The sequence below is a fragment of the Apodemus sylvaticus genome, chromosome 7 (assembly GCF_947179515.1).
Source record: "Apodemus sylvaticus chromosome 7, mApoSyl1.1, whole genome shotgun sequence".
Lineage (NCBI taxonomy): Eukaryota > Metazoa > Chordata > Mammalia > Rodentia > Muridae > Apodemus > Apodemus sylvaticus.
In genome coordinates, this window is record NC_067478.1 from 74963399 (window position 1) to 75035487 (window position 72089).

The 72089-nt window shown below is 42.4% G+C and overlaps 1 protein-coding gene across 1 annotated transcript; it reads left to right on the plus strand.

The window, feature by feature from the left end:
- Positions 1–10205: 10205 nt before the first annotated feature.
- Positions 10206–36429, plus strand: LOC127689937 (aromatase). The gene is made up of 9 exons (XM_052189507.1): positions 10206–10350; positions 16358–16508; positions 22627–22781; positions 26679–26855; positions 29894–30008; positions 30559–30673; positions 31391–31553; positions 34390–34631; positions 36181–36429. The coding sequence occupies exons 1-9, from the start codon at positions 10206–10208 to the stop codon at positions 36427–36429; spliced, it is 1512 nt and encodes a 503-aa protein (XP_052045467.1).
- The last annotated feature ends 35660 nt before the right edge of the window (positions 36430–72089 follow it).

Consider the following 72089-nt stretch of genomic DNA (forward strand, 5'->3'; position numbering starts at 1 on the left):
CGCTTGCCCTAAAATTGACTCAGGACAACATAGCGATCTGAATTGCCTTTGCAAGTTCTTATTTTCTCTCTCCTGCTACGAAACAAGACGCTTCCTATTGGAACCTTGCTGAGAAGGATGGCCAGGACCCACATGTCAGGTGACAGCAAGTGGCAGGATGACCATTGATAGACTGCCTCCACTTTCAAATGACCCTGAAGGAGGGATCTCACTTTGCTGAGTCTCACGCTGCGGAGTCATTTCTCAAGGGAAAGGTTACTATTCCTCAGGATTTTTCCATGTCTAGTCATCCAGCAATTCCTCATTGTAGAAGATCGTGGGTAGCGAAGCCTGCAGCCGTGGCTCTGGCCATGTGGCCATGTGACCATGGCTCTGCCAAGATGACCCGGCCAGAACCTTTTGGCTAGTTTGGTCTTACCACATTTATCTCTAGAAACAACTACATGTAGCATCTTGCTCCTTTTTTTTTTTTAATATTTCCTTTAAATATTTTCATATATATTTATATAATGTATATTTAATGCTACACTTTGATCATTCCTCTTTGTTCTCATTTCTCCCTCTCTTCTTAAGTCTTGTGTGTGTTAATTCCACTTTATTTGATTAGGGTTGCTACATGGGCAAGAGTAACTAAACAATGGTCACATCACTGAGGGACATGAGACCTCCTCCCCAGCAACCATTAACTACCTTGCCCCTTAATGTTTCATTTTGTTTTTATGAAAGCCTCTGAGGTTTCTTCTGTGGTACCCTCCCAGTCAAAAGAGTGCCCCGGGACCCATTTCAGAGAGATTTATAGCAGGTAGGAGATAGTTCTGGGAAAGGAGGACGCTGACTCTCTTGGGAGGAGGGGGAAGACCTGAAGGGTCCGGGAGATGAATGAACAGGTAGAAGGGGAGGACGAAAGAGAAGGCCAAGGCAGAGGAGGAAGAAGAGGAAAGAGGAACTCCTGCAGGTAGAGTATTCATAGGCCAGTGAGGAGCCAGACACCGAGTTGAGGTCGCTGATGAGGCCAGTGAGGATGAATCCGAAACCCTTGCAGGCAAGTAGAAGCACGAAGGATTTTTAGCAGGGTATAAGAAAAACGGAACCAGCCTTAAGTGTGCCTGACACTTAAGCTTAAGAGGAATGTCGGCGGGTTACCTTGGGGAACGAAGGTGCTGTGAAATGCAATGCGGCTCGGGGCTACCTTTCACTGGCCCACACCAGGGTGTGCCCCTGAGTAGTTACACTATGCAAATGGAGCTGTTCCCATCCATCCCATCTGGCTGGCGGCGGGCGATGACGTAAGCCACTGCTAGGTCCCCGGGACGGGCCTGCGGAACTGCCTGCGTGCTCATATGCAGTGCAGACTCAGGCCGCAGGTTTGCAGTGAGCTCGCCTGAAGGCCTGGATAAGGCTCGGGAAGTGGAATACAGTTGTGAAGGAGAGAGGCACACTTCCAGTCTTTGTAGGAACTCGCATTAAGCAGATGAAGGAAAGATACAAACTTTAATCCGTTAATACTCCATTTTATTTTAAGGAGATTTGAACAGCTTTTTAGTAAAACATCTAAATCTGAAGGCTAAGGAGAAATGATTTTTATTCTCAACATCTTCTCTACAGATAAAGTGAGTTTCACAGAGCTGACCTTAGGAATGTCAGCTTACCTTCTTGCCTCCAAGCATGACTGAACAAATTTCAGAAAAGACACCAACGGTTAGACCCCATGATGTGGTTCTTTGAAGGTTATAGCATTTAACTCGACTACTGAGCCTGAGGGAAGTCTGTAAGCAGACCCGAGTGGGCTCTGGACTCAGACACTTTGCGTGGCGTTGTACCTGGTAGGTTTAAAGGACGGTTGTGCCACTCCATGCTGTGTGGCTAGCAGTACATCCCCCTCAACATGCATGTCACTTGCTCGGCCTCTAAAGGCTCTGGAACTTGGAGCCACCCAGAGAGGATTGACCGTCCTCCCAGGAATCCTCAAATTTTTCATAGGAGCTTTTAAAAATGAATCAAATACTAGAGAATCTAGAAGGAAGGTATGAATTACATTCAGCTGACTGCTGCAAGTACCTTGTCATCAGGAATTGAACAGAAGATACTGTGAGTGGCTATTGTAAGTTAAATCGGGGATAGCCCACTATATTCTCTCTCAGAGGAATCTTTGATCCTCTGGGCCTTGGGTCTGGGCTTAAGTACCAGAAAATGAGCAAGTCTAAGAATGGGAAAACAAATTAGCCCTCTCTTTCCCTTGAGCAGGCTTGGCTAGATCCCATCAATCCCCGGGGCATGGCTGGGTCCCACCAACCACCTGGGCACTAGGAGTTCAATCTCTCCCAGCCAGAGCAGGTGGAGGTTGAAGTGCTAGGAATGGCAAGGAGTACAGAGAGAAGCTGGTAGGGCCAGGTGACTGCTGTGCAAGTGGAGAATGAAGGACTTCCCGTCTTGCCTGCTAAAGGTACCAGAAAAGGGGCTCCATGTCCCCTTAGGTAGGGGGTCTGTCCTCAAGGACACAGGCCCCTGAGGGGAGCTATAGAGAACATTCGGTTCATGCTGAATTGGTCTCCGGCTCCCAGGATGCAGGCAGTGCTCCCAGTCAGACCCTCAGCCATGCAGAATCCTGAGAAAGGCAGAAGTGCCAGCCCAGGGATACTCTGTGGACTGAGGGAGTTCTATGAATATTATCAACTTGTGAATAAATCTACCAAATCTGTTTACGAAACATGAAAAATTGCTTTTCTAGAGACGTCATAATTCTTCAGCCATTAAACATTTCTGTACTGATTAAAAAGTAAAATATGGGCCAGAAGGCCAAGGAAATAAAGGAGAATACCTTTATTTAGGTTCAGGACATTTTTTGGGAAATAACTTGCTGTGACTGGGCATGGGGAGGCTATGATAGGAGTAACTGGTTAGAAAGGGGGGGGAGTGGGAAGGTGAGAGGCACCAAGATTCTGAAGACAATACAAGGAGGCTGGAGCTTTGGGGAGGCTTGACAAATTTGTATTTGACATAATAGTGGAGTCCTGGTGAGGCGTGGCTGTGTATGCGGGGCAGCTGGGGCTTGAGAGGTGGATGGGGTGGGGCCAGGGAGGGACCGAAGGAAATTCCTACAAAGAGGTTAACACAAGAGGCCAGAGCACAAACTTGAGGAGTGGGACAAAAGGAAAGCTTTATTGCAGGCATGGAGACCGGAAGGAGAGCTTGTCGCAGGTCATGGCACAGACGCACGGAGGAGCGGCATGGAGTTCAGTGCCACACAGATCAAGAGGCAGGGGCTCGGGGTGAAGACTAAGACTATTTTTCCAGAGGACTGAAGTCTGGATCCCAACTCCCATGTTGAGCAGAAGTGCCTGTGTCTTCAGCTCCAGGGAGCTCTAGTGCCCTCTCCTGGCCTCCAAGGACACCTGCACCCACATTGCAGCCACAGACACATAATTAAAAAAAAAAAAAGAAGAAAAAAAGAGGATGAAGGCAGCCACCAGTGGTTTGGTGAAGCAGACTGGGAAATGTGTCCAAAGAGGGGCAATGGGCACAAGTTGTTTGTCGGGAAGTGAGAGAAGCTAGCAAGTCAAGAAGAGAAGGATTAGAGGTGAAAAAAAAAAAAAAAAGAGCAAGGAGAAGCTGGCCTTGTGGAAATCCTGAGAGTGAACTGCAGGAAGCAGAAAGGGAGAAAAGTGTGGTTGGGGCACAGAGGGAACTTCCAAGTCAGAAAGGTGGTGTTCACGGCTCACTCAAACACAAGCCTCATTGTCCAGCACTCAGGAGACTAAAGTGAGAGGAGCACTGACTCAGGGTCAGCACGGATTACACAGTGAAGTGTGGTCTCCAAAACCAAAAATACCGAGAAAGGTAGAGGTATAGCATTAAGTATATGCTATAAGGTTACTGTGACTATTGCACCAGAGTGTTCATACACCATTTGATGAGACATCCCATAGAGAGATTGGCCATTGCTTTAGTCATGAGGTCAGATCAGGGGACACTGTCTACTCTTTTTGTAAAGGGAGGAAAATATAGAATTAAAAAAAATTCCCTTTTGATTCATGCCTTTTGGACACTTACCAACCACTGCTGTGTATCAGCCACATCTCCTTGTTCAGCAGGGGTGCTGGCCTCCCTTGGTCCTCAGCTTCTCCCTGGTCCCCAGCTTCTCCCTGGCCCCCAGCTTCTCCCTGGCCCCCAGCTTCTCCCTGGGCCCCAGCTTCTCCCTGGGCCCCAGCTTCTCCTTGGGCCCCTCTGCCATGTGTTTTTCTATTAACTCATTCTTCTCTTTTCTGGCATTAAATCCTGGTGTCCTTTGAGACCATTCTCAGTCTGAACAGCTTCGCTGAATGGTGCTTTCGGCAGCCCAGGGGTTAATTTCCACCTATACATTTTGTTTCTGTCTCCCCCCTCAGAGCTGCCTCTGAGCTCCTAGACTTTGGCATCTGGATGTTCGGACAGTTCCCGGACCTCAGACTCAAAGTGCTTCTGTCTCAGAGAATGGCACCACTATCCCTTAATGTAGACATTTCCAGTCTGTGATCTTAGGGATGGTCAACTCCTGTTGACCTTGTTTTGGCAAACTTAAATCAAGGCCCGCTTGCATTACTTCAAATACCAAATGTCTCTTGACCCATCAGCCTGTCAGCTGTGGCCTCCTTGAGCCCACAGCTCTCTCACCCCTGCCCTCTTGTCCACACAGCTGTGGAAGATAACCAGGGTATCTCTTTTCAACCTCAACACCCACTACCTCGGTGTCAGTCTTTCTTCTGCAGCCAGAGCATTTGAAAATTTCTGAAGAGGTGATCTTACTGACTTCTATTATTGTCCTTTGATGTACAAGACAGTCCTTCAAGCCAAACTGCTACCACCTTCACAAGTTGAGAGGTGCCCACTTGCAAAAGATCATCGCAGCTGGGCCCATTGACATTTGCTCATACAAGGAGGGTGGGAGGGTCACAGGATCTCCAGTTCCTATCCTCCTACCCAGTGGAAGGCAATTCTGCACTGATTGTACATAAAGTCAGGGAGGGGCTGGACTATATGAAGTGGGAAGGACTAGGGCGGGGTTTCATGTATTTGTCAACAGCCGTGCATGGTGCAGACCCTCCAGTGTGGGAGCTTCAAGGCCCCCCATGCTCCAGCCTGTAATCTTTCACCCGTACCTCTGTGAGTAAGCCCAATGGACTCATCGGCACTCCACAGTGAACTGTGGTGGAATCACACCTCAGTTTGTCTTTAGGGCCTCTGACAAGGGGATAGTTGTTTATATATTCTCCAGGAAACGAATTTTGGTGACACCCTTCATTTCTTCTCATTTCACATTTAGTTTCTCCTTCCTCTCAGGAAAAATTCCAGCATCTTTACCATAACCACAGTCTATATGAGTGTGCCAGGCCCTGTACAGTGCTGCGTGTATCTCCCTCCCTCTTTTGGAACTCTGGGTCCCTAGCTTTCCCATCTCTGTCTCTGTCTGTCTGTCTGTCCGTCCATCTCTCGCTAGTGGTTCTTTTTTCTTAGCATCAGGCTTTCCCATCCACCTCTACCCTGCCTTCCACTCTGCAGTCCCTTTCTTCTTAGAACAGAATGTTCTCCAGACAAAACTCTCTGCCCTCTCTAGAAGTTGTCACTCACTCAAAAAAAAAAAAAAATCAATAAATGTTTTTATGTTTTCAAGATCCTCAACCAGGGAGTCTTACAAAAGTCTTGCTTCTAGCGGCGACCTTAGGAGTCATTCCCCCCGGGGAAAGCCCAATGAAAGGGGGCAGCAAAGGGGAGCCACGTGGCTAGGTTATTTTTTTTTTTCAGGAATGGGGGGACATAAAAGAGGGAGCTGGATGGGGGACATAAAAGGGGACGCTGGAGAGAATGAAAATGAGGGAGGCTTACACTCATCTCTCAGACCCAGACTCACCAGCTAGGCCCCCTGGTGGACAGACAGAAAGGTAGAATGTAGTAGTCCTATGGTCTGGTTCCACCTGCATCCACCACCTGCAGAGCCTTTAACTGGGTTGTCTAGGGATCCCCTCTGGCACTATAGGAACCAGGGCTGTGCCCTAACCCCAAGGTTGTTAGGACACCAAAGCCGTACTCTGTCCCTTTGGGTCTTGCCATGAACCAAGCCAAGGACTTTGTATAGAGGCTTGGCATTTCGTTAGCCTGAGGTTGGCCAGGGCATTAAGTGAAGGCATTAGACCTGAGGTGATGACCCTCAGGGGGACAGTGAAGATTCAGCTCTTGAAGACCCTGAGCTCTTGAAAGTTGCTTGCATATGTGTGTGCCTGGGTGCATTGCATCTGTGTGTGTGTGTGTGTGTGTGTGTCTGTGTATACACACACATGTTCGTGAGTTTGTGAGTGTGTGATCGTGTGTGTTTTTCATGATGTGAACAATCATGTGTTTACTCATACTAGAGCATTGATAATAGACGAAAGATACCATTCCTCCCAAATCTAGCTTAGTGAGGCAATGAGTTTTACTGGTGTCACAGGACAAGTAACAAAAAGGCAGGTGGTTCACCAAAGGCCCACCCCAATATAGGGGAAGACACACAGCTGAGACACACCTGGCACCCTCAGATCAACTGGCAGGTATCTCCCATGAAGAGAATTTCCTTACACTAACACTCGTTTCTCAGTTCTACAATGCTGAAGGTGGATCACACCATGCAGCATTCTGAATATCCCGAATCTTGAGCTTCCTGTCTACCTCCAGGAAGGAACCTTTGGACTCATAGGAAACAGCTACATGTCTGTGCTTTGGGGTAAGGACATGCCATTCCTGGCAGGGGACTTGGAGCTACCTACCTCTTTGAAGTTTTAGGGCTTTTCTGCATTCCTGCATTCAAAGGCTGCGACTGTTCAACTAACCTATGGCGCTCATTAGAGTGTCCTACCAAATACAAACCCAAAGTGTAGTGCAAGAGAAATCTCAAAGGAGCTTTGCACACAGAGGTCAGGAAAGCTTAATCCTTAGGAAGGGCTCATTCTAAACAACCTACCCTGTAACAGATGGAAAGGCAGCCAGGTGTGGAGACCCAAGGGCTCCCTAGTGAGCAGCAACATGGTGCATGAGTGTTGGAGAAGGGGTGTCAGTCCCAGCTCTGCAGTACAAAGTCTGGGTGCCCTGGGACAGTGTCCGACTTTCCCACAGCTCCATTTCTTGTGTAAAATGGGGAAAATCGTACATGGTTCACAGTGCTAATGTAAGAACAAATGGGTCAATATCTGCAAAGTGCTTGGAAATGTTATAAAAATTCTTCTTCTGTTTTCTTTATGTGGTGCTCCCGTGGGAGTCCCACATATCTCTGAGGAACCAGGATTTTTAGCCCCATTTGAATATAGACATACGCAACCTCCACTCTGAGCAGCAGTTCACCACTGCAAACACCACCACACAATCAGAAATTGTGCAAAACAATTTTGAAACTCTAAAGAATATTTGTTATTTTCTATGGCCTTTAAAACTTTCTGTCAAAACTAAAACTTTCTGTCAAAACATTACTCTTACCACAATTTATACTTCTATAGAGAAACAAATAATAAAATAAATATTTCATATACAAAAATTTAAAACAGTTTATATCTTAATGTGTTTTCTCTTTGTTGGTTCCCCCCTCCCTCCCTCCCTTCCTCCAAGAAAGTGAGACAGGATTTCTTTGTCTCCCTGCCTGTTCTAGAACTGGCTGTATAGACCAGGTTTGCCTTGCACTCACAGAGATCTGTCTGCCTATGCCTCCTGTGGTACTGGGATTAAAGAAGTGCACCACCATTGCCTGGCCCAAGAAAGGTGCTTAAGACAGATGTAGTGCTACATTCTCATAACCCCAGTACTGGCAGGTGACTGTAAGTTTCAAGCCTGCCTGGATTATATAACATGAACCCTTCCTTTTTTTAAAAAAAATAAAGCTATCAAAAGTATTTCAACATTGCTTCTTTCTTCTCCCCCATTATTTAACTTGTTAATTTTTAGTATGTGTGTTGTGTTTGTGTGTGTATGTGTTCAAATGCTTCTGTGCCATTGTGGAGGTCAGAGGACAATGTAAGAGTTGGCTCTCTCCTTCCACCTTGTGGGATCCAGGGCTCAAATTCAGGCTGCAAGTGCCTTTACCTGCTAGGCTATCTGGTTGACCTGCTTCCTTTCTCTATTAAGCATCTTTTTCTCTGCAAGAGAAAAAACCTCAACCTATTCAAAGTAGCTCCTGATTAACAAAGGGAGCAGCTACAAACAGCTACGAACTCTTAGATCAACTGGAAAACTGTAGCAATTAAACTGTTCATCATATGCACAGACACTTTCCCGGTGTCCTGAACTTGATTATTATTGAAATGGTAGAGTAATAGAATGAGTTAACAAATGATGAGCAAACAGAATGAATTCAATTGTGAAAGTTCTGTGGTCACTAGAAACCAAAGGTTGCAAGAGAGGTCAGGGGAGAAATGTTATTAAATAGTGCCCTAGAGTCTGGTGAAGGTTATGGCCTTTCTCCTCTCAAAAGTGTGCATGAGGGCTGGAGAGACCCCCTACTCCATGGCTAAGAGTGCTGGCTGCTTATACAATGTGCACTTTCGGTTCCCAGCCCCCATAGCAGGCAACTCATAAGTGCCTGTGACTCTAGCTCCCTCTGCTGGCCTCCTCAAGCACCTGCATAAATATGTGCATACACCCATGCAAACACACACATAAAAACAATTTTTTTTTTTGTTTTGTTGTTGTTGTTTGTTTTTTTCAAGACAGGGTTTCTCTGTATAACCCTGGCTGTCCTGGAACTCACTCTGTAGACCAGGCTGGCCTTGAACTCAGAAATCCGCCTGCCTCTGCCTCCCAAGTGCTGGGATTAAAGGCGTGCACCACTACCTCCCCACTTACAAAATATTCTTTTAAGAAGTGTAAATGAGCACATACAAAAATTTCTGCAGCACATCAGGGGATCCACAGAGCTCCCCACATCCAATTTGGAATCACTTTTGTGGACATAGAGTTCCAGTGTGAGGCCAAACTCAGTCAATCTTGGCCAGTCTCCTACACTTTTGGCTCTATCTACATAAGCTTGGAGTGGGTCATCTGCCATTGGAAAATGCATTTGATGAGAATGATACAAGCTTCTTCAACTTGGTTTTTTTGAACTAGTACCATCCCTAAAGCTCCTCCCTGTAAGAGGAGTTGATAAAACCTGACTGAAGGCACAGTCAGCAACATGTTGTTGAAACCAGCAGGTCCAGCTGCTCAGCCTAACAAGGAGCAACCTGCACAGGGCACAGGCCATCCCTGGGAGCAGATGGCTGAGTGTCACATGAGTCACTGCTGGGCACACTACTCTTCCTGTTGTCCTTCTCTGCCCAGCCCATCATTGTTCTTTTGCCCCCTTTCTTCTCCCTGCTCTGTGTCCCTCCATCCCCACTGCCTCTCCTGCTGACCCCCATGAACACTGTTTAACCAGCCTGTGGTTGTAGTCCTAGATCCTCATTAAAACTACCAGACGACTGTCGTGTGTAACATCTTGAATTCCATAGATGCCCTAATGAAGACTCTGAACACTTTGATGGTGTCCAAGAAATGCATTCTTTTTGTAGAGGGTAGAGTCTAGGAAAATAATTTTGATCAAGGGTAGGAATTGGGACATTGTGTATGTTGATTTATTTTTGTAATTATATATTTATAGTGTGTGTGTGTGTGTGTGTGTGTGTGTGTGTGTGTGTGTGTGTGTGTGTATGTGTGTGTGTGTGTGTGTAAGTAAGTAAGTAAGTAAGTATGTATGAATGTATGTCCTGGGGGATGAACTCAGGTTGTCAAACTTGGGGGTGGGTGAGAGCTTTTACCAGCTCTTGATTTGTTTTGTTAATTGAGTTTGCTTTCAATAAGGAGGCTTGCCTCAGCAAATGCTACTGATGAAATCTCAGCATTGTGATTGTTCCTCTGGAATGAACTTCAGAGAGTTGACTCTCAGTTGAGAATGCACGTCACTCTACCCTCTCAAGGGCAAGATGATAAGGGTCTATCAGACCAACTGTTGTACAGAACCTGAGCCTCCCAAGGTCATTCTTGTTTTGACTTGTAACCACAAATTTGTCTTGTCTAAGTGTCCAATCACTATAAAACAAAATGCCCATCTCTCCAGTCCAGCACCCTTCCAGTGACAGGAGCCACAGCCAAACCGCTGGTGTGCGTTCTAACTTCACCACTGCTTTCTTCCTATAGAACTTCACATTTTTCCTTCTGAGGCCAAATAGCACAAGATGTTCTTGGAAATGCTGAACCCCATGCACTATAATGTCACCATCATGGTCCCGGAAACCATGCCTGTCAGTGCCATGCCACTTCTGCTGATCATGGGCCTCCTTCTCCTGATTTGGAATTGTGAGAGCTCATCTTCCATACCAGGTAAGCCACTGCTCTAATTCTAGGCCTACAGAAAGTGTTTCATGGGCTCTTTGGAACGTAGCTTAGGTGTGTATGCAAATGTATGTAAATATATGCAAATATGTTTAATTTATCTGTTTATTTATTTTGTAAAACGAGCAGACCTGGGAACTTGCGAGCTCAAAGCACAGCTCACAAGCTGGAAATGTTAAACTGATCACCTGCCCACAACAGATGAACCTATCACTAATGGGTATTAGATACTCCCTGCAGTCTGTACAGTGCTTTGGGAGATTTGAGATGGAGTGGACATGGTCAAATTCTAGAATTTTTGGTTAAGTTAAAACAACCACCACCAGATTCTAATTAATTTCAGCTCTGCTCTCAGGCTCCCTCTCTTATGTCCTCTTTCTTCTCCTCTGCCCTCCCTCTGTCCTCACGGACACCTTCCCCTCCCTTTCTTGTGTTTATTCTTTCTCTCAACCTTATTCTTCATTTACCTTATTGGCAACATGGTGACAGCGGTGGTACCATAGAGGCTGAATGAACTGAAGGAGAACCGGTACTAGAACCATTCTCGGGGAGCATCACAGTCCGACAGAATCGTCCAAAGGTCTTTGTGTCAGTCAAAAGCAGAGACTAACATATAATTCTTCTGATAATCTCAGTGAATCATTTTGCCACTGGGGCCGAAATGATCAATTATCAAGTTAATTCAGAATAAACAGAAGTTTCAGATAGTGTCTTTAAGTTTAGGTGTGAGTCCCTCATGGCTATTACTAGATCCTAACTCTGTAAGATATCCAACAAGGCCTGTTTCAATACCACAGCAACCACACATTCACAAATGTGCTGGGATTCTCCACAGGGTAATTGAAAGTGGCAGCTGTGCTGGGGAATGCATGGACCAAACGCTGTGCCTAGATTGTTTCTGAAGTGTTCCCCATAGTTGCCCATCTATCTGATTCAGCCTGGCACTTTAATTTCTAATTTAGCTGAACACTGAGTTAAGTGTGTTGACTTCTACCTGGTGATGTCACCTCCGGAGGAGGAAACCACCAGTATTCATGGCTTTGGCTTGAATGCTCCCTTCCACAGATTTCTTTTCCCATGGTGAGCTCCTTGGTCAGGGGAAAGTAGTGACTGAGGTAAGGGATGAGGGTAGGGTGCAGTACAACACTTTCGCCTCTGTTTCCCTGCTTAGGCTCGGGTGCTGCCTGGATCATAAGAGCAGCTTGCAAACAGAAAAGAGGTCAGCACTGTATCTGTCGAGGAAGTCACACAATTCTCAAATTTTAGCATAAAAACAACTTTCAAGGAGGAGGTTAGAGTGCTAGCTGATTCCCAAGCCCTTCCCCCCCCCCCCCGCCCCCCAGAGTGTTTGATTTACAACCTTAAATGGTTTTGTTGTTGGTTTGGGGTGTTTTGTTTTGTTTTTGAGACAGGGTCTCACTATGTCCTGGCTATTCAACTGGCCTAAAACTTACTATGTAATGGAAACCAGGCTGCTGTTGAACTCACAGAGATTTATCTGCCTCTCTCTCCTAAGTGCTGGGATTAAAATCACGCACCTCCACACTTAGCTAAAACATACTTTTAAAAGAGGCACAGCAAGGACCGACAGCCTCATCATGCCTGGGTCAGGAAGGGAGGTGGCACTTCTTGTGCCCACTTGTGGGTCAGGGATATGGTACTGCTTGTCTCCAGTGTCAATCACCTAGACAGTACAGTGATCCCATTTGAGGTAGAGCCTGTGGTTAGATACTCTAAAACCTTTCCTTGGTGGGTTTGCATGAGCAGCCAAGTTTGAAAGCCACAGAGATAAGCCTAGAAGGGGAAAGTCCCGGATGATCTGTGTTGTCAAGTAACATGAATTTACAAGTAAGAGAAGCCAGAAAATCCAAACAAAATAAAGGGTTAAATCCCAGAGGAGGGAAATGGTCTGGTGATTCCCAGCTAGAAGGGAGCCCTGGCAGAAGACCGGGAGCCCCTAAGAGAAACTGGGGCTGAGAGTGCCAACCTTACACTTATGCTTTGCAAATACAAGGTCTGGCCAGCTCTCTACTGAGGCACAGCCCAGAATTCTCTGGCTCCTGTCAGGCATAGGAAATAAGAAAACTGGTCTATCCTCTAAACCCTTCTATCATGACTTCTAAATAATGGCTCTTTGGGCTCTTGGATTCACAAGTTTGAAGGTATTCTGGGTCCTAAAAAAACTTAAGGGAATTTAAAAGCTATAGTAGATTTGTTAGTAAATTTCAGTTAAGGCAGCTTCCTGCTCACTCTGTCTGGTAATGTTGGTGGCAGTGCCTTTTTTTTTTTTTTTTTTTTTTGTAGAAGAAACTGGAGTCAAAGAGGAGAGGTTTTACCCCGTGTGTTATGGCTCAGGGATGGGTCTAGCCTCATCACTTACACTTGCAGAGAAGTCCAGCTAGATCTGGTGCTTGGCAGCAAGGGATGGCCAAGGAACAAAGGCGTGGGTCCTGACCCGCAAAGTGGCAAAGGCAGGCTGATATGGAGGGGAAGGAGGCTGTGAAAATTGGGGAGCAAAGACTGATTCCCTTGGGAGGTGGCGTCACTTCAATTCTGATCAGTGTCCCAAGTCCTCTCATTCAGGATGTCGCCTTCTCCCTGGCAACCCTCCCTCCCTTGAGCACGCACGGCTGCTCCAGTCTGGACATTGAGTCTCTCCCCGTAGACCATACATTCTTTCCTGGGCATCACACACACACACACAACGTGACACAAGGGAGCAGACATGACATGTCTCTTTTTTCTCTTAAGAAAATATTTCACAGAAAACTGTACAAGGCAACAACAGACTTGCTATCAGAATCCTGCATAAGGACTAGGATGCTAGCTGTTTCCCTGTTGTTCTTCACGCCGTCCTCTCTCCCTCTATTTCTCTTCCTTCCTCTCTCTATCTCTCCCTCTTTCCCTCCTCCTTTCCCCCTTCTGTCAGGTAAATGTTTTTCCTGAATTTTGAAACAATTACTGCCTTGTTACAGTTTGGGACTCAATTTCACACTGTCAGACAATATAGGTTTTTTTTTTTTTGTCTTGTTATAACTATTTTAGTAATACATAGTATACTGTTTGTCTCCCTCGCTCCTTTTGATCACCATTAGGTCAGGAGGATCCATCCAGATGGTGATAGCATTTTGCTTCCTTTCTACTGCTGTACAGTCTTGAGTGTTAATAAAGTCTTTTGGCTCGTAGACCAGACAATGTCTCCAGTTGGGGTCCTAAGGACAGTCTTGCTGTAAAAAAGTGTGTGTGTGTGTGTGTGTGTGTGTGTGTGTGTGTGTGTGTCTGGAGGGTGTATCCATAGGTGTGAAGGCCAGTTTCCCACCTAGGAGGGCTGGTAGTTGCTGGATATTGGCTTTAAGAAGGCTCTGTGGGGACATCAGTGGACAGTGAAGTATTTACTGCTCCTGGGGCTCTCTGGAAACTACCTAGAGAGGTAATTCAATCTGAGAGGCTAAGGGCTACCTAATGTGGAAGCAGCTAGAATATTTCCCTTGTATTTTACCCATCTGTGGTTCAAGGTTTACATTAAATGTAAGGCATATATACACATAGATATATATGTATAATGTGTTATAATTATTGGCTTTTATATTTTTTACATCTCTCCTTAACTACTCTGCAAGAATATAGAGTAATCGTACTTATCATGGTTATCTCTAGACCATGACTTGAAATAAATATCTAAACTAGGGTCTCAGGAAATGTTTATTGGATTAATTAAGACGATATAGAGTTGTGCATCAAGTACCCCAAACTCTGCTTTTCTTCCTGGTATAACATTCAACTTCTTTGTTTGTTTGTTTGTTTTCCTTCCTTCTTTCCTTTTTTTCTTTCTTTATTCTATACAGGGTTTCTTTGTGTAGCCCTGATTGTTCTGGAACTCACTCTGTAGACCAGGCTGGCCTTGAATTCAGTGATCTACTGCCTTTGCCTCATGAGTGCTGGGATTAAAGTCTTATCCCACCACCATTGCTGCCTGGCTAAATATTCAGACTCTTAACCCATATATTGTCTAGCAAGCTTCATTTTTCAGTATATACAAATCCTCATTGTCATATCTTTTTAAATAAATGTTTTCATTTGGCCAGGTATGGTGACACACACCTTTAATCTCAACATTTGGGAGGCAGAGGCAGGTAGATCTCTGAGTTCAAGGCCACCCTGGTCTACATAGCAAGTTCCAGGCCAACCAGGTGCTACATAGTAAGACCCATCTCAAAATGCTTTTATTTTGATAATTTTTATGTTTTATGATAGGGGAATACTATACTAGTAGGGGAATAGTGTCTTGAAAATATAAGCTATTTATAGTACTGCCTTTGTGTTTCAGGAAGCTTGACTATGAAGTAAATATTTGTAGACAAGTCTTGTTCAGTCAAGTGAATACTTGGCCTCATGTAGATTAAATGTTTTGTAATACTCTTCCACTTTTGATCTAAATGTAAAAACAACCTAAAATGCTCTAAGGATGGACAACAATTGTTATTTCATTTAAAAATTTATTTGTGTGTGTACGTGTGTGTGTGTGTATGTGTATGTGTGAACGCGCGCGCGCGCGAGTGTGTGTAGGACAACACTCAAAAATTCACTTCTTTATATTATATACACATACAGAGTTTATTTGAAAACACTTGGAAAGCATCTGAGATGTACTGTTAAAAATACTATAAATGATATTTTGTTTACAACATGTATTTTAAAGATTAAAAGTTGATATATCTGATATTTTGGAGAACTGTGTATTTGATCAAACCTGCTTCTTTAAATCTTTGAGCAAACATAAGGGAACTGTTTCGATATAACTCTAGTCACCTATGATATAATACAGAGCTACTAGAATTAGATTGAAAACCTCTGACTATATTTTGATTCTATTGATTTTTTTGATTCAAAGATCTTTTCTTCAAACAGGAGGAGGAGATCTGACATTTGTATTAATAAGAACTCAGTTACTCCAAAGTGAATGGCTAAACAGTGTTTGCCAAATTAGGGAAATCCAGGTCAGATGACTCAGCTGAAAGCTTACACCATCTAGATTATTACACAGATCTTGTAGTCTCATACAACCCGACATAGTTTTGCCTTTATAACGATTTCACTGATAACATGGAATTTTTAAAAAGATTTAGAAAAAAAGTCATTGTCCATGATAAATTTTATTTGTCACTAACTTTTTACCAGATCTGATTGGAATCTCAACACTTGGAAATCTGACACAGGAAAATCTTGGTGTTCAAGGATAGCCTGAGCTAAGCAGTTTAACCCTGTCTCAAAATAATACACAAAGCATAATGACACATATGTTTGAAAATGCTGTAGTGAAACACATTACTCTGTATGCTGACCTACAAAGTTTACAGAACAAATTCAAGCTACAAGTTTGCTTTGTGACACAGACCACATATGAATCCCTCCTTCCCCCTGGGTTCTCACTCTACACAACCCTACCATTGTCTATGGAAGAAAGGCTGTAAGCTGGCCTCTGCTCTCTGCTGAAACCAGATCCTGGTATATAAGCCTTACCAGTGAGTTCCACATTGTAATAATGAGTTCTTAGGTTTGTATTACCTCATGAGATTTTTGTTCAAGACTCCTTTTTATAAACTGAGGCTTCTAAAGGCAGTGGGGGTGTTTTGAGACTGGACGTTGTTAGAATGAATTGACTAGAACCACGGTTTCATCAGTTTGTCACTTGTCATGGTTTCTATGCTTATTATCAGACAGATAAACTGACTTTTATTCCAGACTCTTAGAAAGGAGCATATAGGCTCCCTTCTAGTGGCACTGGGGTGACAGATCAAGAGTGGCTACTGCGAAGCCGCGTACTCTTCATTCATGAAGAGGTGGAGAGTCTCGTGTGATCCTTGCTATTGTTTTAAATCACACTGAGTGACTCACATGTAGACTCCAGAAGATATAAAAAAGATTGAATATGAAAGGACAACTTTTTATTTTGGCATTATTAAGAAGTTCACTTTGTTCTCACCATCTGTTGTAGGTCCTGGCTACTGTCTGGGAATTGGGCCCCTCATTTCCCATGGCAGATTCTTGTGGATGGGAATTGGAAGTGCCTGCAACTACTACAATAAGATGTATGGAGAATTTATGAGAGTCTGGATCAGTGGAGAGGAGACACTCATTATTAGCAAGTAAGTCTGTGACTAAGCAAGGCTAGCGTGGCCGGGGGTGAGGGGAGTGGGGGTGGGGGAGTTGGAGATGGGGGGTTGGGGGTGGAGGAGTGGGAGGTGGGGGGGTTGGGGGTGGGGAGGTGGACTTAGCAAGCATGCGCCAGGCCTGGGCTCCATTCTCAGCACTCAGTCACTGCTGTGCTCCGACTACTACTGCCACCTTAAAATCAAGGTTGAAGCGTTCCTTATTTTAAAAAATAATATTGAGTTTTCTCTATAAAAAGTCACTTCATTTTGATAGCTTGATATTTTGATAAAGCTTCATTTTTTTTTCCCCTCCACAAAATGAAGGTGGCAAATGGCCATGTAGCACTCTGATACTGTGGACATGCAAAATAATTAAAAATTTTTCGAGTTGAAGCCAGAGACACCTAGATAAAGAACCATAGGAAGTTGGGAAATCATTCAAAATTTCTCTGAATCACAAATGTGGAAACTTAAGAGCCCAGATGGCTTGATTTTTGCCAAACATGCTTTAGGGAAGACATACCATGTTTTCTGCTTCTCTTTGCTTTGGGTATTATTTCTACAACTAAGCGAATTAAAAAGCAAAAACAAAAACACCAAAGCAGAAGCTGATGTATGACCAGTAGCTTTCAGTTTACCCTGGAGGCCATTGAATACTGGGCGGAGCCATCTGAAACCAACTGTCCAATCAATGGCTGTGAGCCAGTGTCTGGGCGGAGCCATCTAAAACCAACACAGATCAGTAGTGCCCATTAAAAACCAACTCCTTCCTGAGTTGTTAGACTTTGCTGCATTGCATTCATCCTGGAATTTACTAAGTTCTTCCTGACTGTTAAGAAGGAACTGTTTTCTTTTTTCTTTTTATTTTTATAGTTTAAAATTTTTTTAAAAAGATTCATTTATTTATTTTATGTAGATGAGCGCTCTCTCTGCATGTACATATGCATGCCAGAAGAGGGCATCAGATTTCCCTATAGGAGGTTGTGAGCCACCATGTGGGTGCTGGGAATTGAACTCAGATCCACTGGAAGAACAGCCAGTACTCTTTACTACTGATCCATCTCTCCAGCCCAGGAACTGTTTTCTTGTCCCTTTATCAAATATAATAGTATCCTTGGAGCCCGGTTCTTTGAAATAAATACTGAAAGAAGGGCGTACAGATGAAAAAAAATCCTATAATTTAAAATATTTCAGTCTACCCAGTCATGTACAGGATCTATTTAATTCCCTAGTTTTGGCTTAGGTGCCCTTCTGATGTTGTAGTGCTCTGAGGAATGGCTGAGGCAGACTACATCTAAGGATCCAGGAGCAGCTGTGGTGGGGGATGGGCGTGGGGCGTGTCATGCTCCTCATGGAGCAGGGCAGAGGTTGTCTGGCGAGCTTCCTTCACTAGCAACAGCTGCACCACTCAGAACTTTTTAGAAGTGTACATGCTTGTAGCCCACCAGGACCTACTAAACAAACATCTGGACCAGAGCCCGCCATCTGCTTTCACCAAGGTTGCAAATGGTTCAGAAGCATCGCTCCAGGGTGACTAGACCACAATTACGCTTTGGTTTGCTCTGTTAGGCTCTGTTGAAGTCTGGTCATTCTAATTCAAACAAATTTGAGATGTTTTTCTCTACATCTTTAGTGTTCTAATCACCTTTTCAATTGGTTAGTGTCTAAAAAAATTGGTTTTGTAACCAATGTCATTTAGGATTGTCTAGGTCCCTCCTGGGTTTTCACCCCCAGCAGGGAGAACAGTCTTCTAGCCTCACTCTACTTTGCCTGGCTTCTGGTCCCCAGTTTCCATAGACAAGCAGGTGAAGTAAGCCCTGAGATACTTATTCAAATGTTTAATCTGCCTGAGCGCTGTCCTCTCTCAGGCAGCCTATAGGAATTCTAGGGCACAGGCTCTGACCTAGCCTGGCTGTGGACAGATACCGTGCCTGCTTAAGCTTTCCAGGTGATTCCAGAGCTGAGGAGCATGGCAAACTCCCTCCTGGAAAGAAGGGAAGTTGCTCCTGGGGCAAGCGTGCCTTTCTCCGGGACTAGCACTAAGAACTAAGCGGCACTGGCTGGTTTTCCTCTTCCTGGGCTGCACTTGAGTCTAGTCAAGGCGAGGCTGGTCTGAGTCTAGATTTGAAGTGAAGAGTCATGGATCTGAGGACACAGTAGTAGGTAATGTTCCTCCCAGAGAGTGGACATTTAGAAACTTAGGTCACCAGACAGATTCACAGGAGCCCGCACAAAATTCCTAAAGTGGGGTCCTTAGCACAGCCAGGATTCCCTACCCTTCTTCACTAGGAAAGCGACCCTTAGTGACTCTGGCCAGCATGGGTACTGACTCACAGAGAGGCACGGACTTGACCAGCCTACCCTTCCCCCAGCTGTCTCAGCTCTCTTCTCGTTCTGTTCCCTCAGGCCTTTCACTGGTTGGAGTCTTTGTGTTCTCCTTAATTGCCTCCCAGCCCTCCAAGTTGTTATTAAAGGCTGAGCTCCCCTCTGGAGTAGGACTTGTTTGTCCCTATCTCCCTCCCTTGCCTGCTCTTCAAGTTCTTTCCAGAACTATTTGTGCCTCTTGAAACAACCCCATTGGGCCTCAGAAAGATTGTTATTTTGCCTGAGTTCTTTTCCATTTGAAAAGTTTGAGGTTTAGAGTCATCACAACTGTGTGATGACTGAAGCTCAGCTTTTCCAACCAGCCCTGTCCCAAAAGAGCAGAGGCCACAGAATTTCAGGTTAGGCAGTCACGAGGGCTGTGTGCATGTTGCCTGGACATCTTGGAGACTTTGAGGTAAGACCCTGAGATGTGGATGCTTATGGAATCTGCACTAAAGCACACACAGCTCCCTTGGGCAGTTCATGTTCCACCGGGGCCCACGGATGCTGTGTTATATGCCTAGTATGTGTGTGTGCATTTATTTTTGTCACGAATACAAAAATAAAATTTGAGCATCATTCATAAGGGCTAGTTAACAATTAACATGCTAATGAAAGTCTTATCTGCATACCTGTCTTAATTATGTGTAAATTTACAAGGAATTTGTTCAACTTACATTAGGAGCTTATGTACTAACAGTAATAATTGACTTTCTATTCCTTTGATAAAGGAGAAGGCATTGCATACCAGGCTCTGCTCTAGGGACACAGCAGTACTACGTTTGCAGTCTATGAACAGCTGGAAGTTCCCACTCTTATGGAAGAGCACACTGTCAGTATACTACGAATAAAGAAGTGAAATGCAAGTCTAGTCATGCTTTCCTTAACATGGGCGCATCCCGAGACGTGCATCCTGAGGATATTTTATCCCTGTAGAGTATATAAAATAGCCATGATAGTTCTCAGACACAGTCTCCTGGGGTCACACTGTTAACTGTGCAGTCCATCTGTGGTGATGTAACTGTGTATACACTCATTATGGAGTGTATATGTGATGACCAACCATTCAGTTTGCCTGAGATTAGGAGGTTTTCTAAGCTAGGGGATTTTTAATGATAAGTTGAGACAGTCCTGAGGAAACTAAGTAGCTATGTACTATATGGGGCAAAGTTGGAAAAAGGGATTGAGGTAGGGGTTAGTTGTAGTTGGGACTATAGTATAATTGTGCATGGGTGGTTTGGGGCAGGTCTCACTGACTACAGACTTAAGAGGAGGGTTGGGGATTCAATGCATACCGTTGGAAGAATAGTAAACGGATGATTCCCAACATCAACCAAAGGCTTCCATGTGTATGCCCACACATGTATGCCTGCCTACATAGATGAAGACACACACACACACACACACCACAAATACACTTTTCAAAAGAATGAAAGTGAGGACATGATCCAGGCAGAAATGTGCATCGTACAGAAGAAACAGGAGGCGCAGAGGCCCCGAGGCAGAGCCTGTCCAAACTGTTCAAGAAACAGCAACGATAGCAGAGGAACTGAAAGGAAGCAAGCACAGAAACAACTAGAGACAGAAAGGCGCCTGATCATGGGACTCCTGTAGGTTGTATGGGGTGGAGAACTACAGAGGGAACTACTGCTGATGAAAGGTGTGTGTGTGTGTGTGTGTGTGTGTGTAGGCACTGTGTGTATGTGCACTGTGTGTGCGCTGTGCATGTATGTGTGTGCTGGGAGAAATGTGATGACGTTCCAGGGGCATGTGGAGGGACTGGCTGTGAATAAGGACATATCATCTCACTCAGAGGAATCAGAAGGAAGGCTGAGTGTACAGCTTTGCTCCCAGGGATTGTCTTCGAATTTTCACTCTTTCCTCAGGAAAATTTCTAAAGTCTTATTTTGGAGGAAGGACTCACAACAGAGCTAGAGAGACAGAGGGAGAGGGAGAGGGAGAGGGAGAGGGAGAGGGAGAGGGAGAGAGAGAGAGAGAGAGAGAGAGAGAGAGAGAGAGAGAGAGAGAGAGAGAGAGGATGGCAGAGAGTAGAAATACTGAATTGCATGGAGGACCCACCTGAATTTAACTGAGATCTCTCTCTCTCTCTCTCTCTCTCTCTCTCTCTCTCTCTCCTCCCTCCCCCTCCCTCCTTCTCTCTCTCTCCCCCTTCCCCCCCTCTCTCTGCCAGGGTGGGAGGGTTTGCCTATTTTGGTGATCTCTTAACTTCGATCATATTTAGAAGTCTGACCTTTGACCTCAGCGATGCTACACTGTCCACTGTCTCTTCTGAACTTGGGCACTCTGCTGGGAAATCTTCACTCTCCCAAACAAGACATTTCCCTCAGGTTGGCTGACAGGACTCACCTCAGGGTCACGTCCTGTGATGGCCAGGAGGATTGCGGCTTGTGCTTCAGCAGCCGCTCTCTGTGACTGTCCAGTTTATTCTGTTTGAATAAACTCTGCCTCACGTTGATAAAAGACCTTGGTTTAAACTGCATTTTTTTGTGGCTGGCCATATTTCCTTGATGGTTTCTCTGTTGGCAGAACATCAGGCTGAAAATCACCAGGATGACAGCGCCCTCTAAGGGACATATGAATTAGCTATTGCAACTAATCTAAACTAAGGGTTAGCTGGGTCCATAAGACAAATGTAGTGGACAGAATCGCTGGGAACCAGAGCAGAAGCAAACAAGCAAACAAACAAACAAACAATGCTCTGTTCATCCCTCAAGTACTGAAAATGCCACGTTGTGACCAAAGAAAATAGTTTCTGCTCTAGTTGTAGAGAAAGTTAGGAAAGGTAAGAAAAGCTATGAATCTTTTAATTATCAGTAATTTCAGTTTATTTTATAGAATTATAATTCTACCTAACTAAAATTTGGAGTGTCAGACTAATTTGTTGGAATTCAATTTGAAACATCTGGGTTTTTTGTTTTTGTTTATAGCAAAAAAAACTTGAGTCATTTTATAGATATTATTGGGAATTAAATTGAGAGACAATTTGATTTAATGGTTTTTATTTTGAAATTTTTTCTGAAATAAATGCCATCTAAGTAAGCTATTTCTAGCATTATGTTGGAGTTTTACCTCATTTTAAAAATTAATTCTAGTGGAATAAACCACTGGTAACCCCTCATCCCCCAAGTTTAGCGTGTTCATTACATAGAGTTGAGTGGGGAGGCCAGGTCAATGCATACAGCTGAGCTAGGAAGTGGGGTTGCTACATACGGATGATCAAGGAGGCAGTGTGTACGGTATACAGCTGGATCAAGGAGGCAGGCTTAGCCAACCTCAGTGGGAGCAGTCTCTGTAGGGGAGCAGTCTTCAGTCCCTAAACATCCAGGGAAGAGAGTGATGTTGGATGTCTTCTGAATGCACTGTCAACAGCCACACTTGGGCTAGAAGGGAATACTCTGCCATTCCCTTCTGATCACCGGCCTGGCCTTATCAGCACACACACACACACACACACACACACACACACACACACACACAGGCCTTCTTCACTCGCCCGGAGTTTCCCCCTCCCTACAGTGACACCCAAGGAGTCAGAAAGTAGAAATGGTGTACTCAAGCAGGGATGACCTCAGGCTACCTGGCTTACTTATTTAGCCTGAACTCTGGACATCATCCTTTCCATTTAGACCAACATGCTTCTGTTAAGAAAGCCACCACACAGTCAGGAGAACTGCCATAAAGCCCCTCCCCTCTGGCGGATTGACAACACGGCTCACTTTCTTCACAGGTCCTCGAGCATGTTCCATGTGATGAAGCACAATAACTACATCTCCAGGTTCGGCAGCAAGCGTGGGCTGCAGTGCATCGGCATGCACGAGAACGGCATTATATTTAACAACAACCCAAAACTTTGGAAAACAATTCGCCCTTTCTTTATGAAAGGTAAATGGGAATATTACATTATTTTCTTAGGTCTGCAACAATGCTTCTTTTCTTAAAAGATTACGCTTTAAATTTTGCTGCCATTTAATTTTTGATCAAAGCATGACTAAATAAAATACATTGGCAGACCAGTGTGACAGGCCAGATGTTTTGGGAGAAAACAATCAGCAAATGAAACCAGAGAATCTTAATACAGGGAAAGACTCTGTACATTGCCTCATCCAGCCTCTGAGATTTATGGTTGAAGAAATGAAGTCCTAGAGAAGTTGAGATTCACACCAGCAGAGCAAGTCAGAGGTGAGCAGACACTTACCAGGCACTTGGCCCTTACTATATTATTCTGAAAATAAAGATGTTGAGAAGTACACAAGGCCAATTTTCGACATTAACATCAAGCATTGGGAAACATAGTGATGCTTTGGCAATCTCATTAGAGATGGCATGTGGAGAAACAGAGATTTGAGGTCTGACCATGTACCATCAAAGTTCTCCTTTCCATTCAGACTTTGTAGGTCTGTAAGACCTAGCCACATTGCTGTAGACACGTTCTTGGCTCCTCCGGGACATACTAGACAGTGTGGGATACACGTCATGCTTAATATCTTAAAATTCTGCAGGTTAGAAGTCCCAGCAGGTGGTGGCACGCCTGTCGGAGACTTTGGATAGGCGGCGTCTTTGATCTTACCTCTTCCAGCTTCTAGAGCCCACCTTCATTCCTTGTCTGATGGTACAGGTCCAGTCTTCTTTTGCCTGACTCTCTTTGCCCCACCTTCTGTTATAGCCTCAGCTGGGAAAGTTTCCTCACTAATGACCCTGGGGATTCACTTGGACTTACCATAATGACATATCATAATCTCGTCTTCTTGAGTCATGCTGTGATTAGGACCCCAGGAAACTTTGGGTAACTTTTTTGGTGTGTGCCACTAGTCATGTTGAAGCAGATCTATCTCCCTATGCCTTATAAGACTGACACTGGATTAATGGAAAAGTATAGGTCCCAGGATTATAGAGGCCTATGTCCCCTTAGTACTCATAGGAGGACTTCAGTCAAGTCAATTAGTATCTTTGGTGCTTTATTTCATTATCCACAGAAATTGATGAATATTATAGAAGATGGACTTGACATGTAAAGAATATCTTATATGAATATATAATTCAAATATGCATTATACATATTTCATATATATATACAAAAAGATATATAATATGAATATATATTCTATAAAATATGATGTCTGGCTCCACAGCATTATAAATTGTATATTACTTCTTCATTTGACCCAGATCTACTAGAAATATGTCAATTAGTACTTAAGATATCCTATGTTCTTGATATTCAAGAGTTAATAGAATCTCTAAATTAATCTGTTCACTCAACAAGCTACTTTGCTCATTGTAATAGGCTCCAAGAATACAATAGCAAGCAGGATTTGATCCTGCCATTGAGGACCATGTAATAGGAAGGCTAGGTAAGGTGAAACTACAGATATCAAATACTGTTTAGATAAGGTTGTACCAGACTGGAAAGAACAGACACATGGGCCACCTAAAGCCACCAAAGGGTTGGTTAAGAGCAGTGGGTACTTAGGATGAATTTTGAATGAAATAAAATTAACTAAGAAAATGTAACAAAGAAATACATCATAAGAGCAAAGAACAGGTTATCTGACAGTAGAGAAAGATAGATCATTATAACATATCCTGGGATCCTCCATGGACAAACCTAAGGCCAAGGGAAAGGCAGGGCCAAATCATTCAAGAAATTTCTCATTAAGTCAAAGTCTTGAGTATATCTCAAGAGTTACAAGTATTCACTAATTATTTTAAGTAAATGGATATAAACATTTGGATGTGATTTTGGGAAAATCCTTCTGGTAGTAGACAAAAGTTAAATGAAAACAAAACACAACTGTGGACAATGAAAACAGGTGGAGTTACTGCAGTGGCAAGGGACAAGGTGGAGGAGAGATCATTCAATTTCCCCAAATAGTAAGTTAATTAATTACTAGAAGGTATACTGAATTAATGACACGGTTATCATTAACGAGAATCCTAGGTAGCTTGATAACTCCCCTTTTGGAATCAGATTCCTTTGGTTTTCCTGAGAAAGTAGAAAAACTGGGACACATTTTGGAGTCTAAGTTACTTTCAGTAGAGTTATGAAATTATTAACCTATTTATTGGGTGTATAAGGAGGTAGCCAAATACAGCAGCGGAAATGGTTCATCCCGGGAGAAGGGCGAGAGGTTGGCCAGAGTGCAGAGACGTTGTCTACTGAAACGGCCAAAAGAGCTGTTTATTGATGAAGTGGGAGTACTTGCTGAATCTTCTTTTGAGCAAGATCAGAGTGTTTTTAAGCATATTTAAACACTAAATCACATCTACATACACCAGGGTCCATTCCAGGTTCCTTGTCACCGAGGCAAGTCCTGCATTCACATGAATGACATGTGACACCCCTTCCTTACCTTCCCTACAAAGCGCTGAGGCGTTGAGGGCTGATGTGTCCCTCTCTTCAATGTGATCTTTCCCAGAGAACGGGCAATGCTCAGGTAGTCTCTCCCTACCAGTCGGAGGCAGGCTCCTGCTTCAGCCCCTCTCTGACACATTTGGAGTCTTTAGAGAGTCCTTAGACTGGTCTTCCGAGGTCTCTCCTGTTCCCCTCCCCCCAGCTCTGTCCTCAGCACACACCCTCTCTTTCTTGTCAAGGTCTTACTCTGTAGCCTACCCTGGCCTAAACTCATGAGGTCCAAAGTGGTTTTGAACCTCTCTAACGATCCTTCTGCTGCAGGAGTGTTGGGATTAGTGTGAGCCACCACGCTGTCAAGCTTCCGTTCATATTGGCGAAGTCTGTCTTCTGAAATATGTTTCTTCACTTCTTTTTGTTTCTCCTTTTTGAGAGGATGATCTCCTGGCATTCTGCCTTTTAGGTACCCCCAAAATTTCCATTGCATTTAAAGAACATTAACAGTGAATCTGAATAATGAAAGACATAAAATTAGAGACTAGTCCTGAAGGAACCTTAAAGGAAATCTACTACCGTAGACCACTAGAGTCAGCGCTAGGTCAGGAGCAGAACAAGAGGAGGGCAGAACCAACTCATCCTACTTGTTGTCATTCATTCATTCATTCATTCATTCATTCATTCATTTATTCATTCACCCATCCATTAATTTGTCTGATTCATTTGTTTGACAAATATGTGTCAAGGGCCTTCATGCAGGATTGGTTGAAGTACGATGCCAGTACAAACCTGTCACCCTCTTTTAGGAGTTCCCCAGTCACTGAAGCCTGCAAAGCAAGTGAGGAATTGCTCTTCCTCTCTGCCTGCTGTTCCTCTATAAAACAAATCTGGATGTAATCTGAAGAGAGGCTAAGCACAGGAGGACGACACACTCAGTGTTTCTAAGACTGGCATTGTTCGTCCATGCTGTCTTGGAGCCTCAGGTGGAAATGGTTAGGGACCAGTTCCATCGGCTCTGAATTAATATCTGTCAACATGCTGAAATGTAAAATAAATGTGACCCCCGATACAATCCAAACCATCACCTCAAGGGGGCCATGTGCAGCGAATGGGAAGAGCACTGGTTGGCTGTTATCCCAGAAGTGATACTTTTTTGTCTGCAGTCTCACAAATGACTAGTGCTTAAAGAAAGGCTTGATCATAAATTAAATATTACTTTTAAAGTAATATTCATTCACTTATTTTTAGTCAAAAGGTAAGTACTTCTTACAGAAAATCAGGATAACCCAAGAAAGCATAAATGGAGATGATTATAAAAATTCCCACCCTATTAGTCAATGTAAAGTTGGGGACAATTGCTCCTGACATTTGAAGCCAAAATAACTTGCTGTGTATGCACTGGTGTTTACGATGGTCAAATTTCTGTGCTTCAGCTCTGACAGGCCGTGGTCTTGTTCGAATGGTGGAAGTTTGTGTGGAGTCCACCAAGCAGCATTTGGACAGGCTGGGGGAAGTCACCGACAACTCGGGCTACGTGGATGTGTTGACCCTCATGAGACACATCATGTTGGACACCTCTAACATGCTCTTCCTGGGGATCCCACTGGACGGTACTGGAACTTGAGTTCTCATGCATTCTGTCTCCTTTCAGACAGGGCATGCGGGGGCAGTACATGGAAGCAAAGTGCTACTTCATACATAGCGCTTGGTTAAGCATTTCTGCATGTTCCTAAGGCTATCTCCCTCACTGTTGCATGTAGTTTTAAAAACCACACTGCCGCCTTTGCTTGGGACTGCGGTCCATACTCTGGCCCCTCTCGGCTTAGCTCTGGGATCGGCTGCTGCCAGTGCCACTCCCGGCTTGCTCTTTCCTGTCGGCTTAGCTTTGCCAAGCCGCTAGCACAGACCCTGCTTCTCTCTCTACCCACCTTTGCTCCGCAGAAAAACAGTCGGACAGTTTTATTACTTTAGAATTTGCCCACTCACACAATTGCTGGGCACCGAATCTTCTGCCCTAAACTTACCAGCTAGCCTGTATCAGCTTCTGCTGACCTCCTTGGCTATTCACTGGTGGCAGACGCGGCTGGTTCTAGCTCCCTCAAGATCTTACATGATAACTGTGTGCTGCTCTTTCCAAAGCCTGGCTGAAAAATCGCCTTCTCTTTTCCTCTGTCTCCTTTTCCTCCTGGGACCTGGAAGTGCCACCTGTTCCTTCAGCCCAGCAATTGGCTCCCAGACTCCTTTATTGACCAAATGAAGAACCAATTAGGGAACCAGCCCTTACTATCAGTACCTCCCCCTACACCCCTGCCTTCAACATTTCTGCCTTGTTCATTCGTTTATAAACTTTCAAAGTAGAGGTCAACCCCCATTTCTTCTGTATCTCCGGTGTTGCTCTAGGACATGGCATTCTACCCTGGCAAACGTCGTCAGTTAATGTGGCCATTAACATAGCACTGGTAAATTGGATATATTTAACCATTTCTGACAATTCTTTGAGACACGATACATACACACACAAGTATTTATACATACATGTACATGTTCCTTCTCTCAAAGTCACTCTCTATGAGAACTTGATTGTCTCTATATGAAAAAACGATGCTGCAGATGCTGCAGATGTTGACAGATGGTGATAACAGGCCGTTAGGTACTTCATATATACTAAACACACTGGTTTGTACCAAACATTCTGAAAAGATACTTTATATGCATGCCTGCCATTTAATATTTATAACAACCCCACAAGGCATTCTACCTTCTCCACTAAGTGTCAAAAGGCAAACATTTAAAAATGTGCACATATAACTACCACCACCCCAAAACTGTTGACATTAGTATGTGATTTTCCTAAATTAATTTAATTTTCCTAAATTAATGTCCATTGACTCATCCATTCATTCAACCAATTGATTGCCGACTTGATATTCTAGGTTCTGGGGAGAGAATCGGGAAGATGAGTAAGGTTTTCCCCTTTGAGGAGCCTATCTTGCAGTTGGGACATGAACAGTAAAGGGTACGTGTTAGGTCATAATGAGTGCCTTGAAACAAGATCTGGTTAAAGAACAGGGGCTCAGGTCGGGTGGCAGTGTGGTCACACCCATCATGAGTTGAGTGGTCAGAAAATACCTCTTCCGAGAGGACATTCAAACATGGTCCAAATGAAGTGAAGTCACAGCCATGTGCAGATCTGAAAGAAAAACATCTAGGCAGGAGAAAGCAGCATACTCTCTGGCACTTGTGGAAACCATCTGGACCTTACGTGTATTACCCGATTTACCACAAGGTCAGCTATAAGTCCTTCCTCCCTCCTCCCAGCCCCCATGGCCGTGCCATCCCCAGTCTACTGCACTTCCCAAGGGCTACGGAAACCCAGCCTGGTGCTGCATGTACTCTGGTAAACTCTCGTGTCACCTTTCACCTGGTGTGCCTCCACGCACATGTCCTCGCTGACCCAGCCCTGTTCCCTGGGTCCCCCCAGGCCTAGGCCGTTAGGAAGGGTCGTGTGGAGGGAGCTGTGGAGCCCTGACCAATCAGTGGCTGGATCCAGACTGCGACCCATGTGGGTTATGGTTGTCTCCCTCTATACTGCATACCTGTTCAACGTCCAAGCTGTCCTGCCTGACATACTGTCTGTACCCTTAATCGCTATCAACTGTATGTTTCTTTAATTTGCAAAACAAAGATGTTATCACACCCTTGGCAAGACTATAAAGATTAAACTTAAAAGCTCTGTAAAGCAACATAGAAGTGATTAGCATTTGGGCAGTTAAAAATAATTCATTTCATATGTGTGTGTGTGTGTGTGTGTGTGTGTGTGTGTGTGTAACTTGAAAAAATAGGCAAGCCCTTTCTTTTAATTTCAATTTAACTTATTATCACTTACCTGCCATTAACAATGCATGAAGCTCAGAACAATGCATTGAAGAAGCTGAAATGAATTCTGTACTTCAAGTCAAATGCAGATAAGTCTGAAGGCTATGTGAAGAATGCTATAAAATGAACCTAGCACTGGAAAGTGAGACATCAAGGAGCCGCTAATTAGGTGGATAATCCCAGTACTTAGTCCCATTAATATCTCACCTAACTCCAGAATCAGCTGAACTGTGTTAACAACATAACAGGATTGGCGTTTTAAAATAAAATATGTCCTTGCCATCATCATCATCATTGTTAATGAGAGAGGAGGCATGGATGCCCTGTGTACCCATGGAGGCCAGGGCACAACTCAGGAGCTGTTATTTTCCTCCCACCTTCATGTGGATTCCAGGAATTGAACTCAAATCATTAAGAGGCAAGGACCTTTACCCACTAAGTCATCTCACATGTCCAACAACACCCTTCCATGTACCAGGACCAAGGATACAATAACTGTAATTATTACCCTCTGTCCAGAAAAGCCAGAGGGAGTGAGAGGCCCAGACAGACTGGGATATGAGAGAGTCCAGGTTGTGGTCCCAGACACAGACTGGAAAACTGTCAATTCTACAGCTAACTCAGCCAGTTTAGATGCCAAGCAGGTAAGTTAAGGAGTCTGCCGTATAGCCGATGCATCCGCTGGTGATCGAGACTGGCCGAGTCTGTCTGGAGTCCTGCTCTTAGGCTCCCCTCTTTTCTCACTGAATTCATTCTTGGTTTTGTTTCACAGAAAGTTCTATTGTGAAGAAAATCCAGGGTTACTTTATTGCGTGGCAAGCTCTCCTCATCAAACCAAACATCTTCTTTAAGATTTCTTGGCTCTACAGAAAGTATGAGAGATCTGTGTAAGTAACCCTGTTCGGAGGAGGATTCACCTGTGTCCGGTCCATTGTGTCTCTGCTGCTGTTGGCCCCTTTGATAAGTTTTATGCTCACCAGAGTGCAGAGGGCTGTGCTGATTGAGTTACTTGGGAAACCTTCCTAGCAATTTGGCTGCACTGGGATAGACCAAAGAACGAAGGAAGCCTCTAGCCAGGAACCCCCTGAGCAATGGCCAAATGTGTGGCCTGGGGCTCTTTGGAACAAGGACATTGTGCGATATTTTGAGTTGACAGAAAAGGCATGTCTAACCCTAACACTGACACCTGTCTGAGATTTCTGCGTATCAGAAAAAAAATGGAAACATAGAATTAAAGTTATAGCTTTGAGATTATTACCAGTGTTTTTAAAATCCCAGTTAACTCTAGTACTGTAAGATAAATGCCTCATGTAACTTATTTGTGAAGAAATAAAATACAAACTCATTTGCTCATGAACACTAATGCCTTTCAACAAGCAGAATCTGTTTTGCTGAAAGTCTAAATTGAGAAAATTTTAACACTTTTTTTTTCTTCAGCAAGGACTTGAAAGACGAGATAGCTGTTTTGGTGGAAAAAAAGAGACACAAAGTTTCCACAGCTGAGAAACTGGAAGACTGTATGGATTTTGCAACTGATTTGATTTTTGCTGAGGTATTGGCCTGAATGAACCACAATTCTCCAGTTGATATATATTATGATGATAGTGTACCATTATTTAGAAAATCCTTTTTAGAACTGTGGCATGGTTTTTCTTTTAAAAAGTTCCTCTAGCAGTCTTATGATAGACCATCATAACAACCCAAACAGCTGTTTTATTTCATTTATCATTAATACATATATATTATGATTTATAAAACCAGGAAGAGAGGAGACCTAAGACACTGAGTAAAAATATCTCTCAGTGTCTGGGAGCTTTATTCTAGAACCCTCACCAGGTACCAAAATGTAAGAATGTTCAAATCTTATCTCTGAAATGAAGGGGCTACTTTTACATATTTGTTTCACCCATAGGGCTAATAATACCCAATGCAGTCTAATGTTATGCAAATAGTTGTAACATTGCATTATTTAGAGAATAATTTTAAAATGTCTATAGCTACTCAATAAAAATGCAACCAGGATATAAGTGATGCCCAGTTGGTTAAATCCATTGATGTGGAATGCTAGTATATGGAGGGTCAATGGCGTATAGGTAATTGGCTATTTTGTTTATCTACATGCAGAATAGTAATGTGCATGATGTTGGTTCTAGTTACAGAAACCTCTCATTTCATTTTGTTGAGGTTGTTGGGGCTTGAGTGAACCTCCCACAAGCTTCTGAAATTTTGATCCCCTTTCCCAATGTCTTCTCTTCTTTCAATTCCTCAGAGACGTGGAGACCTGACGAAAGAGAACGTGAATCAGTGTATTCTGGAGATGCTGATTGCGGCCCCTGACACCTTGTCTGTCACTCTGTACTTCATGTTGCTGCTTATCGCAGAGTACCCAGAAGTCGAAACAGCAATTCTGAAGGAGATCCACACTGTTGTTGGTAGGCAGCCATCAGATAAACAGCAGTGCTTCGGGAACTCCCTTAGGAATGCAGGCTGTCAGCTGCTCCATACATTTTAAGAATCTGATAAAACCTTAAGGAAAAACAGAGTAATTCTGTCACATCTTAGCTATACTTGTAGGTTAAAATGACAGTCCCTCCTATTTATATGTCATATAAATCATAAAAATAATGTGTGCTTGTTGAAGGATCCGGACACCAGAGCAATGTGTAGGGCAGAAAGTGGACATCCGAATTCTTTTCACTGTGTCCGAGCCCCATTCCCACCCCCACTGCTACTTGCTTGCTGTCTGTCCTTCAAGAGCTGTGTGTGTGTGTGTGCACATGTGTGTGTGTGTACTCGTGCATGTGTGCATGCATGTATGTGGTGGGTGTGCACATGTGTGTGCACATGTGTGTGCGCGCGCACATGTGTGTGTGCTCATGCACGCGTGCATGCATGTATGTGGTGGGGTGTGCACATGTGTGTGTGCACGTGTGTGTGTACTCGTGCATGTGTGCATGCATGTATGTGGTGGGTGTGCACATGTGTGTGTGCACATGTGTGTGTGCTCGTGCACACATGCATGCATGTATGTGGTGGGGTGTGCACGTGTGTGTGTGCACGTGTGCATGCATGTATACGGTAGGGTGTGCACATGCCGCAGTATGGATGTGGAGATCAGAGGCAGCTTGTGGCAGTTATTTCTCTCCTCTTCCCATCTGGATTCTGGGGATCAAATTCAGGTTTTCAGGCTTGGTGAGGGGTACACTCACCTGCTGAGCCATCATCTCCCAAGCTTGAAATCTTACTTTATATGCACACAGACATAGATATGGTGACATTTATTCATCTTAGAAAATCCTATAGTACTTGCACGTGGCCTGCTTAACTTAACCTGGGGCTGTCCTGCAGGACTAAAGCTCATCCTCTCCCTGAGGACTAACCAGGCAGTCCCTGTAGGAGAAGGGGATCCATGGCAGGCAGCAAAGTCAGAGACAACCACTGCTCCAATTGTTAAGGAAACCAAATGAAGACCAAACAGTGGCGAGTCCACTACAAATATGTGGCGAGCCTCGGTCCTGCCTCTGCGTGCTCTTTGGTTTTACACCCCCACTTTCATGACTCTGCCTCGGCATCATCCTTCCCCCACTCTTTTTTTTGGAAACATGAGCTCATAACTCCTTTCTGAGCGAAAGCAAAAAACTTATTTGGAGTGGCCTTCGCCTGTGTGATCTTCTTTGGAACACACTACTTGCAGATGAAGACGACATGACATGACACACTTCCCTGGCTTTACACAGTGCTGGTGAAACAAGTTATTGGTTGTGGGGGAAAAGACATTTTATAGCTGCTTGAAGTGTTTGACACTAAGGAAAAACTGCATTCATTGGATATATGAGAGGAGGGTTCTGTAAGATGCATTGATAAGGGGCAACATGGCCAGCAAGATAGAGAAAGAAACAGGGTAACTCTGTCCCAAATTCCAGCATGCTTTCTCCGTGTTTCAAATATGGCTTTCAGGGTCTGTGTAGAGGGCAGGAGATAGCACTCACTGGGCTAGCTTGTAGACTGGTAGGAGAAAGAAAGAAAGAAAAAAAAGAAAGAAACAAAGAAAGAAAGAAAGTCTACAGGAATGAAAAGAGAAGGCACCGTAGGAGGGTCTAGGAGGGGAAACTGACTTTGAGAGCATGCTTTTATCATATCTCTAATAAAATTCCTTGAGAGTGAGATGCATTGGTACTTTTCAATGCCTCCTGACTCTTCATCTGACTCTGCAAAGATGGAAAAGCAGCAGGCCATGTTGCAATATCCAGGCTCCCTCTTGTGGTCCACAGGCAGAGCACATTGCAACATCTATGCTCCCTCTTGTGGTCCATGGTCACGACTTTCTTGGAAATATTTTTGGCAACCTCTGTGGTCATCCCTTTATCTCTCCAGCCTGTTATGCATAGTCGTTGGGACCTTGGGCTCAGAGCACAGTACTTGAGATGCAGCTTCTCTTTCTTAGAATTTCCAGGACACCCGGGACACTTTGATTCTGTTAAAGTGGCTCATTTGAGGGTACGTGAAAATTTTGCCATATCTGGAACAATCTAACCTTCCTTGACCAGTGTCAGGTCAGGCTGAGACACTGGGACTGTCTTGTTATTTCTCAGTAGCACTCAAGGCTGGTCAGGGCACTCACTGTTTATGAGGGGGAGTAGTGCCATATTCCTGCAGCAGTTTGTTGGGGTCAGTCAGACGTGACGAGCATGTGTGGGAAAGCAGCAGGAGGAGTGAGCTTTATGTCCTGAACTCAGTGCATGATCTCACCGACTCTGTAGCAGCCTCTGCACCCCTGTCTGGGCTGGTTACTGTGTTAGCTGGCACATACAGTAAAAGACAAAGTAAATGTTCCCTAGAATGAAGAGTAGGTGGAAAACTCGAAGACTTAAGGCAAATAAGAGGAATATGGGATGCAGAGTAGGCGTGGCCCACAGGAAACTGCAGAGGGCTTGTCTTCTCTGAAAGGTGGCTGGCCCCACCTCCTGCCCATTGACTGCAGCTGCGAAGGTGGGTCTAATAGGAGCAAATTTCCAGACAATTTTAGGAAATCTTTATTGTGGTTGTTATGAAATTTCCAGAAATGGTTTTACATCTAAACTTTTATAAAGCCCTTTGTGGACCAGATACAGCACATTTGTTCCCAGTGAGTGGTCTGCGTTAGAATTAATGAAAAACATTTTTTTTCCTAACCAAAAACAAATGGTTCCATGGAAAAAGAAGAGCTTTGGTGCTTATCACACACAACACTGACGCTGCCCTCTTTGTCCTTTTCAATCTGCTCCACAGGTGACAGAGACGTAAACATCAATGATATCCAAAATTTAAAAGTGGTAGAAAACTTCATTAATGAAAGCATGCGGTACCAGCCTGTTGTGGACCTGGTCATGCGCAGAGCCTTGGAGGATGACATAATTGATGGCTACCCGGTTAAAAAGGGAACCAACATCATTCTGAACATTGGAAGGATGCACAGGCTGGAGTATTTCCCCAAGCCCAATGAATTTACCCTTGAAAACTTTGAGAAGAATGTAAGAGCTCCTCTTTAGACCTGAGCGTTGTTTCTGGTGCTGAGGTGTTAACTGCTCTGGTCAGTCCTGTCCTGTGCTAGCACCACTAGTATCACTTAGAGATCACTTAGAGAGCTTCACCTGCCTTCTTCTATGTCATGGGAGCACCTGTGTCCTAGAGCTAGTACATGTCTGACACATTCATCCCAAACCAAAGATGTTGGCTCTGTAGCTCTGTAAAATGTTTGTATAGTTGCCACCCAGAGAAGCAAAACATAAAAAGTCCTTAATTTGGCAAAGACTTATTTAAGGCAATGATTTCGTCATTCAAATTTATCATTTAATTAAAAAATTCTTATATGAATGAGTGTTTTTACTGCATGTATGTAAGCATACCATTTATGTGCCTGGCATAGAGTTTAGAAGAGGACATCACAGCTCTTGGAACATGAGTTTATGGATGATTATGAACCAGTATGTGGGTGCTGGAACTGAACCTGGGTCTTCTGGAAAAATATCCAGTGCTCTTTACCACTGAGCCATATCTCCAGCCCTGAATTTATCACTTTTTCTGTAATGAAGTAAAAGAATCAGTTTAGCATCATTTAGATGTAGATTTCTACTTTAGATAGAAATCAAATAAGATTTAGTTTTATTGCTGCCTTTATTCTATCAAATAGCCTCAAGCAATGGATGGCATTCTAAATAAAACTCAATGATTAAAAGAATCAGCATTTGTTTTTATATAGCTGGTGTTTAGGAGAGATTTTTTTGCTTCCATTATGTCAGAACAATATTATTAAGATAGAATTTTCCAAATAGCTCAATGTATTTCCTCTTTTCCTACTTGTGTGTAGCATAGGGACCCAATGTTGATATGGTACTCTAATTAATAATTCTAGACAGGCAATTCATATACCTTGTCAGTCACTTGGGCAACAATTTTTTGTAATTTTAGTATATTGAGGTCATGTAAATATATATTAGACGAGACAGACAGACAGACAGACAAACGGACATGTTCCTCATTAATTTTCACAGTAGCTAAAAATTTCCAGAGGACCTGATGAAGTGGTATATTTCTGTAATCTAGCACTCTGAGGTAGAGGATCAGAACACTGGGGCCAGCCCAGACCACAGAGATCCCCTCTCTTCCTCACACACACAAGAAGCTTGATACTAATTGTCTGGACATCCATAGTTTGTGTCTTCATTTCATCTATTATATGAGATCAGACAAAAACAAACTTTGCCTTAGTAACTTGCAAAGCACCAGGAAAGCTGGAATTAAACTACATGGTTTCTAATATTGCACATAATGTGGTGATTTGCACTGCCTCTCCCCAGCTGATTGACACATAAAACAAAACCAGGGACTCTCTGTGGCCAGTCTGTGTCACAGGAAAGGCACTGAGGTTAAGATGCTTCGTTAGCCACAGCCGATGGCCCTAGACAGGAAGCAGCATGGCAGAGTGTCAAGCCAGGATATTCTGACTGACCCATGCTTTCAGAGAGAAATCAGAGAGAGCTGGTTGCATGATTCTGGCTAATCATCTGATCATCTCCCTAGGTTCCCTACAGGTATTTTCAGCCATTTGGCTTTGGGCCCCGCAGCTGTGCTGGGAAGTACATCGCCATGGTGATGATGAAAGTGGTCCTGGTCACACTTTTGAGACGATTCCATGTGAAGACATTGCAAAAAAGGTGCATTGAGAACTTACCGAAAAAACATGACTTGTCCTTGCATCCGAATGAGGACAGACACCTTGTGGAAGTAATTCTCTCCCCAAGAAATTCAGACAAGTACCTCAGACAGTGAAGACGTGTGGTCTCTCTATGCTGGAGCATTGCTTATCAGTAGTTACATGGAAACCACCCATTTTATAGAGTAGGTGGCGTCAGTCAACCTCACCATGAACATTTGACGGTCTGAAGCATTTTATGATCATAGTTCCTATGTCTTGCCAGCAAGCCGGGCATCCACCCAGGGAGCCAGGATGCAAAAGAAAGGAGCCTGTGTTGGGGACCAGCGAAGAAACTGAAGCCTTAAAGGACCAATCCTACAAAATATATGTTGGGAAAGACAGGCTGTCAGTAAAACCTGTCTGGTCTCCTGCTAGAGTTCTGCAGCTGTTGTCAGCGCATCTAAATGACTCTGGCAGAAGTACTTAAGTTATTAGAAAGGCCAGGCCAACATCCAAGCATGTAGGACCAGGCATAAATGAACAAAGGACCTTTCATTTATCTGTGGTGTGTGTGTGTGTGTGTGTGTGTGTGTGTATGCACCCACATGCACATGCCATGTGCGTGTGCAAACCTGTGTATGTTTTTGTGCATGCATGAATACATTATGTGTGTGTGTGTGTGTGTGTGTGTGTGTGGGGTGAGAGTGGGTGGGAAATAACAGTCTAGACTCTTCCCACAAGTTAAGCCCAGTTGCTTATGGTGGATCCACATGTAAACTGTTTGGGGGCAGAAGTTAAACATGGGGGCATCATTTCTTACTTTTGATTCGTGCTCCCAGGGTTCACAGTTTGACTGTAGTAGGCATAGATTCAGGTAAAACCTGCCTAAGTAGTATTAGCCTGAGTGAAACTTATCTAGGACTCAATGCGGTGTAGGGGGAAAATCATGGTGCATTTCAAATAAATAAGTCTTTTTAAAAAAAACTGCATTGTTGCTTAGTTCCTTTAGCAGTTTGAGAAAGTAAATGCAGCAGGCCAGAGGGCTCCAACTTCTAACCAGCTCTTCCTTTGACACACCTTCTCACCTCTTTTTTTGTCATGACTCCATTCTTTCAAAGAATAAAAGTCAAAACCTCACAAATCATATTTTTATCCCACCTTAGATTTAAGAGTTAACCTAGAAGTTTCACAAATAACTAACTCATTGATTCACCATAGTCATGGGTAAAATGTACACTTTGGAATTAGAATCAAATAAATAGATTATTTTTTACATCACTTTGTATTTAAAGTCACTATAAATGTATGTAATAGCCAGTGTTCAATAACTTAAAAACTGAAAGTTAGAGCTCGCTTACAAACATGGCATGTTCCCATTGAGTGGACAGCCATCATGACCCATGTGAGCATTCCTTTTGTCTTACTGTTTAGCAACAAGGCCACAGAGGAGTGTAAACTATGTATAGGTGCCTTGACGGCACGTACCGTGTTTTGTTATTCTATCTTTTCTCCATTTCCAATCTAACTTTTTTTATTCACTGTCAAGATCAGCTTGGCATAGAGACACTTGCTCATGGATAGTATAAAAATTCAAGCCTGAACATTGTTTGGAAGGGCATATTTGGGCTTGAATTTATATGGTTTAAAGAGAACTAATATATAACTATCCGCACAAATCTGTCTGTTTCCAGGTCTAGATAGCCAAGATTTTGCTCCATTGATCAGGGTGAAGGTTAGCACATTGCGCTAATTCACTTGATGTCCTCAAAGCACTACTTATCTTGCCCTCTGGAGCCGCCCGATTGAAGAGACCTCTTATCAGTGTTCCTCACCCACTAATTCTCTTGATGTATCTACTTTTATTTCACATGTAAAGATGCACTGAAGGCATATATTTTTTCCTGAAGTCAGAAGTTGAAAGAGTTGTATTTAGATAATATGGACACAAAAATATGTTGGGGGAAAAAAACCCAGAAGTTGGAGGTAGAAACACAGAGAGGACAGAAGGAGAAGTGATGGTTGAGGGAACATCTCCCATTATCAAATATTTGGTTAACTGTTGAGCCCAACCTCTTCAGACAAACACATGTTCCCACAGCTGAGGGACCTGTTGGCTTTCCAGTAGGCCGATGGACTTGTGTTTGAAAACCCTAAGTGCTCATTACTTAACAAAGGTGCCACAGATTCTATTTTTGTCAGTTTTCAAAGAAGTAGATTGTCTGTTACCAGTTAAATACTTGCACGTAAGCTTTACCACAGTCAAGTCGTGAGAACAACTATCCCTCTCCTCTTGACTGTGTTAATCACCTATCCCAAGGCTTTCATGGAGATGCTGTTTCTCTTTCCAAGTGGAAAATAGTCAGGCTCAGAACCCTTCTCTTATTGGGAAATGACCATTGGAATTTGCCATTTTGTACTTCTAAGTATTACGTTTCACTGTGTGAAGTGTGTGGTGTTGACCACCCCCAAATAATGCTACCTGGACTTTCTTTTGTATCTTCTATCAGTTCTGGGGCTGACCTCTGACTTAGACTTTCAGAAAGATTTGTTAAACTGAACTTGGTAATGAATTGGAATACGTGATATTATCAGTTGGGTGCTCAATTTAAATTAGGAAGTTATTACCTCCAGTTTATTATTTTATGAAACATCACTTTATATCCCTATTTGTATGTTTGTTTGCCACCTACAGCTAGAGCTTCCCTCTTTTATGTAGACATAACCCATCGCATCTGGGCACTCTCCAGATTAGTAAAAACAAAACAAAACAACACAAAACTCGGTTTTTAAACTGAATCTGTCACTTGAAGAAGTGATGCAGTTGGGACTGGAACCCATGACTTCTGAACTTTATTCCAACTCCTTAAAAAACAACCTTTAGCTCCCCCATCTTCTATCTTGATTCTGCAGAGCATAAAATTTCCAGGACAGTGGCCAGTCTCACAGAGCCTATTCTAGGACAATATCATTTGTCAGAGCAGAGGTTCCAGCTTGGAATGTAGGCAGTACGCAACTCCCTATAAAAACCACAAAGGTTACCTCACTTGGGCTGGGCAGCTCTTTCAGTTGCCGGTAGCTCTCCTAGCTCTCCCGAGCCCTACTTTCCTCTGAGGATGTGCTTCCAAGCTTGGAGAACAGCAGTTCTCAAATCAGGCAGCAGGGGCAGACACAGCAAAGGTTTGTGAGCTTTGAGGTTTAGCAGCTTCTAGCAGAGGGTGTGCAGCCTCCCCAAGGGTCTGGCAGTCTCTCACTACAGACTGCCAGACAGTATGGTTGGCACGACTGTCTGGTAATTGGAAATACCCTCCATTATCTGTTGATTTTATCGTTTCGGATTCCCAAGAGGCTGACTCCAGAAGCTTACCTGAGTTTAGACCAGAAGCTGTTCACTGAGGGCTATGACACAGAAAGTTACTCTATGTGCTTAGCTTTCTACATCTGAACATAGCTGAAGCAGGGTGTCTGCCTGCTGGAGCTGTGACACTGGAAACTACCTGCTGACCAGTCAATATTCAAGGTATAGGATCCAGGGATAACAGTAACTTGCTGATCTAGCCTTAAAAATAGTTATAAGCTATGCTGGGTGTTTAGGAGAAATAACAGCGAATAAGATATTCTCTCAAACCTATTGTGAATATTATTTTGAAAATTTACTTTATTGACCTAATAACAGCAACACTCTATCTATACTTTCTTTCATTGCCTTTGTTACAAGCTCAGCCCCAAGCATGAAGGCCAATGCTTCCTGATGCCTTGGTCTCTGTAGCTGTCAGACTCATGTCTTCTTTCTAGTTGGCTCTCACTGTTTTATTTCTGCCCCATGCTTTACCTGGTCAGTGCGTAAACCTTTGACTTGGCCTGTTGCATGTCGAGATCTGTTCTTTACCCTTCTGATGGACAGTCAGAGCCAGGAACTCTGAGCATGGGAGGGCTGCCAATCTAGAAAAGGGGGATTTAAGTTAAGGAAATGATGAAGAGGCCTGGGGTTGGGCATGGGGTGGGTTTGCGAACAGAAGGACCAGTGATCAAAGCATCTCAGAGAAGGACAGGCCGAATCCACAGCGCATGGCAAACTGTGAAAAGAAAGACCTGAACCAGATCTAGCCCGTGTGAGCTGGGGAGGCGAGAGGGGAGGCTGTGAGCAAGAAGAGAGGCACCTGCTAGAAGAGAAGCCACTTGTATGCATTTTAGGAGCAGAACAGGGAGAGAGGGGGGCCATATGGCCAAGCGCTTCAGTCAGGAGACTGAGAAGAGACAGAAAATATCCCTGCACACTGCAAAGGTCAGCTGCAGCGCTATCCCGAGTTCCCCCGAGACTGTGAGTCTGCCTTGGGAAGCTGATACTGCTCACCAGGGCCTCAGTGTGGATATAGAAAGCTGATCACATGTAAACCTTAGGTCAGCTTCTGCCTTCACTCAGCACATATTAGAGGTATACAATTGGTATGGTCTACTTGACCCTATCAAAACAAACACATAAAAAACAAACAAGCAAAACCCTTAAGCAGATTCTATAAAAATATGGGCCCCTGTGACTGAAATATATGTACTGTAATCACAAAGTAGAACCTTTTCAAATGTCTTCCCACCATATGAAAGATATTGTTTTTTTGTAAATCAATGGGAACAAACAAATCAACTACATTCAACAACGGGGATAAATCTCACTGACAGAACACTGCATGAAAGAATACACAGACAGACAGACAGGCAGACAGGCAGGAAGGTAGGTAAATGGATGGACATAGACACACTGTAGAGCACCACTGCCTTTCTATCAGCATATGATAGAACTGGCTCTGGGGCAGGGCTAGCTCTCCTGAGCTCATGACCCCGTGGGAAGCTTTCCTCAGCTTTCACCTGAGTTGTTGAGGGCTAGGGAGGGGCATCGTCTCTATGCCCATGCCAGCCCATGGCAGATTAGTAGTGGGATCACTTCTCCCACACTCACAGCCTTGATGCCGCTGCTACCTGGACGGGGTGCAGGGCTTGCTCTCCCAAGAGCTACTGCTGGTGAGCAGCTCTAGTAAGAGAGAGAGTTGGCCAAGTGATTTGTATGAAGCAATACATTATTAGTGCTAAATGGAGAATTGAACTCAAGGTTTGTCTTGAAAGCCTACAATCTAAGACTTTCTAAGGATGGATTAAAAACTCATTCCTGGGAAACTAGCAGAGATATGAGAAATCACTCATTTGCAAGGAAAAGTATAAGAGTTTGGGTTAAGTAAAGGTGATTACCAAATAACCATGTAATGGGAGCCCTCTCAGATTATCTGATTCTATAGGGGCTTTGGAGTTTGTTGCCTTTGGGTAGTTTTATGGCTTTATAAATTATCATTCACAGAAATGTAATTCATGTCTATAGACATGTAAATAATTCTGCTCATACCCAAGAAATAAAGCAAGATTCAACTACATATAAAAATCATTTCAACATTCTTTTATTCCATATGAACCTGTCATTTGCATGAGTTACAACATCTAACAGGTTCCCTCCCATTCAGTTAATGAGGTAGATCTTTGCTTATGTATTCATTTTACAATTATGTGAGAATTGCAATTTTTGCTTTAAAAAACATTATTCTTTAACACATGTGGCAAAGTCAGATTTACTCCCGTGGCCTCTGTTTCCTGAGGAAGATTCATTCTGCTGTAGTGAAATCTGCTGACAGGAGATCTCAGGGGATTTCACAGGGCAGGCACTAGGATAAGGCCCAGGTTTGGCCTTGTGTTTTTGCTGGCCAGGGTTGATTAGGAAGTTGTGGAGACAGTTGGATTTTGAGAGGACCCAGTGTAGCCTGGAAACAATTAACAGTAGATGAGTGGGGGTAGACTTAGGCCTCAGACTAGACCAATGGAGTTTGATAGTGGAAAAAATTACAGATGGGTGGGGAAGTCATAAATAATGGATTTTGGAGTTGTTTAAGAACTTTCTTTGCTCATTTCCTAGTTTGTGGTCTGGCAAATTATCCCAATTCCTGCCAGAGTTTGGACCTCAGGTTCCCAGTCCCTATCACTGCTTTGCGCGTTTAAAGGCTTGGCCATCAATGTATCACTAACGGAAATGGCAGACCCTCTAAGAAGTGGAGTTAACTACAGGTCTGCAGGTAGTCAAAGGCTGTGCAATTGCCCTTTGTGAAGGAAACCCTGGGACCCCAGCTTCTCTGTTGATCTCAGCTACTCCTTGGCTGAGAAGTTTGGCTTTGCAGTGTTAGCCCCATGCAGCCTCACCATAGCCCCAAAGCAACAAATCCAATCCCTTAAGGACGGGTGATCTCAGGTACAGCTACAAGAAAGGAAAGATGCCTAACAGAGCCTCTAAATGTCACTTCTTCCCCTTTATCTATCTAGTGCGAAAGTATGAAAATGAAGTAACCACACGTATTAAGTCAGCACTTCTGCAGGTTCTGACAAAGAAGGATGCCATGAATAAATGTGGATAGGGAAACTTTTGAGGGTTTTTGTGGAGGGGAGGATTATCAGAGCACTATTTATTTCCAGTGTTTTCCAAAAATAAAGAATAACTATAACCCTTCCCAAGTGACATGCAACCCAAACAGAAGAGAAGTCAGGTTCTCATTATTTTCTCTAAGCAAGAAATATATATATATAATCAAAGAGCATTTTATAAAGAAAAACAGGGGTGACCAGTGACAGCAATAATGCTAGCCATCATCAGTTGAGTATTTCCTTTCTGCTCCTGGGACTTCATGCCTTGTCATTCTTAGTCTCTCCGGTCACAAGCTAGCAGCAGTCTCATGAGGCGGTGTGGGCCGTGGACCTTGGCTAGGTGGGAAGGGAAGTGGAGTTGGGGTTTAAACCCATGCTAAGTCACTCAACCCCACTGTACTGTGTGTGGATTCCTGGAGTATAGAACTGGATGGGGGAAATTGTGTGTGGGAATGATAAAAATATATTATATATGCATATGAAAAATTTAAAGAGTAAGTAAAATATATATGGAGGAAAAAAATCCAATCTCCCCAAATCAGATACCACAGTTCCATAACACAGTAAGGCATTGTATCAGTTACTCTTTTTTATTGCTGTGATAAAATATCATAACTAGAAGTAACTTAAGAAAGAGAGGGTTTATCACAGCTTACAGAAGAATCCATCATGGCCTAACAGGCAAAGCGACAGGCAGGCACTGCAGCAGGAGCAGATGCTAACGAACAACATTTCATTACATAGACACTGAAAGTACAGAGAGAGGTTGGGAAGTGAGGCAAGGCTATAAAGTCACAAAGTCTGCCTCCAGTGACTCACTTCCTCCACCAACGCGCCACCTCCCCAAGGCCCCATATCCTCCCCAAATATCACCACTGCCTGAGGACCAAGTGTCCAGCTATGCCAGCCCACACGGGGCACATTTCCCATTAACTACCACAGGCCATATGGGAATGCCTTGCCGTCTGCTCTGTTAGGACTGAGGGCCTGTGCCAAATCAAGACACTAGCCATCCAAAACTGCAATAGCTTTCCATAGGGAAAGGTGTTACTATCTAAATGGAAAGATATTAACAGTTGACAAGGAAACCTCTGGGAGATGAAACAATAAACTAGCTGCAAGTCTTCTCTCTTCTGTTAAGTTCGAGATGTCGTGAAATCAGGGGCAATTTATGAGATGAGTCTCCTAAGTTCTTGAGGGCCCTGGTGGCTGACAAGGGCCCAGTGTTTGGATCTGTTTGTGAGCGCCATTCTGGTTAGACTTCCTTACCAACAGTCCACTTGGGGGCTCTTTATCCTGATGACCTGTTCTGTGCAGCCTCATCTCTCTGCAGCTGAGAAGACTTCCCAGCAGTGATTAGCAGTGAGACCAGATCCTCTTTTATTCTTACCCATTCAATATGTTTATTTTCAAGATTCCATTTGTGGAAAGCATTTAAACAGCATCATTTAGAAGAAAGCAAATGTCACTGTTTGGAAAAATAGAGTAAGAAGCTCACACGCACATACCATAAACTCCCCAGGCTGTCTAGACAGGGTGGCAGAATTCTTGCCCTCCTGCTGTGGATGGGGCAGCTGTGTTAGGTAGAAACTCTCTCTGCTTTGACAGCCTAGAATTTTCCAGAAGGAAATGAACACAGGAATTTAATGCTACACTGAGGAACTTGGGCAAACCTATCCCTGGTAAGGACAGAACAGCCATTCCTAGTATTACCATAGGTTTTAGATTGTGAGGCACAGACAGTTTCATCTTAGAACAATGCCATCAGGTTGGCTCCTACCTTGTCTGGGCATGCCCAATTCCCAAGATACAAACAACACCCTTAGCCACTAGCAGCAGTAAAGCCAGAATGCTGGGAAAATAAAAACGATGATAGTGCTCTGTTCTAAAGGAAACTAAGAAAACCAAACCTTTTACCCCTGATCCCTTCATCAAACATGCTGTCATTCTGTCCAAGTGAGGGCTGTAAACATTTTTGTCAATGAGCCACAAGTTTGGGAAGAGCAACTTTAATTTACAAGTAAATTATGACTATTGTTTCTTTTTCTTTTCTTTTCTTTTTTTTTTTCTTTCTTTTTTTTTTTTTTTTTTTTTTTTTTTTTTTTTTTTTGGCTTTTTGAGACAGGGTTTCTCTGTGTAGCCCTGACTGTCCTGGAACTCACTCTGTAGACCAGGCTGTCCTCGAACTCATAGATCCACCTGCTTCTGCCTCCCAATTGCTATTTTTTTTTTTGACATTTGTTCTCCCAAGGGATAACACAAGTATAAAAAGGTGCTCAAGCCAGGACTTCTTAATGTTACTTTTCCCTACACTGATCTACACTGGACCCCTAGCCTCTATACACAATATGTCTGGATATAATTTGTCTGGAAAAATGCAGGGTGCTGATAAAAGTCATAGGAGAATATTAAGCCCTATATTCATACAATCTAATCCAGCACTTAGCCATTCTGTGATAGTCAACGACTCATTTAACCTCTGCGAATTAGATCCCTCCAGTTCTCAATAACAGTTCCTGCCTCATAGGGTTAGCCTGAGAATAAACAACAGAATATAAATTGGAAGTTCCTGGCACAGCTTCAGCTCTATAAATGGCGGTCTTTATAACCACTGTGGGGCTGTGACAGTAGCTTTTTAATACCATGGTGAGAACCTGGTGATAACAGCTGCTTCCAGGGGCTGTTAAAAGTATTGTAATCATGATGCAGACACCCACAGCCAAACAGTGGATGGCGCTTGGGACTCTTATGGAAGAGTAGGAGGAAGGAGTGCAGCCCCTCAGGGGGTAGGAACTCCACAGGAAGACCAACAGAATCAACTAACCCAAAAGCTTGGGGCTCTCAGAGACTGAACCACCATAATGTTCCCATAATGCTACACTCTCCCTGATTCTCCATTGCTTTTATATCACTCTGTGTATCACCAATCGCTCAGATATCAGTGGCCCTGTGTATGTCCACCCCACACCACCCTGAGAACTTCTTGAGTACAGGAAACCTAAATCACTTCTATATTCTTAACCCTGTCTTCTAGATTCCACAGGAGTACCTAGCAGATTAAAGATGCTGAAGAAACATATTCTAGGTGAGAAAGTAGCTACTTAGATAAACAGATACATAATATACATTGCATGGTGAAATATTATTCTATACAATGCTTTTTATTTCTTAATCTATAGATTAAGAATACTGGCCTCAGGAAATAGTTGGGGTTTCTTCTATACCTCTTGCTGGTTCTTAAACCACCAGGCTCAGGACCAAGAACTCCATTTTACTTTACTTTATCTAATTCAACTAATTGGAGTTTTAACAAGTCTCCAGAAGGGTGAGAAATTAAACTTTAGTCCCATTTGGGGGTGTCAAAGCATAATCTTCAAAATTCTAAAACCATAATGATATACAAATATGTAAGGGGCATGTGTCAAAACATTTACACAATTCATTAAAGAGGGAAGGCAAAATGAACAAGGCTCTCTGGAAGGATGATACAAGGAAATGATACATAGATGGTCAGTGACATAAGGTAACAAGGGAATGGCTTGGGTGCATAGCTAACTCTTAGTACCATACCCAGCAGTCAAACCACCACTTTGGAGGCTGCTAAAGAAACATTCACATTATGACCAGGTGAAAATCATTTGCTTCCTTTTACGTTTCTGTAGTGAGTTGGCCTAATGCTACTTGTATTCTAATGCTAACTATCACTCTCCAAGATTTGGAGTCTGCATGTAGCCTGAGAGACCCTGCTCCCAGTTAATTCTGATTAGTAAATAAAGACACCAACAGCTAATAGCTGCGAAGAAGAGACATAGGTGGGGTTGAGGTTCCTCTGGCTTGAGACCATGAGGAGGAGGAAGTAGGAGGGAAGAGGCCACCATGAAAGAAGAACAGGTAGGAGGGAGAAGGAGAGCCACTGTGGCCTCTGGGCCAAGAGAATGTGGCTCAGAAGGCTGCCCACTTGGGTCAAGAGCAGGCAAGATGGAACATAGAAATTAGTGAAGTAGTTAGGAGTGGTAAGGTGGTAAAGTGGATTCTAACAGTGGGGAGGTTAGGCAGTTGCCCAGCTATTTTGCTGTTTAAGGAATATTAAAATATAAAGGGTGTGTGTGTGTGTGTGTGTGTGTGTGTGTGTGTCTTTTATCTAGGAACATAAATGGTCAAAGGTGGGAAGAAACCTGGGATTTTAAAAATAATTATTACAATAGGTTTCTGTAAATATGGTGGTTTGAATGAGAAAGGCCCCAGTTTGAATGAGAATGCTTGAATACTTGCTCCCCAGTTGGTGGTACTGTTTGGAAAAGATTGGGAGGTGTGGCTTTCTTGGAGGGCACACTGGGAGTGGGCTTCAGGTTTCAAAAGTCTAAGCCACCCTCAGCCCTTTCCACTACATGCATGTAAGCTCAAGATGCAAGCTGTCGGCTGCTGCTGCAGCACCATGGCTGCCTGCCAGCTGCCATGTTCTCCATACGGTAGTCATGGCCTCGAACTCACCCTCTGCAACTGTAAGCTTCAAATAAACTCTTCCTTGAGCAGTTGCCTTGCTCATGGTGTTTTGTCACAGCAATAGAGAAGTAACTGAGACAAGAAGCCAACACAATTTTACAAATGCTGATCCAGTAAACATACCAGAGTGCTCTTCTCTCAGAGAAAGCAGGCAATCTGTTCTGGAAAGAATTCTACTAATGAAGAGGGTAAAATGAGAGCTAGAGAATCCATGGAGGTCAGTGTTGAACGCAGATCAAATTAGAGCCTGGCACAATGTGTGTATTTGGTGGAGGAGTCTTATGGGGGCAATGTAACCTGGTAAATACAAACAATAGGTTATGACAGACATTGGAGCCAGTGCAGATGCAAAGGAGAAACAAAGAAGCAAAGAATCTGGTGCCTACTTGTGGATGAGTGTTTGCTTAGCTAGTGATTCTCTATGAAGAGAACTTCTACATAGAAGAAATCTAGATACCATTTTTTATGAACAACAGAGTAAAATCCCACGGTGTCTTTGTTACTTGCCACATTTTCATCATCCACTCCTATGTTGATGGGCAAAACAGACGGACCTAGGAAGTATTCCATTAAATGAGGTCACCCAGTTTCAGGGGAAAAATATTGTGTTCCTCCAAATGCAGATCCTAACTTTTAGTGTCTGCCCGTGGGTAAGAGTTTGTGAGAAAGTGAAGAGATCATGAAACTAGACAGGGGCCCACACAAGACTGGATAAGAGGTATTGAGAAAAATGTCATAGATGATGTGAAAGTAGGAAGGTTGCTACTTGGAGGGGGAGAACATTAGAGAAGATTCCAATTTTATTAACCTGTTTTTTTAAGACTGATCTTATGGCTACAGGTGGTATTTTTGTTTTTGTTTTTGTTTTGTTGTTGTTTTTGCTTTTTTTTTTAATTCAGAACTATGTAGTTTTTTTTCTTTACAAGTTATTTTTGCATATTTGTACTGTAATCCAAAGTCATTCTGTATCCCAGATGACATCTGTAATGGACTGGTATATTACTAGATAGATCGGTATTACAGTGTGTCTTTTCCTTGGGGAAACAATGTGCAGATTTCAGCTAGGGGATTGTCCCTCATGGTCATGGTCATGAGAAAGCTGGGTAGGCATGCTACCTCCACCATATGGATCCAGAGTAAGGGCTTAGAAATGTGGACTGAAGCAACCTTAAAATGAACTGAACTTATCTGATCAGTCAACAAAAGAGATAGTCAAAGCATTGTTAATGATATACCAGACAGGAAAGAACTTGCATCCTGACAGAGGTTCCATTCTATAACTGTCCCAAACTGATTCTCCATAGAAGAAGCATCCTTCTCTATAGAAAAAACAATATAAACATCTGTCTCTAGTCTATCACCCTAACCAATTGTAGACCTTCCCAATGGAACTGCTCCCCCTCCCCCCATATTTCATAGTACTACTTCAATGAAGCAAACAAATTAGCTGTTCTCATAGAGCTGGGCTCCTAAAGAGTCCATATGACTTCTAATAAAATCATCATGGATCATGACACAGACCTGTTTGCCTTAACTCATGGTCTAGTACCAACTTCAGCACCTTAGGCAAATCACGTAACTTCCCTGAGGCCTCTCTGGCTCCATCTGTAAAATAAAGATGACACCACACAGGGATGTGGTAGGCACAAAACAGAAGCAGTATGAAGACACCAAGTACAATTACCAGTGTGGCATTATGGTGATGGCCTCGAACAGTTTGTATTACTTTCTAAAAATAAAAAAAGACTGCTAAGAAAAATTTATGAAAATTCACCTTTTAACTCACACAATTTTCATAAAAACTCTGGAAGTGTTAGCTTGTAAACAATGCCAGATACTCATTTTCTTTATAAATATCTATAATTGAAATCAGCTTTACAAAACAGAACAAATGCAAGTAAATTATAGGCACGTGATTAATTACATTTTTTGTCTTATTAACAAAGGCTTATGTTAATTTGAATTTGGAATGTATAGAGCATTCTTGAACTTTGTGCTCTATTCCTTTGAGCTTAATTTTTAAAAAGAAAAAATCTTAACTCACTACTGCTTCCTGAACTAGAGAAGAAAATGGGCCAAACCCAGGCCTTGGGAATGCTTGTTCCTTAAAAAAAAAAATGAGAAAAAAATGTTCAAAGCCATTAGTTAGCAAAGAAATAAAAATTAAAACTACTAGTCATCTTTTGGTGTGTCTGTGAGGGACTTCATGTATTAAGTTAATTGAGATGGATGGACTCAGCATCATTCCTGTCCCAGGTCCCAGACTGCATAAAAGAGACAGTGAGAAAGCTAGCCGACCATGAGTGTTCTTCACAGCTCTCTGCTTCCTGACTGCAGAGACCAGCTGTCTCACGCCTCTGCCGCCAGGCCTTTCTCACAGTGATGGACCGTTGCCTGAACCACTAGCCCAAACTCTTCCATCCTTATATTACTTTGATCAGGTGCTTTGTCACAGAACAGGCGAAGGGAAGCAACCACTGCCCAGTCTTGCCTTAGTTCCAAGAGGCAAGCCTGAGAGAGATTTAAAAGGATGTAGGTACACAGGGATAGCCAAAGTGGCTTCCCTAAAATGGCAGTTTCTTCTTCTGAAAGATGTCATGAGGAGAGAGAGCACAGTGCGTGGGGGTTGTGTGGTTCCTAACAGGACCAGTAACAGGGAAAAAAGGACCCAGGGCCATATAAAATACCCAACTAGAATCTGTTTAGCAGACTCCAGCTCCCGGGCTCCCTCCCACCTCTAAAGGAGCCCTTGGCTTGCTTCAGTAAGTTGTTACTTTTGCTTCCCTGGGCATCTTGGTCTTTCCTTTCCTTGATGTTGAATTCTTTGTCTGTCCCACACTCTGTGCAGCCCCTATTTGTTGCATGAGCATTCCTTTCTCAATGGCTCAGCAGGGGCACAAATTTTAGGATAATTAGTTTTATAAAAGTGTGGGAATGTGCTACTGTCCTTCATTAGCTGGCATCCTGAACATGTTAAAATTTAAAGTTGGAAAATAATATCTCTGGTAATCCTGAGAGAGTTAATACCATTTCCTAGAATGCTGAATCTTTGACAAACATGTTATTTGGAAGACATTTCAAATGTCTACTCCATCATTACCAATGCGTTCTTTTCTTCTGTCACATCTGCCTTGTTGTTGATGGACCACAGATAAGTTGATTTATAGGTTCAGAACTTAATGGGAGGAAGAAGATTTGCTCTTTGCTTGTGTAAACCCCACAGTGAAAGGTAGACACAGGTAGATCTTTGTGAGTCAGAGACCAGCACCGAATACATAGCAAGCAGGCCAGACAGAGCTACACAGTGAGACTGAAGAGAAGAGAAGAGAGAGAGAGAGAGAGAGAGAGAGAGAGAGAGAGAGAGAGAGAGTGTGTCAGGTCATGCACATGACCTCACCCTTACTCACTCTGTTAGCATTCTGTCTAAACTCTACCACAGTTACCTGGCAACAGCCAGGTAGGCCTGGCCCACTGTAAAAGGGGCTGCTTGCCCCCTCCCCTCTCTCTTACTCCTGCTTCCCACTTGCTTCTCTTGCCCTCTTGGGCTCTTCCCTTCCCCCTTCCCTTTCCCTCTCTCCACATGGTCATGGCTGGCCTCTACTTCTCTACCCTCTCCCTCTCTCTGCCTTTCTCTCTCTCTATTTCCCTCTTAACTCCCCTCCCCATCCATGCCTTGAATGAACTCTAGTCTGTACTATACCTTCCTGTGGCTGTCCCTCTGGGTAAGGGACGCCTTGGCATAGGCCTGCTGAGACATCCCCTTCCCCCACACCTCACCACACCCCATAGAACATATCTTATACCCCTTTTATCTTTTTTTTAAATTTATTGATATATTTATTTACATTTCAAATGATTTCCCATTTTCTGGACCCCCACTCCTCGAAAGTCCTAAGCACATCAACCTCTATAAATTGTTTTGTCTTGCTCTTACGTCCCGTAAGATATAAATTGGCTTGTAACAACTATATCAGCCCTGTTAACATGAGCAAGAAGACAGTGAGAAGGGAGAACCTGGGGGAGAAAGCAGGAAGGGCATTGAGCTGCTCCTCATCTCCACACTGCTGCTCAGGATGTGGGCTGGGTTGCTGCATGGCTCTTAAGAAATTGCAGCTCACTGTTCCCATTTTACCTTTGTTTTCTGTTCTTTCTCCTTTGTTTTTGAGATTATAATGTAATGATGCTATTTCTCCCTTGCCTTTCCTCCCTCCATCCTTTCTTATATGTGTGTGTATGTGTGTATACATATATATAATGTGTGTATTCATATGTATATATACTCTTCCTTGCTCTTTTTCAAATTCATGGCTTCTTTTTTTATTTATTAACTATTGTTAACATGCATATATGTATATACATATATGTTCCTAAATATGTTGCTCAGTATGATGTTCCCTGCACATGTGTGACTTCAGACAGAGCTGACCATTTGGTATAGGAGAGTGTGTTCTTCTCTGGAGAAGACTGTTTGTCCCACTCTCAGCATTCTTTGTTGTATTTATTTACATTCTACTTGTTGCCCCCTTTCCAGTCTCCTCGCCAAGAGTCCTTCACATATTCCTCCCTCCCCTTTGCCTCTGAGGGGGTGTTTTCCACCCCTACCCTCCATATCCTTTTTCCCTGGGGCATCAAGTCTCTGCAGGATTAGGTGCATGTATCCTCTCTCAAAAATGGCAGTACTCTGCTATATGTGTGCTGGGGGTCACGGACCAGCCCAGGTATGCTGTTTTGTTGGTGGCTTAGTCTCTGGGAACTCCTAGAGGTCCAGGTTAGTTGGTACAAATGCATTGGTCTTCCTGTGGAGTTGCAATCAGCTCCTTCAGTCCTTCCCCTAACTCTTCCATAGGGGTCCCTGACCTCAGTCCAATGGTTGGCTCTAAGTATCTGCATCTGTTTCCATCAGCTGCTGGCAGAGTCTCTCAGAGGACAGCCATACTAGGCTCCTGTCTGCAAACAACATGGCATCAGTAATAGTGTTAGGGTTTTGGTTGTCCCACCCTGCCTCATGAGATGGAGCCAGAGTTGGGCCGGTCACTGGATGGCATTTCCTTCAATCTCTGCTCCATTTTTGCTCTTGCGTTTCTTTTAGACAGGAACAATTCTGGGTCAAAAATTTTGAAAGTAGGTTGGTGACCCATTCCTCCATTGGGGCTTTATCTACTGGAGGTGGTCTCTTCAGGTTCTATCTCCCCACTGTTGGGCATTTTGGCTAAGGTTGTCTGTGGTTCTTGATGAGGAGTTGAGACCATCTTGGATTTTCCCGTCTACTTTGGCATGTTTGTTGAGAGCCATTCATCCAAACAGGACATGTCTGTGTGAAAGGAAAGGCGAGAAAACACGAGAGACAGTGAGGCAATGACAGAACATGTCTATGTGAAAGGAAAGGAGAGAAGACACGAGAGACAGTGAGGCAATGACAGAACATGTCTGTGTAAAAGGAAAGGAGAGAAGACACGAGAGACAGTGGGGCAATGCAGCCATTATATAGGGTGGCTGCTCCAGATGTAGCTGGAGATGAAATTGGAGAGTTGAAGAAACCAGAAAGAACCAGAAAATAACCAAAGTGTTGTTTTTCCTAAATGAGAGTCATTGCTGCAGCCTTGAACATGTCTTCAATCCACATGCAGAATAAAGAAAACAATTTCACCTTGAACTTCACTTTCTTGTAAAGGAGGCAAGGGACTCACTCTTTAACAGGCCCGAGGATATCCAGTATGTAAGAATTTAAAGAGAACTGTTGGGTGTTGATCTGGTGATGCTATGTATTCAAATGCTAAATTCTGTACCACAAGATCTGGTTGTTTTGTTCCCCCTTCTAAGAAGGACCAAAGTATCCGTACTTTGGTCTTCCTTCTTCTTGAGCTTTGTTTGGCCTGTGAATTGTTATCTTGGGTCTTCCAAGCTTCTGGGCTAATATCCACTTATCAGTGAGCATACCATGTGTTTTCTTTTGTGATTGGGTTACCTCACTCAGGATGATATTTTCTAATTCCATCCATTTGCCTAAGAATTTCATGAATTCATTGTTTTTAATAGTTGAGTACAATTCCATTGTGTTAATGTACCACAGTTTCTGTATCCATTCCTCTGTTGAGGGACATCTGGGTTTTTTTCCAGCTTCTGGCTATTATAAATAAGGCTGCTATGAGCATAGTGGAACATGAGTCCTTATTACATGTTGGAGTATCTTCTGGGTATATGCCCAGGAGTGGTATAGCTGGTTCCTCAGGTAGTGCCATGTCCATTTTTCTGAGGAACCGCCAGACTGATTTCCAGAGTGGTTGTACCAGCTTGCAATCCCACCAGCAATGAAGGAGTGTTCCTCCACTTCCTCCACATCCTCGATAGCACCTGCTGTCACCTGAGTTTTTGATCTTAGCTATTCTCACTGGCATGAGGTAAGGTGGAATCTCAGGGTTGTTTTGATTTGCATTTCTCTGATGACTAAGGATGCTGAACATTTCTTTAAGTGCTTCCTAGCCATTCATTATTCCTCAGTTGAGGATTCTTTGTTTAGTTATGTACCCCATTTTTAATAGGGTTATTTGGTTCTCTGGAGTCTAATTTCTTGAGTTCTTTGTATATGTTGGATATTACCCTTCTAAATACCCATGGGAGGAGATACAGAGACAAAGTGTGGAGCAGAGACTGAAGGAAAGATCAACCAGAGACTGCACTACCTGGGGATCCATCCCATATACAGTCACCAAACCCAGACACTATTGTGGATGCCAACAAGTGCTTGCTGACAGGAACCTGATATAGTTGTCTCCTGAGAGGCTCTGCCAGTAGCTGACAAATATAGAGGTGGATGCTTTCAGCCAACCATTGGACTGAACACAAGGTCCCCAATGGAGGAGCTAGAGAAAGGATCCAAGGAGCTGAAGGAGCTTACAGCCCCATAGAAGGAACAACAATACGAACCAACCAGTATCCCCAGAGTTTCTAGGGACTAAACTACCAACCAAAGAGTACACATGGAGGGATCCATTGCTCTAGCAATATATCTATCTATATCTATATCTATATCTATATCTATATCTATATCTATATCTATATCTATATATATATATATATCAGGGATGGCCTTGTTGGACATCAAAAGGAGGAGAGGCCCTTGGCTCTGAGAAGGCTCAATACCCCAATATAGGGGAATGCCAGGATAGGGAATCAGGAGTGGGTGGGTTGTTGAGCAGGGGGACCGGGGCAGGGGAATGGGATAGGGTGTTTTCAGAGGGGAAACCAGGAAAGGGGATAAAATTTGAAATGTAAAGCAAAAAAATATCTAATAAAAAAAGTTTAAAAAAATCCTGTTGCCCCAAGACTAGCAAATTCTCACCATTCACCAGCTTTTGCTGTGCAAACCTTGTTCTCCAATTTAAAACTATTGACTACATAAAAATTGGCTATAGCCAATTACTGGAAGGAATAAAGGGAGGCTAGTTTTCAGTTGTCTGGCTGGGGGTGACAAGTAGGGACTGTGAGGAGAAGAAAAGAGAGGGGGGGCGGGGAGCATACAGGAGGAGAAGAACAGGTCTCCATTAGTCACAATAGACCTGTAGCATGCACCAGAGTGAAATGCCTCCCCAGAACACAGGATTGCTGGAGCAGAAATAACCCAGGAAGATTCAAACAGCAAGTATTTGGGGAGCACAGTTGGGAAAGTAGCCAGTCTATCATTAGAGAATTAGATTAGAGTCATTCCCCAGTAATTGCACAGAGCCTAACAAATAAATCATAGTTTGAGTCTCATTCATTTGAAGCTAGAGAGGGGTAAGAATAATTAGTTTTATTTTACAGAGAGCCAAAGTTATGTTTTAAGTTTTAATCACTGTGCCAAAGAGAGTCATGAGACAAAAATGTCTCTGTAAGCCCCTTGCCCAAGGACACATATCCTGAGATGCTGGAGGCTGTCGTTTATGTAAGATAAGAAGCCTTGCTTTCAATCCTCTAAAGAAGTTTGTTTCACCCAACCTCACCAGGTGTGCTTGATCATATGTAGGTGGGAGGTACATAGGCAAGAAATGCAGCAGGATCTATGCTTCCCTCTGTGTGTAGAGATATGCAGGCAGGAAGTACGTAAGGATATATGTTTTCCCTGATTGCACCTGGTAGGATATAGCCTTACGGATGTGTCGTTACAGGCATCTGCAAAATGTGACCCGTAGTCTTTTTCTGGAAATCCTATACTAGACCTGGCCAGAACTCAGCATCCTGACCAGTATTTAATTAAAGCTTGCTTCAAAATTGTGATAGTGGTCTTTTTCTCGCACAAACACCAGATTTCAAGGTCATGCTCAGCCACAAAGCAGTTCCAGACCATCATGGGCTACATGAAACCCTTCCTCACAAAAACTAAAAGAAAAAAAGAACATGGTGCTGTGTTTAAATGGTATTGGGAAACAATCAAGTCTATTAAACATTTCAAATGTGTATATCCTTTGATCTAGAGATTACTTCTAGCCTATGGGAAGCACATGCATTCAAAAAAATTTGTACAGAAATATTTGCTGCGACATTACTGATGATAGTGTATGATTAGAGGCACTTTCAGTATCTAGCAGTAGGGGAATTATTACATACAGCACAGATCACTGCACGCTCCATCCAGGGATGAGGACTGAGCGACATGTGAGTATTATGGGTAAAAATCTATGCTGCAGATTACTCTTAAATTCATATTTGATTTGTTTCTCCATTAGAGCATTTTGAACTAAATACAGTTGATTTAATAATCATCAATTACAGTTAATTTTCTTCAAAGTGATTATGTGTTTGGATTATTCTGGCACTTGCAGGACCTGATGAGACATTACTTGAGCATCCCTCTTAAGCCTTCATTTCAACAGCCTGCTGGGCTGGACTTGATGACTTTGATGGCATAAGATCCTCTCTCTTTGTGGTTTGCTTCAATTTAGAAAAGCAGAAGCCCCACGGTGACAAAATGGTTATAACTACACTTAGTGATATTTTTATCTCCAAAAAGTTGCCAAGTGGCAATGTGCTAAGCTGCATCCAGCTCAAAAGGCAAATTTCAAAGAACATTAACAAGAGAGGCCATTGTCAGTAATGTTCACAGTGCCCCAGAGACGCAGACACTCTCAGCAGTGTACCTGGTCATCAGCCTGGCCTCCAGACACTCCCATCCCACATCTTCCAGTAGAAATGCATTAAACAGTCTGTCTTAACTCACCTCGTGTTTGAAGAAAGTAAAAGCTAACTTTCGATTACATTTCCCCCTTATCTATGTGGTTCACAGACTATAAGTTTATAGGATTAGGGACCACATCTGTCAATCACAGTCTTTGGCAAATACTAAGTGCTCGATTAATTTTGAATGTGAGGACCCCAAAGTGCTACTAGGTGGGACCATTTTTGAAGACTAGGAATTAGAAGTCTTAATTGAGCCTTTTATTTCTTGTCTTTTTCAGCAACCATGTTCTAACCTAAGTTTTTAAAAATCATGGATTAAGCAACCATCATATAAAAGCATGACTGTACAAGTCTTATGGAAACCTATGTTACTGCCCAGTGGGAGATTTGTTTTCTGCTTAGAGTAACAGAGGAGTTATTCTTTACACTAAGGAAACCAAACACAAATGCCTCAGTGCCATCACCTGAGAGATCTGATGCAGAGTGTTCAAATTACAGAGATGCTGATGGAAAATGGTAATGTCTCAAAGAAGTAAGGAAAAGCATCCAGGACATAGTAAGTAGCTGACTGTAACCAGTTACAAAAGTCATATTGAAAGATGCAATTGCTTCTAAACACCAATGATAGAGGATGCTTTTAAAAGAAACTTGTGAAGCAGGGCAGTGGTGGCGCATACCTTTAGTCCCAGCACTTGGGAGGCAGAGGCAGGTGGATTTTTGAGTTGAGGCCAGCCTGGTCTACAGAGTGAGTTCCAGGACAGCCAGGGCTACAAAGAGAAACCCTGTCTCAAAACAAACAAACAAACAAAACAAAAAAAGAAACTACAGGCAAGTAAAGGCAGATTGTTCTTAAATGTTTTTGAAAGTAATTTCCAGCATAATTTCCAATATTTGTTCAGGATGCTTAGTTTTTCTTCTGTGGTGAAGGCCAATCCTGGACTCTTTACTCTCTACAGACGTTGTCTTGAGGCAAATACTTTCTCCTACAATTTTAACTGTCATAGCTCAAAGGCAAATCCCAAACCTACACCTCCAGCCCCACATCTATCTGTGCTTTCTTAGCTGCCTGGAGAGGTTTAACTTGGCACACCCATGTTTACCTTACGTATTAGTTTATCCACAGTGGAATGCATTCTCTTCCTCCCACACAATGAAAAAACAGCTCTTCCAATTCCTTGGCCTTCATTCTCCAGAGTAAAATCCTCATGCCTCTGCCCTCAAAGTCAGTTCTGCTGCCCACTATCTACACTGTAAATGCCAGGCATTGTTGGCAGAGAAGAAAATGGCTCTGTATTTCAGGGGTCAAATGCTCATGCCAGGCTTCATGCCTGGGATGCTCTTTGACTGAACTGCTTATTTGCTCTTCAATGCCCAATCTGCATGACACTTTTTCCAACTTCTTCTTCCAAGGTATCAACTTATAACCTATTGAATTTTATAAGAACTACTTACTAAGGAAGAGATAGTTAATTGTCCTTCAGTATTTACCATCTAATCCCTTTCCCCTAAAATAATAGAATCTCTAAATGTTAGTCTAAGAATTGATATTTCAGAATAAAAAAATAACCATGTTTCCCACTCTCTTTGCATTTGCTTATGACCATGGCGAACAAATACATTCAATGGGACATGGTGTCTAGGGAAGAACTTTGAAGGGCTCTCCCCTCTGTCCATCCTGTTGATTTGAGCAGAGTTATAGCAGTAAGCCAAGTTGGTCTAGGCAGATAAGGTTAGCTGGCACCCAGAAAGGAAAGGACGTTACAGCAAACCTGGGTGCCTCCATCTTAGTTGTTAAGTAAAAGATAACAAAATGTTTAATTTAGGCTACTCTTGTTCTGTGTAAGATACAGCTATACCCATTTCTTAAACTGTATACTTGCCTACCTCTGGTCTATACTTCAAGTCTGCATAACTCTGATGAGGTTACACATGCAGCTAGAGTCTCCTAATGATAGGTTGAAGAACACGAGGCACATATATTATATTCAAGATATAATAATTTCAAAACTGTCAACAATCCTCAAAGCTAAACATGAGCCTAGGGATCATGGAGAGACCCTGCCTCAAAGGAATATGAGGGGAGTAAAATAGGACACCCTTTCTGCCCTCCATGAATGCATACGTGCATACACACACACACACATTCAAATAAATAAAGTTTTTTTAAAAAACATATTTTGATAACTCCTTTAAAATCTAGAGCATTCCTAGCAAAAAAATTTATAAACTAATAAAACTTCTCTTAACCTTAAAAAAAATATCTTCCAAGCTTATATTCATGAATCTGGATTATCAAAACTGGATAAATTAAAAGAAAACTACAATTACCACATCAAAATAAAACTGATGAAAATCCAAACAGAAAGAATTTCTGGATGGAAGTGGGAACAATAACAAAACAGGCTTCTTTGTCCAGTGCTTGGAAATGGAACAAGCCCCTTAAGAAATATTTCTTAAACGAACAAACAATGGCTCATCTGAGGTTTGATGAAGTAAGACTGCCTTGTTGCTTAGCCTGCTGTGGTTGAAAGTGCTCAAATGGGCACCAGGAGGCCAGAGTTCTAAATACTGCTCTGTCTTAATTAGCAGTAAAATTAGACCACTGACGTCTCCCTCTGTGTCCTTGCTGGAAAATGAAGGCACCATACTTTGCCCTCAATGACGGCAGAATACTTTATTGAAGACCAACTTCACAGATACCTGAAAAAGCTAAAGATAACAAAGCCACCAAACCCATTAAGTTATAAGGCAGCAGAGCGGTGCATGTAGCCAGCAATGAGGCAAAGAGGTCTCCGAGAGAGGGGAGCATGGCAGCCTGCATTGGGTATCCTGTGGGAACCTTCCTCCACAGTGTAAGTCAGCAGAACATGCCAAGGGCCCTTGCAGCCAACCTTACACTCGCAGCAACTGCACATGGGCTGAGGTAAAGAATGCTAGGTGTGTGTTCCTAAGCATTTTCCTTGCCCCAGAAGCAAGGAAAGCATTTTGTAAAATCTACTAAGCTGGGGATGTGCATTGGTAACCTCAGAGATAATCACTAAAGGAGAAGTAAATAAATGTATAATTAACCAGCTGGCAGAAAATTAAAAATGGCTCGATTTATTCATAATCCATAGACACAATACAGCTTTGTGGTTAGCTGGGGCAGGAAGGAGGAGAATGGGAAGGAACTGCATAAAGGGAAGAGGGATATGGTGGCCCATGTGTGTGATACCAGCATTCCAAAGACCTAGGCCGGGAGGCGGGGTCTGACAGGGCCTGGGCTACTGGAGAGGCTTTGTCTTAAAGGGCAGGGGAATAGTGCGTGGTGTGGTGGGGAGCTTACTTAGTCTGCTCTAGACTAAGTGCATTTTCAGCACACAAAGAGGAGTATATATGGGATCTCCTTGGGAGACGGCGACAGGGGCTTGCAACTAGACAGGGATACACTGAGCTGTCATTTGTAAATGGCTCTATTTGTGTTATGTAAATTTCACTTCAGATAAGATTAAAAATATAAAGATATTAGAGTTATACAAAAGAAAGTGAGGAGAGAAAAAGGAACCCAGCACAGGTGGAATAAAATAGAACAGTAAGTATGTGGGTAGAGTTAATTTCCACGATAATTTATATTAAAATGTAAATAGCCTTAGTTTATGGGTCAAAAATTCCAATTTATCACAAAGTCCATTCTTATTAAAATAAGTTTTAATTCTAGAAAGAAAAGAAAACTGAACGTGACACTACCGGAGAACCCTGCTATACCACTCCTGGGCATATACTCAGAGGATTCCCCGGCATGTAATAAGGACACATGCTCCACTATGTTCATAGCAGCCTTATTTATAATAGCTAGAAGCTGGAAAGAACCCAGATGTCCCTCAAAGGAGGAATGGATACAGAAAATGTGGTATATTTACACAATGGAATACTTCTCAGCAATTAAAAACAATGAATTCATGAAATTTGTAGCCAAATGGTTGGAACTGGAAAATATCATCCTAAGTGAGGTAACCCAATCACAAAAGAATATACATGGAATGCAATCACTGATAAGTGGATATTAATTAGCCCAGAAGCTCTGAATACCCAAGACACAAGTAGCATATCAAACGGCTTCCATGAAGAAGTAAGGAGAGGGCCCTGATTCTGGAAAGGCCTGATTCAGCATTGTAGGGGAGTACCAGGACAGAGAAAAAGGAGGGAGGTGATTGGAGTATGGGTGTAGAGAAGGCTTATGGGACATATGGGGAGGGGGGAACTGGGAAAGGGGAAAGTGTTTTGGAATGTAAACAAAGAATTTAGAAAATAAAAAAGGATGAAAAATGGCATAACATGTAAATATAAACTCAGGCAAATGCTGGAGCTGAGCCCATGCCACACAATTGAGACTCTGAGGCAAGGGGAAAACCACTTCAGTGAGAATCCAGTCCACTGGGAAGCCATGATAATTCTCAATCTGACTCTGTCTAACAATCCACTTTCACAAATGTGAAGTGAAACTTGAGCGAATGAAGAGAAATAGATATTTCAGAGTCGTGAAAGAGCTTACAGGACTCTCCAATAATTCCTAGATGGAGCAGATAATCTACAAAACAAATCATGAAGAGATTCAAGACTTAAACACAACAGTGTATAAACTTGTCTTAACTTATAAACTGTGGACATAAGGGAATGTTGTATCCTATAGCTTGAGAATACACATTATTCCTCATTTTTTCAGATTCTTGTTTTCTCAAGTTGGGATTTATGAGGACTAAAATGTGTCTCAGTGCTTCAAAGTGCTAAAGTCATACAACAGATGCGCTCTGACCACAGGAGAGCAGAGCTAGAGGCAGTCGGGCAAGCTCACTGGTCTGTGTCTGCCACGGCGATGAGAGCCTGCAGCATTGCGTTGCATCCTTGAACACCACTCAGGGAGATTTCCACCTCCATCTTTATCATCTTTCATTGCTAGAAAAATGCAAGTCAAACTCACCCTGAACACCACTCGACACAGTCGTGTGGTCAGTCAGCCACATCTAAGCTCTAATTTGAAAGATTTTTTTTTAAAAGTGTCTGGGTGACCATGTAAAGACCTCTTTAGTTATTATTTCCTAAATAATGCTATTTCCATAGCATTTTGACATTGTTTTAGAAAATACAGAGATGAGTTACTCACAGACACTATTTGTGTAAAGGATATGAGAACTTTCAGGTTTATGATCCTAGAGCTAATGCTCCACAGGCAATGAGGGAAAACTATCATCCAAAGCATAGCATGAAGTGGTGGTAGTGGGCCACTTGGACCACTTGTGCATTGCTAGTGGTAATGAACTTGTGTGTTTACTGTGGAATAGCTCAGTAGTTCCTCAAAAAAGCTAAACACAGACTAAGGATGTGTGATCCAGCAACTTTACTATTAGGTATAAACTCAAAAGGAATTAAAATTAGGGATATAGAAGATATGTGTGGACCAATGTTTACTGCAGCTCCATCCAAAATAGGGACTAGTCAGTTGTGATCATCGTGACAAACTGTCTGAGCAAACCAGCTTAGTGCAGGACAGGTTTACTCTGCCTCACATTTCAGCCCTGATGAGATCCATTGCTCTAAGCATAAGGTGAGGCGGCGTGTCATGGCAGTGGGAAGGCATGTCGAAGGAGGCTGCTTGCCTCACAGGGCCCGGAAGAAGAAAGACAAACAGAAGAAGAGATTGGCGACAAGACATACCCTTCAGAACACACCCTCAAGGATCCACCTCCTTCCTCCAATCAGGCACCCTCATCCGGTTTCCACTACCTCCAAGTATTCCACTCAATGACAAACCCCTCTGTAACTGTCACTTTTACCTCATGATCTAATCACTTCACATATCCTTCACCACTGAACGTTGCTTTGAGGATTAAGCCTTCCATCCATAAGACTTTGGGGAGACATTTCATATTAACCCACAAACAAAGGTGGACTGACTGGAGTCCAAGAATGAATGAATAAGAAAAAAAGTGACACATATGCATCATATAATGAATATATTTATTATTATTTAATTTATATTTATTGCCTGCATGTATGTCTGTGCATATTTGTGTGCCTGGTGTCTGTAGATGCCAGGAGAGAGCTTGTGTTTTCTGGGATTGGTGTTGCAGATGCTTATGAGTCCTTATGTGGGTGCTGAGAATCAAATCTGGCTTCTTTGGAAAAGTAGTCAGAGATCTTAACTTCTGCACCATCTCTTTACTCTTTTCTACAATGAAATATTATTTAACCATGAAAAATAATGGTGATATTTATTGAACATTAGTCAAAGCTGAAACATTGCACTAAATGTGACAAACACACAGGGCTGATGATCCCACCTATGTGAGGCATCCAGAACAGATAATTTCACAGACACAGAAAGCAGACAATAAAGTTGATATAACAAGCGTATTAGAAGCAGAGGGGAATTAATGTTTATGGTTGGAATCTCTGTTAGGGATGATGGAGTTTTAAAAATATTTAACAATGTAATAAACAGACAACAATATGACTGTAAGTATCATTAATGAATTGAAAGATGGTTAAATGAAATTTTTATATATATGTATGTATATTACTAAGATATAATTTACATACCAGACAAGTAACCACCTTAAATAATAAAATTCAATATTTACATATAGGTACATAGAAGAAGATACATTGCAACAACGTCTGAGGCGGGTAATAGCCAGTAGTAGCCTTCTTCCTACTTCTCTTTGCAGTGCAGGATTGGCTGCCCTGGCTTCGAGGATGTGTCCAGTCCTGAGCTGCACAGAGGTGAGACACCTGAGTGACCCATGGTGATAAGGAAGCTGGGGTCACCTTGTTAGTCCACCAGCTGGAATCTACTCAGCAGTAATAAGATTCCCCAAGCCCAGCATGCTGGCTGCTGTCAACCCTCCATGGAGGAACACCCCAGTGCTCTCAGCCGTGTCCCCCATCATAGCCTTACCAGGATGCTCCTGCAGAAAAGAGGCCAGGCCTTCCCCCTCGTGCTTCTTGGCTTTTTTTTTTTTTTTTACTGAAGTGCTTATGCAAATGTCTTCACACATTCTATGTTTACACTCACATACTTGTGCACATGTGTTTTTGTATACATACATGTGTATGCTCAAACGTGCCTTTTGTGCAGCATGTGTGTTCAGTGTCAGATGACAATTCACAGGCACGGGATACCTTGTATTTTGGACACGAACTTTCTCGGGGCCAGTGAGGTAGAGACACACCCCTGTCTCTCCAAGAGCCAGTGCGATGACTCTTTCCCTTGCATTCTGGAGAATGAACTCAGCTCTGGCATGGGAAGCAGGAACTGCGTGGAGTCATCGTCTCAGCCCTCTTGGGCTTCTTAATCTTGCCCAGGGCATAGGTTTCACAACCTCGACTTACAGATCCCTCACGATTTGGACAGCAGGGCCAGGTAAAGCAAAGTGTGTCTATGCAACTTCTGGGAAATCCCTGGGCAGCCCAGCTAGGCAAGGAGCTTTGTCCCTTTCTTATGGTGCATATGCGGGACAGGAAGGAAGGGAGGATGAAATGCTGTGTAATGGGTACAGCACTGCAAACCTGAATCCCAACTCATGAAGCTGAGACAAGAGGATTGCTGTGAGTTTGAGACCATCGGGACTTACATCATGAAACCAGGACAACACACTAATGCCCTTTATATAAAAAAGGAAAGAAGGAAAACACAAAACCAAAACCCAGATGGCTTTTCCTTTCTTGTTGGCATGAGGTGAATCAGGGACCCCCAACAAACCAGGTGCACTGATCCGATGCTGCTACAGAATAGCCACAAGGGGGCAGTACAACCTCAGAGTTTCTGACCCCTTGCAGGGCCGGCAGTCTTTCCGCCTTCCTAATTGGCACAGGTGGGAGGGGGAGTGAGGGTGGGTGGGTGTCTCCATGCTCTCCAAACCTTCTCCCCACTGCCTCCAAAAGGGCCAGCAGGGAGCACAGCCTGCTGGCAATTCCATTCCCCACAGGGCATCAAGGAGCTAGGAACAGCTCCTTGCTGTGTACAGGGGCTGAACTAAGTGCTCAGGCCAATTGCAGAAGTGAGTCACAGAAGCATTACCGCACATCTGGATGCCTGGCGCTCTTCTCTCCATCACAGAGGACTTCTGATTCGTGAGGAATATGTGGTTGTTATGAGTCTTCATGTCACTGTTTTCTCAGATTTGGACACTTAATATTTTGAAGGATTTGTTTGTTTTTAAAATAGAGCATCATGTATCCTAGGCTGGCCTCAACCTCTCTGTGTTGGAAGATGACCTTGAATTTCTGATCCTTATGTATCTACCTCCTAACACTAAGATTCCTGGCATGCACCACGTGATGTTCTCCTATGTTGGGCAAGAAGCCAGGGCCTCCTGCTTTCCCATGGAGGCCTACAAGGGTCAGGGGTCAAGAACTACCAGCTTAGAACATTGTTGCACCTTTCCAGTGGGGTCTGCCTGAGGCAGAGCCAGAGGAGTCAGCTACCCTGACCTCCATTGTCTGGCCCCCAGCTCCCCAAGCTGTTCTGAGAAGTCCTGCTGCCATCAGACCCTCCAACCAACACCAGGGGAATCCAGATGCCTATAGGACAGCACAAGGACACAACCAACAAGACCCAGGGCCGTACAGCACCACCAGAGCCCTGCTATCCTGTTACAGCAGACCCTGGATGTGCTAACAAAACTGAAGCACAGAAAGGTGATCTTAAATCTGATTTTATAAAGATGGTAGAGGCCTTTAGCAAGGAAATGAACACATCCCTTAAAGAAATACAGGAAAATACATTCAAGCAGGTAGAGGCATATAAAAAATACAAGAAAATACAAACAGGTGAGGTATAGGAATAAAACTGTCCAGGACCTGAAAATGGAAATAGAAGCAATAAAGGAATCCTGTGGATGGAAAACCTAGGGAAGAGAACAGGAACTACAGATATAAGCATCACCAACAGAATATAAGAGATGGAAGAATATCATGTATAGAATATATGATAGAAAAAACAATACATCAGTCAAAGAAAATGCAAAATATAAAAAGTTCATGACACAAAACATCCAGGAAAATTGGGACAGTAAGAAAAGACTAAACCGAAGAATAATAGGAATAGAAGGAGAAGATTCCCAGCTCAAAGTCCCAGAAAACATCTTTAACAAACTCATAGAAGAAAATTTCCCTAACCTAAAGAAAGAGATGCCTATTCAAATACAAGAAGCTTACAGAACACCGAACAGATTGGACCAGAAAAGAATATCTTCCCACAACATAATAATCAAAAATTTAAAATGTACAGAACAAAGAAAGAATATTAAAAGCTGCAATGGAAAAAGGCCAAGTAACATGTAAAGGCAGACTTTCAGAATTATATCTAATTTCTCAATCGAAACTCTAAAAGCTAGAAGGACCTGGGCAGATGTCTTGCAGACCGCAAGAGACCACAGATGTCAGCCCAGAGTACTATAGTCAACAAAACTTTTAATCACCATAGATGGAAAAAATCAAGATATTCCATGACAAAGCCAAATTTTAGCAATATATTTCCATTAAACAAGCTCTACAAAAGATACTAGGAGAAATCAAACTCCAACCTAGTGATGATAACTACACTCAATAAAAAACAAGAAATAAATAATTTCACACTATTAAAACCAATAGAAGAGAAAACATATACACATACACAATACAAACACACACTACCACCAATAACATCAAAATAACAAAGTAACAACCATTGGTCATTAATATCTCTCAATAACAATGGACTCAACTCCCCAATAAAAGGACACAGGCTAACAGAATGGATGTGTAAACAGAATCCATCCCTCTGTTATATATATATATAAAAAAAGACATCTATGCAACAAAGATAGGCATTATTTCAGAATAAAGGGATGATAAAAGGTTTTCCAAGCAAACGGACTTAAGAAACAAGTTGGAGCAGCAGCTATAATATCTAATAAAATACACTTTCAAGTAACCAAAAGAGATGGAAAAGAAAAATCCCCCAAGAGAGGACATATCAATTCTGAACATCTATACTACCATTGCAAGGACACCCACATCCATAAAAGAAACATTATTGAACTTAAATCACACATTGGGCCCCACACATAAATAGTGGGAGACTTCAACACCCAGCTCTCACCAATAGACAGGTCACTAAGTTAGAAACTAAACAGAAATAATGAAATGAACACAGGTTGTGATTCAAATGAAACTAACAGATAGCTATAGAACATTTCTCCCAAACACAAATGAATATACCTTCTTCTCAGCACCTCATGGAGCCTTCTCCAAAACTGACCATATAATAGGTCACAAAGCAAGCTTCAATAGATACAAGAAAATTGAAATAACCTCTTACATCTTATCAGATCACCCACCGTGAGTTAAAGCAGGACTTCAACAACAACCAACCCAACAGAAAGCCTACATTCTCATGGTAATTGAACAGCGACCTACTCAGTGATCACTGGGTCAGGGAGTAAAAATGAAATTAAAGACTTTCTGGAATTCATTGAAATTGAGAGCACAATATACCCTAACTTATGGGACACTCTGAAGTCAGTGTTGAGAGGAAAATTCATAGCACCAATTGCCTTCATAAAGAAAGTGGAGATATCTCATACTAACAAATTAAAAGTATACCTGAAAGCTTCAAAAGGAAAGAAGCAAGCACATGCAAGAGGAGTCGATGGCAGGAAATAATCAAGTTCAGGACTGAAACCAATCAATGAGAAACAAGGAGAAAAGTACAATGAATCAATGAAACCAAGAGCTGGTTCTTTGAGAAAACCAGCAAGATAGACAAACACTTAGGCAAACTTACTCTGTCTTTTAAGACAGAGAGACAGTATCCAAATTAACAAATTCAGAAATGAAAGGGGTGACATAACAATGTACGCCAAGGAAACTCAAAGAATCATTAGTCTTACTTCAAAAGCCTGTACTCCACAAAATTGGACAATCTACATGAAATGGATGATTTTTCTCTAGACAGATACCAACTACCGAAGCTAAATCAAGATCAGCTAAACTATCTGAATAATGCTGTAACTCCTAGGGAAATACAAGCAATCATTAAAAGTGAAAAAAGAAAGAAAGAAGAAAAGAAAAGGTAAAAGAAAAGAAAAGGTAAAAAGACTGTGGGCCAGAGGGTTTTAGTGCAGAACTCTATCAGACTTTCAAAACTTTCAAAGAGGAACTAATGCCAATAGTTCTCAAGCTATTCCACAAAATCGAAACAGAAGGAACATTGCCAAACTCATTTTATGAGGCCACAGTAACCCTGATACCGAAATCCCTCAAAGACTCAACAAGGAAAGAGGATTTCCTTTCAATTTCCCTTATGAACATTGATGCAAAAATACTCAATACTCACAAACTAAATCCACGAACACATCAAAACCATCATCCACCATGATCAAGTAGGGTTCACCCCAGGGATGCAGGGGTGGTTCAATAGAAAAAAAAAAACAAAACAAACAAAAAAAAAAACAAAAAAAAAAAACCAATCCATCAACTTGATCCACCATAAAAAAAAAAACAAAAACAAACAAAAAAAAAAACACGTAATCATCTCATTAGGTGTTGAAAAGTCCTTTGACAAAATTCAACACGCCTTCATGTTAAATCTTGAAAAGATCAGGGTTACAAGGTACACACCTAAACACAATACAGCAAGCCAATAGCCAACATCAAATTAAATAGAGAGAAACTGAAAGCAATTCCACTAAAATCAGATACAAGATAGGCTGCCAACTCTCTCCCTATTTCTTCAATACAGAGCTTGAGGTTCTACTACAGCAATAAGACAACTAAAGGAGATCAAGGGGATACATACTGGAAAAGAAGTCAAAGTATTTCTATTCACATTTAATATGATATTATACACAAGTGACCCTAAAAATTCTATTAGAGAACTCCTACAGTTGATAAACACCTTTAACAAAATGTCTGGATACAAAATTAACTCAAAGAAATCATCAGCTTTACTTTATTTAAGTAGCTGATAAAACTAGCTGAAAAAGAAGTGAGGGAGACAACACCCTTCACAATAGCCAAAATGATACAAAATATCTTGGTGTAATTCTAGCCATGCAAGCGAAAGACATGTATGACAAGATCTTCTAATCTTTGAAGAAAGAAATTGAGGAAGATCTCAGAAGATGAAAAGATTCCCCATGCTCATGGATCAGGAGGATTAACAAAGTAAAAACGGGCATCTTTACCAAAAGCAATCTGTAGACTCAATGCAATCCTGATCAAAATTCCAACACAATTCTTTACAGATTTCTGTTTTTCATTTTATTATTAATTTTTAAAATTATTTTATTGATATACATCCCAAACATTGCCCCGCAGTACCCTCTTCCAGAGTTCCTTACCCCATTCCCTTTGCCTCTGTGAAGGTACTCCCGCCTCACCCAGCATTCTCCTTTCCCTGGGGCACCAAGTCTCTATAGGACTAGTTACATCCTCTCCCAATGAGGCCAGACAAGGCAGTCCTCTGCTACATATATGCCAGGGACCTTGGACCAGCCCTTTTATGCTCTTTGGTTGGTGGCTTAGTTTCTTGGAGCTGAAGGAGATGGTAACCCCATAGGGAGACCAACAGTGTCAATTCTTTACAGATCTTGAAAGAACAATTCTCCCCAGCAATCACATGGTGGCTCACAACCATCTGTAATGAGGTATGGCGCCCTCTTCTGGTGTATCTAAAGACAGCTACAGTGTACTTAAATATAATAAATAAATAAATCTTAAAAGAATAAAAGAAAGAACAATTCTCAACCTCTTATGGAAAAACAAAACAAAACCCCCCAGGATCCTATAAGACACATTGCTGCAGTTTCCAGAGCTGAACATCAGAGGGAGACAAAGAACACAAAACAAATTGATGCACAGAAAACTGATCAGGTAAAAGGGGTTTGAGGTTAAATTAAGGTTAAATAATTTTGGAGATAAATAGAGATATGAAGATGAAAAACAGAATAAAGACCTTTTGGATTTTATGTCATACTATTTTAAATGGTCCAAGATGGCTGTAAAACTTAGAAGAAATTGACACATTGCTGGGTACAATTATTATTAAGTTTCATTCTTAAGCATTTTAGTTTGCTGTGTCAAGCATTAGAAGAGAGAATAAAAAATATAATTCAGAATATTGAGACTGCTTAGACATCTGAAAGACAGGAAAAGAAATGGGTGAAGTATGGAGGCGGACATTACAGGAGACCTTACTAAAATGAATACATCAGAATAAGATACAGATATAACATACAAAGATACAGGATATACAAAATAAGAAAAAATGGAAGCAAAGCTTGGAACAAAATGTTCAAAAATGTATAGATCAGAATAAAGAACAGTGGAAAAAACACTGCATGGAGACAAGGCTTACAGGAGACATTAGAGCAGAAGATACAAGAACTTATAATCAGATCGAACAGAATGCTAGGATGCTAGGATGGCAGAGATACAAGAACAAGAGACACAAAATATGGACAAAGACCTTAAAAGGGGAGTTTAAAATATTAATTAAAAGTAAGAAAAATATTCAGGTGGAGACAGAAGACAAAAACAAAGCCAATCAACAGTTGTTAGGAAGCAAGCTTCCTCTCACCTGGTTCGTATAGAATGAAGACCAGCAGATGCAGAACACACGAGGAATATGAATGACCCCCAGTGGATGTGCTGGATTTGAGAAAGTTCAAGGAAAGTGTTACTAATTTGGGAATGCATCCACCAATCATAAAACAACTCTTGACTTCCTGGGCAATCAAAAATAGAATAACCCTCCACGACTGGAATGATATGACAAGAGCAATATTAGAACCTGGGCCACAGTGACAGTGGTTTTCATGGTAGACTGAAGAGGCTGGGGAGATAGCATAGAGAAATAAAGCCGGAGACATAAATATTTCTAAAGACCAGCTGCTAGGTGAAGATCAATATGCTGAGATAGACATACAAGCCATATATGGTGAAGAAACCTTGGCATTATGTCACATACCAGCCTTAAATACCTGGGACAAGGTTGAAGAAACATGAAAATGAATTGAACCATTTATTCAGGTTATACAAGCTCCAAAAGAAATATTCACTAACTTTTTTCAAAGATTAACTTCAGCTGAGGATAGAAAGATTTCAGATCCACTGGTTAGGAAGGCACTAATCGACTCTTTGGCCCTTGAAAATGCTACTGCAGAATGCTAAGAGGTCATCAAATTGTTGAAGGCTTGATCACCACCTATTGATGAATGGATTAGGAATACAACTGATATTAGATTTCATTTACCTGAGACAAACCTAGTAGGAGAAGCCATTTATAAAGGTTGTGAGAAAAGACGAACTCACAAATGTCTTGTAATAAAAAAGTCAATTAAAAAAATTACAAAGGAAACCAAACTGATTCCAAAAGAGAGCGTATGCCTTTTAGTATATGCAAAGGATGTGGCAAAGGCCAACATTGGACTAAGAAGCGTGGGTCAACAACAGACAAATGGGATAACCTCTTAGCAAAAAGCACTCTGAGGGGCTCTCACCAGCCTCAATACCAAACAGCCAAAATACTCTTCCACAGAAATAATTGGATTATTTCTCATGTAATAAAAGGGACACCAATTTCTGGAGCCCCTACACTTTATATTGATGAAAATAAGTCAGATAAGGCAGAATATAAGAAAAAAAACTAAGGTGGTTGAGAGTCCTTATGATTCAGATGAAAAAACAGAATTATATGCAATTCTTATGGTGTAATTAGATTTTCAAGAATCTCCTAATATAGTAACTGACTCTAAATATGCAGAAAGGGTTGTTTTGATACAGAAACTGCTGAACTTATTCAAGATGATTCAGAATTAGCTTAACTGTTTATTCAACTACAATAAATGATCAGAAAGAGGAACCATCCAGTGTATATAAGCTGTATGAGATAGAGGAACATCCAGTGTATATAACCCGTATCAGATCCCTACGTGTCTGCCAGACATTCTAACACAAGGTAAAGATGAATTTATCAGCTATTGATAGGAAGTGTGCTAGAGGCTCCAGAATTTCATGTTAACAGCAAAGGTTTAAAGTAAGAATTTTCTATAACTTGGCAGCAAGCCAAAGAAATTGTTAAAAAAAAATCCAAACTCCATTACCTGTAAGAAATAACCAAAAGACATAAAATTTGGCAAATGGATGTGTTTCATTTTACAGACTTTGGAAAATGGAAATACGTGTACCATACTATAGTCACATATTCAGGATTTCAATGGGCAACTACTTTAACTTCTGAAAAGGCTGATTCTGTAATTATGCATTTATTAGAAACTGTTGCCATTATAGGGATACCCGTACAAATTAAGACTAACAATAATCCAGCATATATCTCTAATAAAATGAAACAATTTTTGTACAGATTATAACATAAAATATATTATAGGTATACCACACAATCTTATAGGACAGGCAATTGCAGAAATATCTATTTGTACTTTAAAAGAAGTGCCCAAGAAATAGGGGTAACAAAGACCCTCAGAGATAGACTACATAATGCTTTATTAATTTTGATATTTTTAATGTTAATGTATAATGCATTTGGCCTAATGCTGCTTAGATTAATGTTAATTTTGGTCCCCCAAACTGCTCACATGAGTGACTGCATGTAAGACACCAAGGGACCTTGCCCCCAGTTGGTTCTGATTGGTAAATAAAGATGCCA

Coding starts and splice junctions, on each gene's coding strand:
- LOC127689937 (XM_052189507.1), top strand. CDS start 10,206: ATGTTCTTGGAAATGCTGAACCCCATGCACTATAATGTCACCATCATG. Junction 10,351..16,357: donor GAGCTCATCTTCCATACCAG/GTAAGCCACTGC, acceptor CATCTGTTGTAG/GTCCTGGCTACTGTCTGGGA. Junction 30,674..31,390: donor CTGATTTGATTTTTGCTGAG/GTATTGGCCTGA, acceptor TCAATTCCTCAG/AGACGTGGAGACCTGACGAA.